General features: G+C 43.0%; 1 protein-coding gene across 1 annotated transcript; it reads right to left on the bottom strand.

The window, feature by feature from the left end:
* Positions 1-19,334: 19,334 nt before the first annotated feature.
* Positions 19,335-65,870, bottom strand: LOC142218386 (tenascin-N-like). Its single transcript, XM_075287105.1, has 15 exons — positions 65,806-65,870; positions 60,829-61,201; positions 54,631-54,903; positions 52,336-52,989; positions 49,502-49,765; positions 48,320-48,505; positions 40,002-40,091; positions 34,661-34,924; positions 33,829-33,959; positions 28,876-29,008; positions 27,839-27,990; positions 27,084-27,180; positions 26,765-26,926; positions 26,074-26,237; positions 19,335-19,742 (listed from the first exon to the last, which is right to left on the bottom strand). The coding sequence occupies exons 2-15, from the start codon at positions 61,178-61,180 to the stop codon at positions 19,656-19,658; spliced, it is 3,009 nt and encodes a 1,002-aa protein (XP_075143206.1). The 5' UTR covers positions 61,181-61,201; positions 65,806-65,870; the 3' UTR covers positions 19,335-19,655.
* Positions 65,871-72,089: the final 6,219 nt, after the last annotated feature.

The raw sequence follows: 72,089 nt of genomic DNA, 5'->3' as shown, positions 1-72,089 counted from the left end.
GACATCTGACATTGATCCTACTAAAGAACCATAAACTGGATCAGAATGAAGCAGATTTTCTAAAAGTTCTTGGCTTGACCCAAACCCCAAACTTTTGGGGCTGGTTATTCATGATTCACTATTGTATTCTGGGGCCTCTTCCGATCCCATAGGAAAAACAAATGGACGTGTGGAAACTTAATACACAGTCATACTCACCTTCTCTCACCTTGGGCCATGTGATACTCCCTTGGGGTCCTCTTCCAACCTCCCAACCCCAGGCCTCAGAGGTCCTCCATGGTTGACCAACGCCACCCAGAAGAGGACCCCAAGGGAGTGCCGAGCATCGTGAGGATGCCCAGGAGAGGTGAGTATAACTGTTCATTGTGTTCCTGCACCTCCTCTTATTATTCTCCGGACCTGCAGCTCCGTTGTTGTCTTCTGGCGGAAGTCCCTACTGCAAGTTAGGGACCGCCCAAAGCACTTGTGCCTAAATCTGGCAAGTAAGGTCCGCCCCTAATGCACTAGCAGGCTGATTTGTATATTTTCTCTCAATTGTTTCCTTGGTGTGAAGCCACAATGGTAAGTTCTACACCTATTACAGCCCCCTATTATTGGCTTGGGAGGAATGTATACCTTTTACATGTAACAATAGGTGACGGTCACATCACAAAGCAAATACAAGCGAATAGCTTAGTAACTTAGTATTCTTATTCTGCAACAAAGCAAATCTCTGGAGCTGCGGCAGCTTAGAAAAGGTGACTGACCTCACAATCACATCAAGAAAATATAATACCAAAAAATCTACAATCACAAAGACAAAAAAAACTAAGAAAAAATAGTAAGTTCCATTGTATGTTTAATTGGCAAATATCTTATTACCGTCTTGTAGTGCAGAATAAACGGATATAAGTCAGTTCTTTCATGATCTCATCATTATATTGCTCCTCATTGTCACCACTTTTTTTTATCCTGTTGTCGGTCTATTGTGGGGATATTTGTCTATTTTTGGTCATCGCAGACACCACAGCTTTTCCTTCTAAGCTTCTAATTTACAAATGTGATGCCAATGTTTATATGTGTGGGCAGGGTGAAGGGGCAAAGATCCAGACGGGACTTGGCATCGTGCGTATGAGTATATTATACAGACATCTCCAGTGCAGCAGAGATACAGACAGTGATAGCTCTGGTATTACTACCTGGCTGGAAATTGGGGAGACCTGGAGCTGGGGGAGGGGATGTAGATAACATATATATATATATATATATATATATATATATATATATATATGTGTGTGTTTGTTTTATATTTATTTTTTATATTTATATTTCTATATATTTTAATTCTATATATTTTTATTCTTATTATTTATTATTTTTGTATTAAATCCCGTTTAAAAGACAGTGTAAAGGTAAACTAGACAGTCTAAAAAAAATTTGGTGACTGTCTCGTCTAAGTTTATACCGCCTATTAGTTGGTTCCTTGTGCCGTTTTAGGATACAATGTCAAATCTTAAAATGCAGCTAAACTGTTCATTTATTTTAGAAATCCATTGTGTAGGTAAAGATTACAAATTTGTATTATACTTTATTAAAAATAATTGCCTGTTTCGTCACTTATTTGCCCCCTTGTGCCCCTGATCACATGTGTACAATAGAAGTCTATGGAGAGGTGGGAGGAGCAAAAGGAGAATTCCTCAAGTCAGAGAGATATCACTATAGAGAGACAGTTTTATGTCACAACTACAACTGGGTTATCAGGAATTACTATTCAGCCTTCTGCTAATGCTGTAGACAATCTTATACCTTTCTCTCCTTCTTCTCCACCTCCCATCTCCATAAGCTTCTTTGTAAAGCTACTTGTGTACATGAATGAATTAACCGGTTAAGGACCGCTGGCCGTAAATTTACGGCCAGCAGTCCTGGTCTCTAAGACCAGCCGATAGTAAATTTACGGCCGGTCTTCAGAGACTCACTAGGTAGGGGGTGGGGCGGGGGGAGGGCAGGGGTTAGGTGTTACTGACACCTAACCACCCCCTCAACAACGTTCAGTCGGACTCAGTTCCGACTGAACGCTTTAACCCTTTCGATCCTGCTGTGAAACATCACGGCGCGATCGAAAGGGATCTGCCGCAGATTGAAGCTGATCGGCACCCCCCGCGGCGAGATCGGGGGGTGCCGATGTCAGTAGAAGGTAGTCTGGGGTCTGGCCAGTGACCCCAGACTACCGGAGCCCCCACATACCTGGTTGATCCTGCCGACCGATGGAGGAAGTGAGCGATGTGTCTCACTTCCTCTGCTGCTTGCAGGACACGAGCAGGCTCATGTCCTGCTCGTGTCCTGCAAGCTACTATACAGAATCAGTTGGTGCTTTCATCAAAGCATCAACTGATTCAAGTGTCCTAAATGGACACATGAAAAAGTTAAAAAAAAGTTAAAAAAAAATAAAGTGTATGAAAAAAGTAATAAAGTTATAAAGCCCAAAAATACCTTTTTCTCTATACAAAATGAATTATATAAAAAAAGGTACTAAAAATTAATAAAAACAATGCATATTTGGTATCGCCGCGTCCGTAACAACCTGTACAATAAAACTGAAATAATATTTAATGTATACGGTGTACATCTGAAAAAAAAAACGGAAAAAACCCGCCGGAAGTAATGATTTTTCACCATATCACCTTACAAAATATGCTATAAAAAGTGATCAAAAAATCAAATGCACCCCACAACAGTACCAATAAAAAGCGCAGGTTGTCCCGCAAAAAATAAGCCCTCAACCAACACTGTCAACCGAAAAATAAAAATGTTACGCCTCTCAGAAGATGGCGATGCAAAAATCACTGATTTATGTCCCCAAATGTGTTTTTGTTCTGCAGAATTAGTATCGCATAAAAAAATACTATAAATGAGGTATCGCCGTAACCGTACTGACCCGCAGAATAAAGGCTACATGTTACTTATACTGTACGCTGCATGGCGCAAAATTTAAAGGGTACAACTCAATGCCAGGATTGATTTTTTTTTTTTTTTTTAAATCCAGCAAGAAAGAGTTAATAAAATGTATTCAGTATGTTGTAGGCACCCAAAAATGGTGTCATTACAAAATACATCACATCCCGCAAACAACAAGCCCTTATATGGCCACGTCACCAAAAGAATAAAGAAAATATAGCATCTACCAATGTGAAGACAAAAAACCCCAAAATCGCCAAATTATTAGAATACAACTGGCGGCGTCAGGAAGGGAATGTATAAGCAGTGTGAGCGAATATCAGGGGACACCCCAGATTTACAGCTTATGAGGGAACAGACACCAGAAGTGACCCCCAAAGTGACCCCCAGAGTGACTCCCCCAATCATAGGAGCTACTGGGACATAGTAGGGAATTTGGTGTTTGCAATGTTCTCCGCACAGCTTATATATTCCCTCTTCGCCATCCGCTGTGCAGTCACGCCTGCAATACTAATACTCACTACACCCCCTGAGAAATTCTTTGAGGGGTGCAGTTTTCAAAATGGGGTCACTCCTTTGGGGAATCCACTTTTCTGGTACCTTACAGGCTCTACAAACATGACATGGCGTCCAGATACCAAACATCTGAATCTGTGCTCCAAAAGCCTCATCGCGCTCCTTCCCTTCTGCGGCCTGCTGTGCGTCCAAACTGCAGTTTATGCCACATGTATGACACATGTATGACACTGATGTACCCGGGATAACGGACGTAATGTCATATGTGGGTATAAACTGATATTAGGGCACAGCCGGACACAGAAGGGAAGAAGGGTTATTGGGTTTTTGGAGCGCAGACGGTTTGGTTTTTGGATGCCATGACACTTTTGCACAGCTGAAACGCCAGTAAAGTGGAATCCCCTGATATGAGACCCTATTTTGGAAACTACACCCCTGAAGGATTTATCCAGGGGTACAGACAGCATTTTTAACCCCCAAGTTTTGCTATAACTTATTATCCATAAATAAATACGAAGCTGATTGTGAGAGGTGAAAATGACCATTTTTCCAGGAACCCGTCATTTCAGTGCGTAATATGTTGTGTCCGACTTGTATCAGAGATGAACGCTCTGAAAGCTGTTGTGCCCGGGATACCACCCGCTTACCAGTTTTTGGAGTGTCTCTGCTGACATAAGTTGGGCACAACATATCGGGTACTGAAATGGCGAATCTCTGGAAATTTTTCATTTTTAACTTCTCATTATCAGTTGCGATTTCATTTCTGGAAACTAAATAAATGCAACACTCAGGGGTTAAAAATTCTCGCTACTCCATTTGATAAATCCCATCAGTGGGCTAGTGTCCAAAATAGGGTGACATGTCTGCGGATTCCACTTTATTGACAATTCAGGGGCTTTGCAAAAGTGACGTCCAAAAACCAAACTGTGCTCCAGAAACCAAAATAGCGCTCCTTCCCTTCTGCGCCCTGCTGTGTGCCCAAACTACAGTTTATGACACATGTATGACACTGGTGTACCCGGGATAACGGACGTAATGTCATAAGTGGTTATAAACTGATATTAGGGCACAGACGGACACAGAAGGGTTATTGGGTTTTTGGAGCACAGATGGTTTGGTTTTTGGATGCCATGACACTTTTGCAGAGACCCTAAACTTGCCCCTACAAAATGGGGTTTACAGTTACCTCCAGGTCTCTCCAAAAGGAACATGGCCCCCAGAAAGTCCCTCTAAATCTGTACCCCAAAAGCTAAAAAGCGCAGTGCTCCTTCCCTTCTGAGCCCTGCTGTGTACCCAAGCAGCAGTTTACACCCACATATATATTTTTTTGCCCCTCGGGATGGCCCCTTAATAGTTTTAGGAGTGCAGGTCTCTGACAACACAAAGTGGGTGCAATGTATTGGGCACCGAAATGGCATATTTCTTTCAAAATTTCAATTTTCATTTTGGACATTCATTTTTTGGAAGCATTTTAGGCACAAAATGATAATACCCCTTGATACATTCCTTGACAGGTGTAGTGTCTAAAATGGGGTCACTTTTGAGGGGTTTCCATTGTATTGGTACTTTAGGGGCTCAGCAAATGTGACATGGCCCCTCAAAACTATTCCAGCCACATCTGCCCTCCAAAATCCAAATACCTCTCTTTCCATTCTGAGCCTCACCATGTACCCATACAGCAGATTATGGCCACATATGGGGTATTGCCGTGTTCAGGAGAAAATTTGTAACAAACTGTGGGGGGCTTTTAATTCTTTAACTACTTGCAAAATTAAAAATATGGCGCTAAATGGACGATACATTGTGAAAAAAAAGTAATTTTTCATTTTTACGTCCCAATGTTAATAAAATCTGTGAAACAGCTGTGAGGCCAAAATGCTCACCAAACCCCTAGACAAATTCTATGAGGGGTGTAGTTTCCAAAATGGGGTCACTTTTAGGGGGTTTCCACTATATTGATATTTTAGGGGCTCTGCAAATGCGACATGGGACTTGAAAAATATTCCAGCAAAATCTGTCCTTCAAAAGCCAAATAGCGCTCTTTCTATTCTGAGCCCCGCCATGTTCCCATACAGCAGATTATTACCACATATGGGGCATTTCCGTGTTCAGGAGAAATTGTTTAACAAACTTTATGGAGCTTTTTCCCCTTTATCCTCTTGTGAAAATGAAAAATTTGGGGCTAAATTGACAGTTTATTGGAAAAAAAGTAATTTTTCATTTTCATGCCCCAATGTTAATAAAATCTGTGAAACAGCTGTAGGGTCAAAATGCTCACTCTACCCTTTAATATGTTCTGTGGGGGGTGTAGTTTCCAAAATGGGGTCACTTTTAGGGGGTTTCCACTGTATTGGTACTCTAGGGGCTCTGCTAATGCGACATGGCACCTAAAATTATTCCAGCAAAATCTGCCATCCCAAAGCCAAATAGTGCTCCTTCCATTCTGAGCCCTGCCATGTTCCCATACAGCAGATTATGGCCACACATGGGGTATTGCCGTGTTCAGGAGAAATTGTTTAACAAACTGTGGGGGGCTTTTACTCCTTTATCCCCTTGTGAAAATTAAAACTTTGGGGATAAAGTGACATTTTAGTAATTTTTCATTTACACATCCCAATGTTAGTAAAATCTGTGGAACAACTGTAGGGTCAAAATGCTGACTATACCCCTTGATGAATTCTGTGAGGGGTGTAGATTCTAAAATGGGGTCACTTTTGGAGGGTTTCCATTGTTTTGGTACTCTAGGGGCTCTGCAAATGAGGCATGGTGCCTGAAAATTATTCCAGCAAAATCTGCTGTTCACACACCCAGTGTCGCTCCTTCCCTTCCATGCACTGCCGTGTACCCAAAAATCAGTTTACGCCCACATGTGGGGTATGTCTGTGTACGGGAGAAATTGCATAACAAAATGTGAGATGCATTTTCTCCTTTAACCCTTTGTGAATGTGTTAATTTTAGGTCTAAATGAATGTATTAATGAAAAAAAATGAAATGTCTAAATTTCACTTCCATATTATGTTTATTCTTATGAAAAACTTAAAGGGTTAACAAACATCCCAAATGCTGTTTTGAATAATTTGAGGGGTGTAGTTTTGAAAATGGGGTGATTTATGGGGGTTTCTATTATATAGGCCTTTATAATTCCTTACAGAACTGAAGCGGTCCCTAAAAAATTGGTTTGGAGAATTTTCTTGCAAATCTAGAAAATCGCTGTTACACTTGTAAGCCTTGTAACGTCCAAAATAAATTAAAAGACAATCAAAAGATGATGCCGATATAAAGCAGAGATATGGGAGATAATATTTATTCATGTATTTGGGTGGTATGACTATCTGCCTGAAAAGCAGAGAATTTCACATTTTGAAAATTGCAATTTTTTCCAAATTTCCATCAAATTTCCTAGTTTTTTTATAAATAAATACAAAAATATTGATTAATATTTACCACTAACATGAAGTATAATGTGTTACGAAAAAAACAATCTCAAAATCATTTGTGTAAGTTAAACAGTCTCAAAGTTATTGCCATTTAAAGTGACACATGTCAGTTTTGAAAAAAAAGGCCTGGTCTTTAACATACTTTTGGGCCTGGTCCTTAACCGGTTAAACGCAGGACACAGATACTTTGTATCTGAAGTAAAGGCAGGACACAGATACTTTGTAAGAACAAACGCCATCACAGACAAGGAGAATATTCAGACGCCAGTGGCGTGTCATGTGACGGATTAGGCCCTGCCGTGCTTTTCATTACGGAGCAGAACAATGGAAACAAACATTGCAGATGTGAGCGGAGCCTTAAGAATGTAGACAAAAACTACAATGACATCTGAATAAAGACACACAATTGTCAAACTATCAGAATAAACTTCCCCTATTATTACAGGACAATACAATGAATGACAATAAAGACAAAAACAATTGTGACATCACCACAATAGAAGGCGCCCCTAAATATACCCAATAATGTGACATCATCAGAATAGAACAAAGACAACAATTCAAGAACATCATCACAATAGAACTTCTCTTATAAAGTTAGACAAAGGGGATCGTTAATGTTGCAAACTTTGGAAGACGTCATATTTTTGGGGACATTTGTGACTTTTTGCTTTTTTTTCCCACTTTTCAAAAGACAAGAAAGATGGAGAGGGGCTAAAAATACTGATTTCATCAGTTCAAGTGGTTTGGTCCAAAGATTTGTTTCATCTTCATTACGAACCTGAAGTGCTTTTATTATACTCTTCAGATCCTAGAGAATAATGAACAGTTATACTCACCTCTCCTGGGCAGCCTCATGGTGCCTGGCACTCCCTTGGGGTCCTCTTCAGGCCTTCTGTGGACGTCACTCACCCAAGAGGACCTCTGAGGCCTGGCATTAGTAGGTTGGAAGAAGACCCCAAGGGAGTATGACATGAAGCAAGGATGCCCAGGAAAGGTGAGTATAACTCTTTATTAAGTTTCCGCACCTCCACTTGTTGTTCTCTGGGATCGGAAGAGACCCCAGAATATGATAGGGAATCACACATTAATAACCCCAAAAGTTTGGGATTTGGGTCAAGCCAGGAACTTTTAGAAAAATCAGGTTGAATCTGGTTCTGATCCAGTTCACTTATCTTTAGGGTCAATGTCATATGCCCAAATGATTTACATCAGAAATTAAAGGGGTTTTCCAGGATAAAGTGTGAATGAACCCCTAAACTAAACTCTCTCCCCCCTCCCTGTTTTCTAGTCTTCTAGTAGTGGGTGGAATAGGTTAACTAGGGAGACATGGGAGGGTAGGAGGGGCTAGTAATGGGTGGGATAGCTAGGCTAGAGAGACAGGGAGAGTGGGAGGGGCTAGTAATGGGCGGGATTGCTAGGCAGAGTAAGACAGGGAGAGTTTTGTAACGAACTGAGAGCGGAGGGGGCTGAGTGAGAGGGAGTTAGTGTAGCAGCTACACAGGAAGCTGCACAACAGGAAGTTAACACCCTGTAAACAAAGGCAGAGGATGCAGCAGCAACCAGAGACACCCAGAAGTCATTCCAAACACTGCTAAAGGTATATAGGTGTACTTATTAACTCATTACTAGTACTAACACACCTTTAGAAAAAAAAAAAAATCTGCCTGGAAAACCCCTTTAAGAAAAACTAAAGGAATTATGGAAAATTGAAGGAAACCAAAAGACTGCAATATGAATAAATGTAATGTAAATCCAGCTGGACTGGAAAAAACCCAGTCAGTAAAGTTAAAGGGGTTGTCTCACCACTCACAACCCCTTTAATATGGAATCTGCCTACATGATCAGTGCAGGTTCAGGTTCCAACTCCTCCAACAAACATACATTTTTGTGGTTGAATTTTTTCAGGATTTGAAAAACATAACTGCTTTCTTTCACGAACAGCGCCACACCTGTCTACAGGTTGTGTCTGGTAGTGCAGCTCAGTTTTTTTTCAACATGAATGGGACTAACCTGTAACACCACACTATATATTACATTGATCTGTGTGTTTTTGTCAGTATTTTAGGACATTTGTCTACTCTTTATGAGCAGAAGAACCTTTATCTCCTCCCGCCCGCATTGGGTAATCTCAATGTTGTAATGTATTTCAGTTAGTGAAGATTTATGTGATATCCGCACAATATTTCCTATATCACATGATGACGGATGGCGGTAGATGTCATCAGACGTCCGACTCTCTCTCGTCCTGTCACTCGCATATACTTAGAATTATCTCCTTACAAATCACTTGCCTTGACCTCTTACAAATTGGAATAATTGGTCTGTCGGGTCGTATTGATTTTCAGGGAGTCTCGGTGATTTCAAGTTGCTCTTACTATTTTTTTGGTGTCAGCAGTTTCCAGGGTTCAGTAGTCTTCTGCGTTTGAGACAATATCCTTCATTTCCATCAAGATCCCATTTTCTTTTCAGATTATTCAGATTTCATTCATTTATACTCGGCGTTGGTCACATTCCAGAATTCAGCAGCAGCTTAAAGGTGAATAATAAAATATAAGATTAGAGAAATATTCACATTTTTCCCTATAAATACCCCGGAAAGTTATAATTTTAAGTTATTACAATACTGAAGATATAGCAGAGCTTAATGTGGAATGGGGCTCTTCATTTTGTGCATTGAAGAGGAGGATTTCTTGGAATTCAAAGGAGTTTTCTAGTTGATACGTAGGATGGATCATCGCTATCAGATCAGTGGGGACTCCGACACAAGAGGTGACAACATTCACTGCCCCAATGATTACCAAGCACAGTGCTGTACTTTGAATAGTGGCCGTCACTGGTATTGCAGCTCAGCCCCTTTCACTTGAATGGGACTGAGCTGCAAACTCACAATATGACCAATGAATAAGACCCGACATAACCTGTAATCGATGTTATATTATGTTATATTGAGATGTAAGTGGACATGATACCTTATGGGGGCACTAAGGGGGAATTATACCTTGTGGGGGCCACTAAAGGGGTATTATAGATCATCAATATCAGATCCACCAATAAGCTATTAGAAGAGGTGACAACATTCACTGCCTCACTCATTACCAAGCACAGTGCTGTACTTTGAATAGTGGCCGTCACTGGTATTGTAGCTCAGCCCCTTACACTTGAATGGGACTGAGCTGCAAACTCACAATATGACCAATGAGTAAGACCCGACATAACCTGTAATCGATGTTATATTATGTTATATTGAGATGTAAGTGGCCATGATACCTTATGGGGGAATTATACCTTGGGGGCCACTAAAGGGGTATTATAGATCATCAATATCAGATCCACCAATAAGCTGTTAGAAGAGGTGACAACATTCGCTGCCTCATTCATTACCAAGCACAATGCTGTACATTGTATAGTGGACTTGCTTGGTATTGCAGCTCAGCCCCTTTCACTTGAATGGGACTGAGCTGCAAACTCACAATATGACCAATGAATAAGACCCGACATAACCTGTAATCCATGTTATATTGTGTTATATTGAGATTTAAGTGGACATGATACCTTATGGGGGCACTAAGGGGGAATTATAGCACGTGGTGGAACAAAGGGGCAGGGTGGAATTGGGACGGGACAAAGTTGGCAAGGGGAAATGGGTACATTTCCTCATGCCAAAGTAAAGGGGTATGGACACATGTGATTGGGGTTTTGAGAACTCCACTAAAATACGATAAGATAAGATAAGATACGATAAGATAATCCTTTAATATGTAGCAGTAAACGACTTCCATGCAAAATGTAGCATCCAGAATATTGAAAATGAGCACGTAACGTGTATTTTTTGCTGCAGAATCATCACATCTCCCTTTTCGGGTGGGCTATCGAGGTCCTCTATCCACATATGTCAATTGCATGGTATATACTCCAGCACTGAAGGGGTGAACGGCTCTTACAATGGCCGCTAACAACGTGTGCGCTTGTTTGAGGGGTACACTTTACCCTATTCAGCCACGAGAACACGACAGTCTGTTTTCTGCCAAGCCAATTATTTCCAAAGTGAGTGAATGAAAAACTCTGAACATAAAGCAATGTTCCTGACTGCATAAAATGGGGAGTAAATAGGTCTAGGGATGGAAGAGAGTAGGTCTGCAAACAATTTATTGGAACAAGTGTGTACTGTGTCGCAACGAATCATATTTAGTAGCATCGGCTCAGACGCTGTGCACCTGCTGCTCGCCTTTATTTTGGAAAGTGGGTTTAACAATTCATAAAGCAAACTTGTATTACCTGCGTATAGTGAGAGAGCGCGCAGGAAGGCTGACATCTTGTGGTAACTTTGGGTATTACAATCCCCTATATCTCTGCGTTCTCTTTTATTAACATATTATGCATTTCTTATATAACAGTAACATTCGCTGTATAGGTCGCCCTTGTCCCTATTTTAACCATACTCCTTTTTCGGTATATATATATATATATATATATATATATATATATATATATATATATATATATGTATATATATGTATATATATTCTTATGTTAGAATGTTGTCGGAGATAGAACTAATAGGTTGTTTTTGTCTGTTAACAAAATGAAGGGAATGAAGAAAAGAGAAATTTCAATCTCATCAATATTCGGTGTGACCGTTGCCCTTTGCCTTCCAACAGTTCTTCTCAGTACTTGCAGACAGTTTTTGGCAGAACTGGGCAGGAAGGTTGTTGCCGCCATCTTGGAGAACTAAGCCCAGATCTTCTGTGGATGTTGCTTGCTCCAATCCTTCTGTCTCTTCATGTCATCCCAGACTGACTGACTGGATGATGTTGAGATCAGGGCTCTGCGGGGGCCGTATTATCACTTTCAGGACTCCTCCTCCAAAGGGCAAAGTTCACACTAAATAGTGATGGGATTTACATTTCTCTTTTTCTTCATTGCCAAAAATTAAACTATTAACCCTTCTATTTCTGAAAATATTCTTACTTTGCAACTTTTTTACACATGCCTGAAACTTGTGCACAATACTGTATAAATATGATTTTTTTTATTTATTTGTAGGGTTGTTTTAAAAACTTCTCTGAGGCGGCCACTCCAAATTGAAGGAAAAAGTTGTTTTCTCTAAGAAGATGTTACATATGGAAAAATAAAAGTCTAACACAGAAAATGTGGTCTGAGTGGGGCGTAGGCTTCTCAAAAAGGTGGTCTTCTGCAGAGGTTTTACTGTATAGTGACAGATAGATAGATACAGTCCTATGAAAAAGTTTGGGCACCCCTATTAATCTTAATCATTTTTAGTTCTAAATATTTTGGTATTTGCAACAGCCATTTCAGTTTGATATATCTAATAACTGATGGACACAGTAATATTTCAGGATTGAAATGAGGTTTATTGTACTAACAGAAAATGCGCAATATGCATTAAACCAAAATTTGACCGGTGCAAAAGTATGGGCACCTCAACAGAAAAGTGACATTAATATTTAGTAGATCCTCCTTTTGCAAAGATAACAGCCTCTAGTCGCTTCCTGTAGCTTTTAATCAGTTCCTGGATCCTGGATGAAGGTATTTTGAACAAACAATTCAAGTTCAGTTAAGTTAGATGGTCGCCGAGCATAGACAGCCCGCTTCAAATCATCCCACAGATGTTCAATGATATTCAGGTCTGGGGACTGGGATGGCCATTCCAGAACATTGTAATTGTTCCTCTGCATGAATGCCTGAGGATTTGGAGCGGTGTTTTGGATCATTGTCTTGCTGAAATATCCATCCCCGGCGTAACTTCAACTTCGTCACTGATTCTTGAACATTATTCTCAAGAATCTGCTGATACTGAGTGGAATCCATGCGACCCTCAACTTTAACAAGATTCCCGATGCCGGCATTGGCCACACAGCCCCAAAGCATGATGGAACCTCCACCAAATTTTACAGTGGGTAGCATGTGTTTTTCTTGGAATGCTGTTTCTTTTTGGACGCCATGCATAACGCCTTTTTTTATAACCAAACAACTCAATTTTTGTTTCCATAATGAAGCTGCCTTGTCCAAATGTGCTTTTTCATACCTCAGGCAACTCTATTTGTGGCGTACGTGCAGAAACGGCTTCTTTCTCATCACTCTCCCATACAGCTTCTATTTGTGCAAAGTGCGCTGTATAGTTGACCGATGCACAGTGACACCATCTGCAGCAAGATGATGCTGCAGCTCTTTGGAGGTGGTCTGTGGATTGTCCTTGACTGTTCTCACCATTCTTCTTCTCTGCCTTTCTGATATTTTTCTTGGCCTGCCACTTCTGGGCTTAACAAGAACTGTCCCTGTGCTCTTCCATTTCCTTACTATGTTCCTCACAGTGGAAACTGACAGGTTAAATCTCTGAGACAACGTTTTGTATCCTTCCCCTGAACAACTATGTTGAACAATCTTTGTTTTCAGATCATTTGAGAGCGGGCTGTCCATGTTTGGCGACCATCAAACTTAACTGAACTTGAATTGTTTTGTAGAAAGAAATGGTCCAAAATACCTTTATCCAGGATCCAGGAACTGATTAAAAGCTACAGGAAGCGACTAGAGGCTGTTATCTTTGCAAAAGGAGGATGTACTAAATATTAATGTCACTTTTCTGTTGAGGTGCCCATATTTTTGCACCGGTCAAATTTTGGTTTAATGCATATTGCGCATTTTCTGTTAGTACAATAAACCTCATTTCAATCCTGAAATATTACTGTGTCCATCAGTTATTAGATATATCAAACTGAAATGGCTGCTGCAAACACCAAAATATTTAGAACTAAAAATGATTAAGATTAATAGGGGTGCCCAAACTTTTTCATAGGACTGTAGATAGATAGATGATAGATAGATAGATAGATAGATAGATAGATGATAAATAGATAGATAGATAGATAGATAGATAGATGATAAATAGATAGATAGATAGATAGATAGATAGATAGATAGGAGATAGATAGATAGATAGATAGATAGATAGATAGATAGATAGATAGATGATAAATAGATAGATAGATAGATAGATAGATAGATAGATAGATAGGAGATAGATAGATAGATAGATGATAAATAAATAGATAGATAGATAGATAGATAGATAGATAGATAGGAGACAGATAGATATGAGATAGATAGTAGGAGATAGATAGATAGATAGATAGATAGATAGATAGATAGATAGATAGATAGATAGGAGATAGATAGATGATAGATAGATAGATAGATAGATAGATAGATAGATGATAAATAGATAGATAGATAGATAGATAGATAGATAGGAGATAGATAGATAGATAGATAGATAGATAGAAGAAAGATAGATAGATAGATAGATAGATAGATAGGAGATAGATAGATAGATAGATAGATATGAGATAGATAGATAGATAGATAGATAGATAGATAGATAGGAGATAGATAGATAGATAGATAGATATGAGATAGATAGATAGATAGATAGATAGGAGACAGATAGATAGATAGATAGATAGATAGATAGATAGATAGATAGGAGATAGATAGATAGATAGGAGATAGATAGATAGATAGATAGATAGATAGATAGATAGATAGATAGGAGATAGATAGATAGATAGATAGATAGATAGGAGATAGATAGATAGATAGATAGATAGATAGATATGAGATAGATAGATAGATAGATAGATAGATAGATAGGAGATAGATAGATAGATAGATAGATAGATAGATAGATAGGAGATAGATAGATAGATAGATAGATATGAGATAGATAGATAGATAGATAGATAGGAGACAGATAGATAGATAGATAGATAGATAGATAGATAGGAGATAGATAGATAGATAGATAGATAGATAGATAGATAGATAGGAGATAGATAGATAGATAGATAGATAGATAGATAGATAGGAGATAGATAGATAGATAGATAGATAGATAGATAGATAGGAGATAGATAGATAGATAGATAGATAGATAGATAGATAGATAGGAGATAGATAGATAGATAGATAGATAGATAGATAGATAGATAGTATATCCCCTGCTGTGTTATGCTACACCGTAAAGATCATACATATGAGGTGCACTCTGATTAGGAGCACTTGAAGGAAACTTATACAAGTTAAAAAAGAGAACATATAAAATCCCTTTTGACTTCTGCTTTTCTACTTTAGGTCTGACAAATAGTATGAAAATCAATTCTCGCTGGTGGAAAAAGGAAAGCTGCCTCTAGCACCATTTATAGGAGCCCGCACAGTCAATGCTTGACTTTCAAAGAATCCTTCCAAAAGGAAAGGCACCCATGTCAGACAGCTGTTTCAGGGTTCTTGCCCCTCATCAATGCATGTCAGGGGACTAGGTGAGGGTTAGGAGGGGTACTGTGTGACATCAATGTGGAGAAACTTAAAGGGGTATTGCTGATCAGAAATACTGATGACCTACCCAAAGGATAGGTTATCAGGATCAGATTGTGGGAATCTGAAACTAGCCACCCCCACCAATCAGCTGATAAACAAAGAATGGATCAGGGAACAGGAAACAGACAGCGACGTTCTCTGTGTAGTGGCCAAACTAGGCATTGCAATTTGCTAAGCTGCAGTGACTCAGTTCTGTCACTACACAGAGAACAGCGCTGCCTGCTTCCTGCTCCATTCTCTGTGTATCGGGTGATCCGATATTGATGACCTATCCTTATCATGTTCCCCTGGAATCCCCCTTTAAAGGTAATGCAGGCTCCTGTAGGCATTTTAGTGACTGATCGCTAGATGTACATTGGGGATCAGTTTACCCTGCAACCCCTCGGAGCAGCAGGATGTGGGTTTATGACATAATTTCTTCGCTGTTTTGCTCCATCTCTGCAGCGATTGTGTTGTCTAGATTGAAGGCCATAAATAATGCATGTCTCATTCAGTCACGGCACAGCCTCAGGTAATAATCAGAACATCAGATTAAGCAACTCCACACATTTAAAGAACCATTAGACAGTGCTGAGCTAATGTGAAATTTGCAGCTTTCTAATGGCCATTAGCTATCATTAATAAACAAGATTGATAAATGGCCTATTTAGCCTCCATTTTCCATATATTTTCACATTCAGGGACTCGTAATGATGTGACTTTGTAAAAACACTTAATGGAGACACAAACAGTGAACATGTAAAAGCGGCGGCAAATCCTCGGCTTCATCAAAGCTATTAATTTCAGTGATTACCGGGGCTTTAATACAGAGGCGGCATTTGTTTCCATTGTATTAAGCGAGTAGATGTGCATTATAATATCGCTCTAGGCCGAGGCCTCATGTTAAAGAACAATTCCATCTGAATGTGTTTATAAATGGACACTTGGCCCCTCCAGGGCTGAGTTTTTTGTGCAATGTAATTACCGTTTTAATAGAAAATTGGGCACCCCCTGCCCTCTATCAATCCTGATAGCAACTTGTGCTTCCTGATGCTATTGTTTGCATTGATATATGCGGCGCCAGGGGTGTGTGGCAGCCACTTATCTCACAGGCGCTACTGAAATACTAAGTGTTCAGCCTTGTCTCTTTATGGGGGCTGATAGTTGTCTGCAGATTGATCGCTATCGTATATGTAGATAATGGGGAAAATGATGCAAAATATCATCAACAGATACATATGATAATAATATTGGTGACATTTCTGATCAGGGCGCTATCCTTTAAATAGGACGTGCCATCTGGTGCAAAAAGTCCAATCTGATAGGCACTGTTACCCTGAGTGTTTTTGTGTCCTGTTTATCCAAATCTGTTCAGCTATTCCAAAGATATAAGCCTTGTAGTATTCGTAGAGTGTTTAGCGTATACTAGCCAAGTGGGCGGTAGCAATGCATGACATACAGCACACGGAGAAACCACAGTGTTACCGCCCACTTATACACCCTAATTTGCATCAATACTAACAAGGCTTATATCTTTGGAATGGCTGAACAGATTTGTGTAAACAAAACATCAAAATTCTGTTCTGATTATTTTTTGCATGCAGGTCAGTATGATGATCTCCAGATCTTGTGGTGCTCTATAAATGTCTCTCTAAGGGTGGGTTCACATTGGTGCCCCATCTCGCTTTAGCCAATCCGACCGGATTCCGTCTTCTGCTCCGAGAAACTGGACAGGGGACGGAATACGGCAGTCAGTTTTCAAACCCATTCACTTGAATGGGTTTGCAAAGTCACCGCCCGTGAGCGTCTTCTGCCTGTCCGCGGCGAAACCTGGTTTTTAAGCTGGATATAAAATCGGACATGCAGAATTTTGTGTCCGGTTAAAAAAAAAAACGGTTTTGCCGCGGACAGGCAGAAGACGCACACAGGCGGTTAGGCCAGTTTCTCAGGGCAGAAGATGGAAATCCACCGGATTGGCTACAGCGGAGACCGGGCGCAGATGTGAACCTGCAAAGAGCCCAAGGATCATGCAGGACATAGACATATAAGTACTGACTTGGATGTGAGTAAAGTACTTTGGTTGTGATAGAAAGCTCTTACTTAGCTCCAGCATCATACTAACGTGTTTCATAACATCCAGCGCACACACAGACCCCGTTCCCTGAGACAACACAGTGTTACCACCCACTTGGCTAATATACCCTAATTTGCATCAACACTAAAATGGCTTATATCTTCGGAATGGCAGAACGGATTTGGATAAACAAAGCACCAAAATACTTGAAGTGACAGCACCGATCACATGATGTAAGTCTGGTGTCAGGTCTCCTTTAACCAAAAAAACATAGCCAGAGTCAGGTCTTCCTGTGGATGTCTTTATTTTTCTATTTCAGTACAGATGTAGTTTGCAGTGCAGTATACAACTATATACATATGTATAGATGACAGTAAGGTGAGGAGTTAGCTTGCCAGGAAGAGACACTGTAGAAATGGACTATTTACATATTCTGCCTGCTTCCGGGGGTGACGACTGGTGCACTCAGTCACAACCACGCTCTAGGTTTAGGTAGCTCACGACATGACAAATATACAACACACCTCATTTAATGAAGTTGTGCCGCACGGACTGTGCATTAAATAAACATGAAAAACTCGGAATGCGGTTAAATACTAACACATTTTGATGCATAAAATACAAGAGCAACAAATGATGGCGGATCCTGCAGCTGCAGGAGTTTCCTGGACTATCTGAGCCCAAGTGACATAAATAGAACACAAGTCACAAGTAACACAGATAATCAATTTTCCTAGCAAAGCAAAAGACTAGCCTTAAAGGGGAGGGGAGGGTCAGTGGTATTTTAAAAAAATAACTCTTTTAAAGGGTTGTTCCAGGACTATGATATTGATGACCTGTCCTGCACATTGTAGTCTCTGATCTGACCCACGTTTGCACCCCACTAATCTGATATCGCTGACCTTTGGTAAGGAGAGGTCATCTGTATCATAGTCCTGGAGAGCCCCTTTAATCGATATATAAATGTGATTTCCTACAAGTCTCTAATATACTTTAGAATTCAGTTTCTCATTATTTTCAAGATCTCTGCTTGCTGTCAGTGTATAAGATGTCTGGTTTACATTCAGAGGCTTCAGACCTGTACATAGTTATTCTCACCCTTAGACACAAAGTGCTTACAGTTGTATCCAGTGGCGGCAGCGACAAACTAGGATTCCGTGGACCCTCCAGATAAAATGATTTTAGGGTCCCACTGTCCAACCCCTAGGAAATAGACTACAGTAGCCTTTAAGTTTGGGTGCTTTCTTCTGGACCATTATTATATTAGAGCCTGGGTCCAACATGAGTTTAGGCAATGCTCTGTGAGCTAAATACAAATATCTAGTCGTTTGTTACAATGTATCAGTCTGGATCAGGCTGCCTACACTGGATACAATTGTATCTATTTCTCAGTGAGAGCAGGACTAGCTATATACTAGCTATATATTGCAGTCTGGTTGACATCTGCGTCCGGTATTCCGTTCGGGGAGTCTGTTTGGGGACCCCCAAATGGAATACCGAACGCATTAAAAAGCGGTTAGCAGATAAACCACATGGACCCCGCAGACTATAATGGGGTCCGTGTGTTGTCCACATGAATCACACGGTTTCTTAGCAAACCGCTTTTTAATGTGCTCGGTATTCCTTTCGGGCGGTCCCCAAGTGGACTCCCCGAACAGAATACTGAATGCAGATGTGAACCAGGCCTTAGCAATGCTAATAATTCAGGAAGCCGATATCTTTCCAACAGCGAGAAAATGAAACAAAGTTAATTACAAAATTGTAGAACTTTTTGTATTTGATTTAAGCTCCATTTGTAAAAACCGGGAACCTCCTTTAAAGAGAACCTTTCCTGTCCTCCGAGAGCAGCCGTATTATATACCGTTAGTGCGCTGGATTCAGATATTCCGGTATACGCCCGGGTGCCAGAGATATAAGCGCCATTAGTTTTGGGACCACTGTCAGAAGGTCGGGCCTTACAGCTCATCGTCATCGTTGGACTGTGCAGATCGCCTCTCTGACAGTACAAGGCCATGGAAGAGTATTCAGCACACTGTCAAACGGTATATAATACCGCCGATCTCCTATGACATGATAGGTCCTCTTTAGATAATAGGTATGCGATTAGAAAAAACATGGCTGCCGTGTTTTTAGAAGCAGCGCAACCAATGCCCATAGGCTGTCTATGGTATTGCAATTCAGCCACTTTTACTTGAATGAGGTTGATCTGCAGTACCACACACAGCCCATAGACTAGAGTGGCGCTATTTCTAAAACAGAGCAGCTATATTTTTTCTTATTTCATATAAAACTCTTCAAAGATGGCATTTGTATTAAATTGATCAAGCTGATACATTCTTAGGTCTCATCTTCATTTCAATGAACGGAATAGAAAATTCGTGACCCTTCCATGGCTCCCAGTTAACTCCCTGGAAAACAGAAAAGAATATTCAGAAAACTTAAGCCTGTTAAAAAGGAAATGAATACCGTAAATCACATAGAGATACTGTAAACCAAAAGTTTGTCTTATCTATACCTGCTGTGTAGTCTTATCTGCCCTGGTATCAGCCATTTTAGGCTGGGCAGAGGTGGACTCCGTGGGGCTACAGTATCTTCAGCTATAAACAACTTTGCATGAAGGAATAGTACGTGTTCACACAAGAAAGTTTGTAATAGATCTTGTTAAAGAAATCCGTTCTCTTCTCCACTTTTTGGGCTGCTATACTTTGCTATTCTTTTAACACTGTCAGACTTGCAGATAAGAGGCTATTAGTGCACAGAATCGGACAATAACTCAATACATTAGCTGAGAGCAGCCTAATACTCCACCCCTCACTTCTCCGTTTCTTATATTCTCCTGTACTATTCATTTATGAAGTTGTTTATACCTGAAGGTATGTTTTTATCATAGTATAGATTATAAACTCAGAATTATGGATTCCTCTCAAGTAGTGGATGAAGTCTCCCAGGAAAAAAAGGCCAACAAGCCTATTCCTTAGCCCTCAGAGTCGAAATGTCCTGCTGAGGTCACAGACAACTGGCCTCAGTTTGCCAACGTTTAGGGAGACCTATCTGTTTCACCCTCGTCTACTCAAGTGCCCACCTTGTCATTGACTGAGAACATTTTACACCTTAGACTTTCAGACTACCCGACCATTTAGCAATGATCAGGGGGTTCCAGGCCACCTAAAGTTACCATCTAAAGAAGACTATTCATCACCTCCACCAACTCTAGTTTTTTGCATTCTTTAATACTGCTATATGATTTCGGTGTACTCTGACTTTTTCTTTACCACTCCTGAGCAATCAGTGCTCTTAGTTTTGGTGCCTGAAATTAGTCTTTCTGATATAATTTGACTTTTTCTTTAGCCTCCACCATTCCTGAGCAATCCATGTTGTTAGTTTTGGTGCTTCACATTAGTCTTTCTGATATAGTTGGACTTTTTCTTTAGCCTCCACCATTCCTGAGCAATCAGTGCTGTTAGTTTTGGTGCTTGAAATTAGTTTCTCTCGTATAGTTGGACATTTTCTTTAGCCTCCACCGCTCCTGAGCAATCAGTGCAGTTAGTTTTGGTGCTTGAAATTAATCTCTCTGCTGTCACGTTTGTGGTGTCAGGCAGGAGCAGACAAAGGAGGTGTAAATCTGTGCTAACGTTATACACTTCTGATTGGACTGTGTCGGAGACCTCAGAATCACACCCCCTTGTCTGACACCACCCACTTGACAGTAGAAATAATAATATATTAGACACCAAAACTAACTGGACTGATTGCTTAGGTATAGCGGGGCTAGAGAAAAAATTCCAACTGTGCAAAGGATGCAAAAACCCTCTTTAAGTCAGACAGCATAAATCTGGGTGTACACACATATATACAGTCCTATAAAAAGTTTGGGCACCCCTATTAATCTTAATCATTTTTAGTTCTAAATATTTTGGTGTTTGCAGCAGCCATTTCAGTTTGATATATCTAATAACTGATGGACACAGTAATATTTCAGGATTGAAATGAGGTTTATTGTACTAACAGAAAATGTGCAATATGCATTAAACCAAAATTTGACCGGTGCAAAAGTATGGGCACCTCAACAGAAAAGTGACATTAATATTTAGTAGATCCTCCTTTTGCAAAGATAACAGCCTCTAGTCGCTTCCTGTAGCTTTTAATCAGTTCCTGGATCCTGGATAAAGGTATTTTGGACAAACAATTCAAGTTCAGTTAAGTTAGATGGTCGCCGAGCATGGACAGCCCGCTTCAAATCATCCCACAGATGTTCAATGATATTCAGGTCTGGGGACTGGGATGGCCATTCCAGAACATTGTAATTGTTCCTCTGCATGAATGCCTGAGTCGATTTGGAGCGGTGTTTTGGATCATTGTCTTGCTGAAATATCCATCCCCGGCGTAACTTCAACTTCGTCACTGATTCTTGAACATTATTCTCAAGAATCTGCTGATACTGAGTGGAATCCATGCGACCCTCAACTTTAACAAGATTCCCGGTGCCGGCATTGGCCACACAGCCCCAAAGCATGATGGAACCTCCACCAAATTTTACAGTGGGTAGCAAGTGTTTTTCTTGGAATGCTGTTTCTTTTTGGACGCCATGCATAACGCCTTTTTTTATAACCAAACAACTCAATCTTTGTTTCCAAAATGAAGCTGCCTTGTCCAAATGTGCTTTTGCATACCTCAGGCAACTCTATTTGTGGCGTACGTGCAGAAATGGCTTCTTTCTCATCACTCTCCCATACAGCTTCTCCTTGTGCACAGTGCGCTGTATTGCTGACTGATGCACAGTGACACCATCTGCAGCAAGATGATGCTGCAGCTCTTTGGAGGTGGTCTGTGGATTGTCCTTGACTGTTCTCACCATTCTTCTTCTCTGCCTTTCTGATATTTTTCTTGGCCTGCCACTTCTGTGCTTAACAAGAACTGTCCCTGTGGTCTTCCATTTCCTTACTATGTTCCTCACAGTGGAAACTGACAGGTTAAATCTCTGAGACAACATTTTGTATCCTTCCCCTGAACAACTATGTTGAACAATCTTTGTTTTCAGATCATTTGAGAGCGGGCTGTCCATGTTCGGCGACCATCAAACTTAACTGAACTTGAATTGTTTTGTAGAAAGAAATGGTCCAAAATACCTTCATCCAGGATCCAGGAACTGATTAAAAGCTACAGGAAGCGACTAGAGGCTGTTATCTTTACAAAAGGAGGATGTACTAAATATTAATGTCACTTTTCTGTTGAGGTGCCCATATTTTTGCACCGGTCAAATTTTGGTTTAATGCATATTGCGCATTTTCTGTTAGTACAATAAACCTCATTTCAATCCTGAAATATTACTGTGTCCATCAGTTATTAGATATATCAAACTGAAATGGCTGTTGCAAACACCAAAATATTTAGAACTAAAAATGATTAAGATTAATAGGGGTGCCCAAACTTTTTCATAGGACTGTAGCATACATGCTCTATAGGTCCTGTTTCTGATAAGAACAGACACTAGACTTACGGTAATCTTAAGGAGGTTGCACCATTACAGTCACTTATCCCCTATCCACAGGATATGGGGTTAAGTGTCACCTCGCTGGGGGTCCAACAGCAAAGAAGTTATTGCAATACCCACAATAATAAGCATTTTTCCAATATATATTTCCTATCCATGTTGCTTACAAAGAGAGAGAACCGTGCTCATAGCAAAGAAAAGTAAGCCCCTTCTATAGGAGATCCAGGGGGTCCCCTTGAGCACAGTATAGAAAGCTTGCAAAGGGCAGAAGAGCCGGTATAATTATGCATAAATGCAGCACTTGTGTGAACAGTACAATATTCTATTATCTCATTTCTCTATAGAAATTCTCCAGCAGACAGAGAGGTGGCACAAAGTGGAAAGCTTCTGAATTCATATGTCTTTAAACTAAAGTATATTATGTTAATGGCTTTGGCAGAGCGCCAGAAATAGCAGCGAAATTATGTAAATGTCTAATTTCCCATCAGTCTTCTCTACAGCAGCCTGAAATCAGCAGAACATCCATTGTCTCCAATGGAGATCAGACCCCACACCAACTGTTTTTGCAGTCATACAAGGCAGTGGAGGTGACAGCAAATCTATTCTCAGCCATTTTCTGGAGTGATATACCATAACAAGGAGCCTCAACTCTTCCCAGGAATCAAAATCTTATACAAAAGGGAAATACTTCTAGAGAAAGCAGAAAACAAACAGAAAGTGGAAATTTTATTATGGGCAGACGATTTGGATGCTTCCTTTATATTCACCTCGATGTAACACATAACATACCGAGATATAGTGCACGTAAGACTGTACACACACTGTAGCATAATACTGAGTCAGGAGCCTTACAGTCCAGGCCCGGGAATAACCTGTGGGCCCTGGACCATTTGCAAAATCTATACCAGGGCTCCGCCTACTATCTGCCTCTGATTTGGAACAGGAACCTTTGTTCCCCCTCCATCACTTCCATTTGTTTTCTTACCCCCAAAATCCAAAGCAGTTCTTAAAGGGGTTCTCTATGTTAAGTAATGCAAAATATAACCTGAACTCTAGATATTGCTGTTAGTTTAAGGGCTAGTTTAAGGGCGTCAAAATCCTGCTGCCTCCCATTGAAATCAATGGGATCCGGTCATTTCCTTTTTCCGTGAGCGGTTTGTTCTGGCTCACATAAAAAAAAAGCGAGTGTCTGCCTCGTGACACCGCCCTCCGGAGTAGGCCCATTGAGTTGGTCCTAATACGGAGCGGAAAGTGTTCACGCGGAACCCCATGTGAAATAGCGCAAAGAGGAAGTTGAGTGACCCTTTTGGGGGTGGGGGTTAGCCATGAAAGCATCAGCGTTATCTACATAGGTGCAGGATGCCCATTAAAGGGGCGGGGAACAGTGAGCTGTCAACTCTAGCGAGAAGCCGAATCCCATTCCTAGAGCCATCTTGTTCGCAGACGACGCATCACTACATGCTACCTTTCTGCCCTTCGAGGACACATATAGTAAATACAGTTTCTCTGTCTATGAACTATAAGAGTATCTTCTATCTGTAATCTAATGGCAGGTATGTTCACATACATACAATTTATTCTTTGTATTAGGTAGATAAGACCCCACTTGTGCTTCTGCATATGAGCTGTTCATACACCCTCCGGCCTAACTCAATATTAGGCCCTGGCTATTAAATAATTCCAGTAGCTGACAACGAGGCAGATGTTGAATGAAGACTATAAAAGCGATTAATAAAGCCATCAATGTGAACTGGATTCCTTTGTGGGCTCATTAATGTAGAATTGTGCTCCTGAGAATCTATACATCTGTTGGCCTGGTATATCATCACATACACATCCGCCGCAGATTGCCATATAGTCATAGGGGTGTTTTCTACTGCGGTTATACAATTATTAGAACTGATTATAAGCAATTCATATAGCGCCACGTAGGATCTGAGCTGGGACATTCGGCTGTTTTGGAAAATTTTAGACTTTTTATAAAATTAAGCTAAAGTCATTATTAGAGATGAGCGAACACTGTTCGATTGAATATCAGGTCGTTCGAGGTATTCTATTCCAATCGAATATCACGAGGCAAATGCACGAAAAATTTGTATCCCCTCCCACCTTCCCTGGCGCTTTTTTTGCACCAATAACTGCGCAGGGGAGGTGGGACAGTAACTACGACAACAGAGGCATCGAAAAAAAATCGGAAAAAGTAATTGGCTGCCGAAATCAGGTGACCTTCAATTTATGCGAATAGTGGATTTACCATTCGGTTAATTTGAGACTGAACTATGTGACTGTGAGACAGGGATAGATGTACAGGCAGGGTTAGCTAGGGATTACCTTTATTTAGGTGGGAATGCTACTCACCCAGCTCTTTGGGGCTCTATCTGGTCGGGATCCCTGTCAGCTTGCGATATGCGCGAGCTGACTTTTTCCCATAGGAATGCATTCACCAGTGTTGATTGGCCGAATGCCATACAGAGTACAGCATTCTGCCAATCAACGCTGGTTCTGCCGGAGGCTCGTCTGTGAGGAGGCGGAGTCTAAGATCGGACTAGAATGGAGACTGCTGTGGACTGATCTTAGACTCCGCCTCCTCTGGCAGAACCAGCGTTGATTGGCCGAATGCTGTACTCTGTATGGCATTCGGCCAATCAATGCTGGTCAATACATTCCTATGGGAAAAAGTCAGCTCACGCATATCGCAAGCTGACAGGGATCCCGACATAATACAGTGACTTGGGCTTGTTAGATGCCCCCAGACATGCTTCCCCTGCTGTCCCAGTTGCTTTCCAGGGTGTTGGTATCATTTCCTGGGGTGTCATAGTGGACTTGGTGACCCTCCTGCCTCGAAGAGTAGGATCCCCTGAAACAAGCATTTTTTCCCCATAGACTATAATGGGGTTTGATATTTGTTCGAATAGTCGAATATTGAGGGGCTATTCAAAACGAATATCGAATATTGAATATTTACTGTTCACTCATCTCTAGTCATTATATAGGGTCCTGATCTCTTCACCAAAGTGGAGAGTGTTTTTTTGGTTTTAATAAAGAGTATCTCTGTCTTTATCTCTGGAGGAACTGACCTGTCCTGTAGTATACAAACAACCTGTATGATCTGAATGGACATTGTGTAATGCTTTGCTTCCCCTGAGGTACTGCTGCAGGGAAAATGAGCTCTTACTGACAGATTTCGCAACATATTGGGATTGCTGTGGCCCCAACACTTTGTGACGCTTGTTTTCATGTTTTCTTACCTGACTGTGATTGTTATCACCATACTGCCCATTAGGATTGGCAAGATGGCAGTTTCTGTACCAGAAGGCGCCGCGATGTGAGAGGGCGCAGTTAGTGAGCGCAAGGTCATTATCCTTATCCCATGTGGTGAATTTCAATCCATTATGATATTTAAGAGCATCGCCTAAAACAGCAGCAAAGAATCATCAAAAATATTAGCAAAATTTTAAGATACGTCAGATTACCCCCAAATTGTCAGATTATTCCCATAAATGAGATTTGTCATGAGTTATGTTCCAGTTCTCTGTCACACAAGGCATGAAAAGGTTGCAATTTTTTGCGCAAGTCAAGCTGTAGTGCCAAAATTGTGACTTTATTCTCTTTTACGTCCCCCGCACCACTTTGGCTTGGCAGGGGTACGGCCACTGGCTCCATCAGAATTCTGATAATTTACACCAATAAACCAATGGCTGAAATCTACGACAGCTATGAGCTGACATAGGTCTTGGTGCAAGCGCTTGGCCTCGATGGAAGAGGCGCCAGATTTATGACAAGGCATGGTCCTCATAATAAGAGTTGAGTGCTCCATTGGCGCATGAGATATGAAGACCACCATTGAATACACCAATATCCCCAATGATATCTAAAGCTGTAACTCATTGCTATTGTCTTTCTATGACCTTAAAGGAGACTTGGAAGGGACGGTCTTACCTGCTGTTCCGGAGTAGCCATCTACTAGCAGTTTATATCTGTCCCTAGATGTACCCACACTGAAGGTGTTGTAAACCGCATAGGCAGACTCGTCTCCGGCCCGGAGGTCCACACGTAGCTCATACGGTACTGCAGTAGTAAGTTTATTAAGCCATTCCAAACCTGCACAGATATACAAACATAGCTCATTACCGAAAACCAGACTCCCAACCATAAAATTCACATCCTATCTACAGAAACCTCCTTTAAGACGTATTACCACTCAAGACATTGACATATCCACATGCATTAACATTCACATGGAAATAGCTTCACCTACCAAGCCAGAATTCATCATTGGGATCCCCGAATCCCTCTGAATAAGTCCTCCAGCGCTGGTAAAAGTCAAGCTTTCCATTAAACCTTCTCTGGAAAACCTACAAGGGAAAATCAAAGGTTATAATTAGAGATGAGCGAGTAGTACTCGATCGAGTAGGTATTCGATCGAATACTACGGTATTCGAAATACTCGTACTCGATCGAGTACCACTCGCTATTCGAATGGAAAAGTTCGATGCAGAACCAGCATTGATTGGCTGAATGCTATACAGTCGGCCAATCAACGCTGGTTCTTCTCCTACCTTTAGAAGTCTTCTCCGTGCAGCTTCCCCGCAGCGTCTTCCGGCTCTGAATTCACTTTGCCAGGCATCGGGCCTGGGCAGAGCCGACTGCGCATGTCCGCTTGTAGTGCGGGCATGCGCAGTCGGCTCTGCCCAGGACCGATGCCTGGCAGAGTGAATTCAGAGCCGGAAGACGCCGCGGGGACTCTGCGCGTAGAAGACTTCTCGGAGGATCCAGCCCGACCCTCACTCATGGACTTGGTAAGTATAATTTGATCGAATGTTGCCTACCCCTGAAATGAGTATTTTCCCCCCATAGACTATAATAGGGTTCAATATTCGATTTGAGTAGTCGAATATTGAGGGGCTACTCGAAACGAATATCGAACCTCGAACATTTTACTGTTCGCTCATCTCTAGTTATAATGATAGAATTATCCTGAGAAAGCTTGAGAATAAAGCCTAACCCACTTACAGTCCATCCACCTCCATCCGTATCCTGGTCACAATAGACTCGGACACCTGGTGTGTTCTCTCCTCCGGGATAGATGGTATAGACACCACTTCGTTTGTTGCCGCCAAGTCGGACTTGGGCACAATCCAGCGGGAATACAATTGTGAGCGACACTGGTGGAGAAAAAAGGGGCATCACTAAGAGGAATAGTAGATGATATTCACCATGTCACCATTTCTGATTTAAGTCCATCATTCTCCTAATTAAGAACAGCTCGGGTAAGTAACATATCTAAGATGCATCAAAAAAACAGCGTCATAACATTCCCTCGAATAGTTAACAAATTCCTATGTACAGTAAGCAGAGCTTAAAGGGATTCCCAGACTAAAAAATATTAACAACAATAGCCTGTTAATATCAAATTGGGGGGTCGGACACTTGGTACCCCATCCATCAGCTGTTCTCAGCAACTGATATACAGAGAATGGCGCAGGAAGGAGACAGCGCTGCTTCTGTGTAGTGGCCAGACCAGGTATTGCAGATCAGCTCCCATTCACTTGAATGGAACTTATACTGCAGTGACCCAGTTTCGCCACTACACAGAGAATGGAGCTGTCTGCTGTTTGCTCCATTCTCTGTGTATTTTCTGTTGAACATAGCTCAGGGGTAGGGAATGTACGGCTTTCCAGCTGTTGCAAAACTACAACTCCCAGCATGCATACTTGCTCTGCTGTTCTTGGAACTCCCATAGAAGTGAATGGCACATGTTGGGAGTTGTAGTTTCACAGCAGCTGGAGAGCCAGGATTCCCTACCCCTGGCATAACTCATTGATGAGGGTCCTGGGTATCAGATCCCACCAATCTGATATTCATGACCTATCTTTAGGATGGGTCCATTTCAGCCCAGAAGTCCCTTTAAGTGAATAGCTCTTTGGCTCACCAAGTGGTTAAAAGTGGTAGTGAACCTGTTCTTTAGCATAATCCCTTAACCTGGGTGAATTACAAGCATCAGTGGTGACTTTACCTTTAAAGAGTGACCAATATATAATATCTCTTACCAGTAATGAACATGGTGGTGGCTTGTCTGCTCTTTCGGTCACCTTTGTAAGCCCTCAAGAAGATGTTGTACTGGGTTCCTTTGTTCAGACCCTTCAGCTCATAACTCTTGCTTGCAGCATCTAATTCAATCTCCTGTCATTGGAAGGTAAATCCAACAACTCAACAATTGCTACAGACCCAACACGCTAACAATGGTAGAGGTAAAGAATACGTAATATTTCCTGCAGATGGTCTTGCCTTATACTGAACTCTTCGCTCTTCTCCTCGGGTTCTATAACTTCCCATTATGTCTCCTTCAACATCGGAGCTTTATTTTTTTTCCATGACTCAATAGTATAAGTGGTGATAAGAAACTGGCACAGATTTCAGGGTCTGGCACATGGCTGGCCATAAGTTGTGCCAGGTTTCGCTAAGAGCCATGTGCCTTACAATAAATTCCCTGCATCTTATTCCAGCGGGGCACCTTAGTAAGACCGCTATAAGAAACATCATTCTGAGTAAATTGACTACACAGAGGATTTGGAGCTTTGTATCAGAAATGAACAGAGCTAAAACTACTATAAAGATATATCAAGAAAATAATCAGCGCAGAGTTTTCTGCTTATTTATGAATAATAAAAAAACCATGAACGATAAATAAAAATGGCGTTCGAGAGCGAATATTCACATCTTGTCTTGACGCACAGCTAATACCATACATTGGAAGTGAATTGTTTCACAATGGAAGCATTTAAACGGGCAGCACGGGGGCTCACTGGAGTCCTGGGTTCGAATCCTGCCAAGGGCAACATCTGCAAGGAGTTTGTATGTTCTCCCCGTGTTTGCGTGGATTTTCTCCCATACTAAAAAGACATACTGATAGGGTATGTGTTGTGCTGCAGGCTCTCACCCAAATCACCAGGACAAGCCAGTGCCCAGGGGTTCAACTACCCAAGAGAGAAGAATGGTGCAGACATAAAACCTATGAGGTAGACTACTATGCTCCATGGTACAATGGGGGAACCCAAAGGGCAAGTACCCCTGTGCGGTACATTCTAACTCAGACCTGTGAAGAGATTCGGATAGTATCTGAAAGGGAAAGGCGTATCTGGTGGTGAACATGCTAGACATGGTAGACATGAGCAAGGCTGCAGGAACCAGTCAACAAGCGGGGATACAGAATTGCTATTGACCGAAGGGAAGCTGCATTCAGTCAAAGGACTACACGGTAGTTGCACTGACAGCCATTGCTCTAAAGACTGTCTATTAAAGAGACAGTACACCATTACAATGTGATACTGATGGTGCCCTGAGGATCGTATGATTACACTGAGACAGAGACTGTTCTTGTTACTGCTGCTGTGAGATGTTAATATGCAGACCAGACTAGTGATAGTTGCTAGTTAGATTCCCTAGGAACTACATGTAGAAGGAGAAGGGGACTCCCTCCCTACAGGTGTTCCGCAACAGACAGCAGCACCATGTATAATACTATTACTCCCTGTTTTTATTATTTGCAAGTTGTTCCTATTACTTGTATGTCACTGAAGATGTTTAAGGCCTGGTTCACATCTGCATTCGGTATTCCATTCTGGGGAGTCCACTTGGGGACCCCTTAAACGGAAACCTATATGCATTAAAATGCGGTTAGCTAAGAAACCACATGGACCCCATAGACTATAATGGGGTCTGTGTGGTTTCCGCTGGGTGTCCGCACGAATCATGTGGAGAGAAAATTGCTGCCAGCCCAAGCGGACTCCCTGAACGGAATACCGAACGCAGGTGTGAACCGGGCCTAAGTGGTGATAAGAAACTTGTGCAGATTTCAGAGCCTGGCATATTATATATATATATATATATATATATATATATATATATATATATATATAGTAGATATTGTCATGAAAATTTATAGAAAAATCACCAAAAATTCCTATAAAGTTGCAACTTAAATTTTTGATTAAAAAATTGGAGATTTTCCGATGACACATTCCCTTTAAAGGCTGCTCTCCCTGACTGCAGTTTACAATCTTGCGAACATCTAGATACCAAAACAATGAACACATAACATCTCTAATACTATTAAATCTCAATGATATCTCTCAGTGTTGAAATCCACCCATTTCTAACATCATTAAGTAGTTATTAAAGCCTTACTAAACAAACCCAGCTCGTATTCCTCCATCTGGCATCGCCGTAATTACCTTTACTGCCGAGTTTTTAGTTGCGCTGTCGCACGTTTTGCTCTATCATTTTTTTATGTTACTGTACATAAAGCAAGCTTTACATTTGGAAATTAAACCATTGGGATTTAAATACAACTCAAAATTATTTGTTAATGTCGGAGGGCTTGTGTGTTATGTTTCTACCGGCTCTGAATGGCGCTAAAATTTCAATAGATTGGATAGTTAAAGCAATGGTGGCCAATACACTAAGCCCATATGGCCCATAATCAAGGGTCATTGCAAAAGGGGGAGGAAACAGTCGCATTACAGAGGTGTCCATCCTTATGTCAATTGAGATTTCAATTTCTCATGACACTGATTCAATACAATAACACAACATGCTGAAGACATCCTTATTAGGTTGGCAGTCATAACACAACCACTTGGTGGCTGCATGTAGAAACATATAGGATAGACATCTCATGACAGAGTATTGTAAAATCATGTTGTTTTGAAAAGCTAATCATCTCACACCACACCTTATCTCAAGACATTTTTGTCCAAGTTAGGACTAGGGATGAGCTGGGTTTGATAGATGATGACTTTTCCAAACATTGAGGTTCTGTGGAAGTTGAGAAAACATAACAAACAGTCTTCGGTGCTGCATCATGGCACCCTGAGGTACCTCATTGTCTTGTTTGGGCCTCTTACAGCCTCTTGGGCGTGGGGGACTACTGAAGCCTGAGGTTTGGCCTCAATGGTCATGTGTAGAGATGAGCGAACACTAAAATGTTCGAGGTTCGAAATTCGATTCGAACAGCCGCTCACTGTTCGAGTGTTCGAATGGGTTTCGAACCCCATTATAGTCTATGGGGAACATAAACTCGTTAAGGGGGAAACCCAAATTCGTGTCTGGAGGGTCACCAAGTCCACTATGACACCCCAGGAAATGATACCAACACCCTGGAATGACACTGGGACAGCAGGGGAAGCATGTCTGGGGGCATAAAAGTCACTTTATTTCATGGAAATCCCTGTCAGTTTGCGATTTTCGCAAGCTAACTTTTCCCCATAGAAATGCATTGGCCAGTGCTGATTGGCCAGAGTACGGAACTCGACCAATCAGCGCTGGCTCTGCTGGAGGAGGCGGAGTCTAAGATCGCTCCACACCAGTCTCCATTCAGGTCCGACCTTAGACTCCGCCTCCTCCGGCAGAGCCAGCGCTGATTGGCCGAAGGCTGGCCAATGCATTCCTATGCGAATGCAGACTTAGCAGTGCTGAGTCAGTTTTGCTCAACTACACATCTGATGCACACTCGGCACTGCTACATCAGATGTAGCAATCTGATGTAGCAGAGCCGAGGGTGCACTAGAACCCCTGTGCAAACTCAGTTCACGCTAATAGAATGCATTGGCCAGCGCTGATTGGCCAATGCATTCTATTAGCCCGATGAAGTAGAGCTGAATGTGTGTGCTAAGCACACACATTCAGCACTGCTTCATCACGCCAATACAATGCATTAGCCAGTGCTGATTGGCCAGAGTACGGAATTCGGCCAATCAGCGCTGGCTCTGCTGGAGGAGGCGGAGTCTAAGGTCGGACCTGAATGGAGACTGGTGTGGAGCGATCTTAGACTCCGCCTCCTCCAGCAGAGCCAGCGCTGATTGGCCGAATTCCGTACTCTGGCCAATGCATTCTATTAGCCCGATGAAGTAGAGCTGAATGTGTGTGCTTAGCACACACATTCAGCTCTACTTCATCGGGCTAATAGAATGCATTGGCCAATCAGCGCTGGCCAATGCATTCTATTAGCTTGATGAAGCAGAGTGTGCACAAGGGTTCAAGCGCACCCTCGGCTCTGATGTAGCAGAGCCGAGGGTGCACAAGGGTTCAAGTGCACCCTCGGCTCTCCTACATCAGAGCCGAGGGTGCGCTTGAACCCTTGTGCAGCCTCAACTCTGCTACATCAGAGCCGAGGGTGCGCTTGAACCCTTGTGCACACTCTGCTTCATCAAGCTAATAGAATGCATTGGCCAGCACTGATTGGCCAGAGTACGGAATTCGGCCAATCAGCGCTGGCCAATGCATCCCTATGGGAAAAAGTTTATCTCACAAAAATCACAATTACACACCCGATAGAGCCCCAAAAAGTTATTTTTAATAACATTCCCCCCTAAATAAAGGTTATCCCTAGCTATCCCTGCCTGTACAGCTATCCCTGTCTCATAGTCACAAAGTTCACATTCTCATATGACCCGGATTTGAAATCCACTATTCGTCTAAAATGGAGGTCACCTGATTTCGGCAGCCAATGACTTTTTCCAATTTTTTTCAATGCCCCCGGTGTCGTAGTTCCTGTCCCACCTCCCCTGCGCTGTTATTGGTGCAAAAAAGGCGCCAGGGAAGGTGGGAGGGGAATCGAATTTTGGCGCACTTTACCACGCGGTGTTCGATTCGATTCGAACATGGCGAACACCCTGATATCCGATCGAACATGTGTTCGATAGAACACTGTTCGCTCATCTCTAGTCATGTGGGGTGCGCCAACATGGTGACACTTGCATTTAAGTGTCATGATCTCAGAGTATAATATCTGATTCAGATTGATCAAGATCAACTAGAAATGAAAAAGGGAATTAGCCCACAGATATTTGGCAAGACAAATCTTGTAAGGTTTACACTAGGACACTAGGTAGATATCGGGGCAAGTAGCCTGACATTTTTTTAGCTTTTACTTTTTGGCCTATTCTTGGAGAACCCCTTTAAATTATAGTTGATCGGTAGCTGTTCATCATTGAATTCTTTACCTGACGGTTTCCATCGGCGTCTTCGTAGGTGAGTATATAGCCATCAATCTGAGCAACAGGAGGAGTCCAAGTCAGGGTCGCTTCTGACTGGGTTATTTCAGAGGCTTCCAGATTTTTGGGTGCATCAATGTCTACATAAGAATACATAAAAAAGCCATTTGAAGATTAAAGTAAATTTCCAACTAAAAGCTATAAATAAGGGTACTATATTATCACAAGCTTCTCTTTGGTCACTTAGAGGAACCCAATGGAGATATTGGTAACTGTGAAGCAGGTGCTAACATCTGAAGGATTCTGAAGGTATCTGTGATGGCTTGCTAACCAATGAGCGCTTCCAACTACGACTGTAGCAACCATAACAGTGGGACCCGTGACATTAGGGGACATGGCCCTCCACTGCCTGTATCCAGATTTAGCCATAAAGCAGCCTACGCCATTGCATGGGCCCCTATAATAATACAACAAGTAGAGGCCTAATTTGTCACTTTAGGAGCCAATAGCAGGGGCAATACACTGTGCTGGGGGAAATAAATTGGCATTGCACTGTGTGCAATAAAAAGGGCAATATACTGTGTGGGTGCCAATATGGGGAGGGGGGATAGTCTGTCTGGAGGCCAATATACTGTGTAGGGGCCAATACAGCAGGTGTAAAGTAAAGGGGACTAGATCCAAACTCTCTTAGTTATGAAAATTTGTTGGTGAGGGGCCCTGCAGTGAGCAGTAAGTATGACTCTGCCCCCCAATGCTAAATCGTCACCCACCCCTGGGAACCTTGCATATGCCCCTGTTCACTACTTCTTTGGGGTACCTGCTCCTATACCCCCAATCTTACCTGTCAGGGCTGTGACGGTGGCCTTCTTACTCTTCTTGCTTCCTTTTTCTGCCCATATATTGAATATATACTCCATACCAGGGGTGAGACCTGTCAAGAAAGTGTTGGTCTTGTCTTTGCCCACAGCCATCTCTTCCCGGTGTCCATCGAGTGCTGAGTATGTTAATATATAGCGATCTATTTGCGCTCGGGCAGCGTTCCAGGACAAACTGGCTGTGTCTTCACCCATCTCTGTGGCCACCAGGTTTTTAGGTCCATCGATTCCTAAAGACATTGGCCCCATGGTCAGTCCTTCAGTCATAGGCTATACTATAGATTCTTACTATACGTAAAATTAGCTATTCTGATCACAGACGCCGCCGTGCAGAGGACATAACATTACTGCTTTATTCCACTCGTAAACGTGTTCCTAAATATTATTTCAGTCCCTTTCATATACATTTTCCATTGCAGACGCATTTACACCTGAATTACCACCATGAATACCGATTAAAGCGTTCGCTTTCCAAGTCTTTTCATACGAGTTATGTTTTATGTGTCTTATGTGAACTAAGAATCAAGTGATCAAAAATGACATAAAAGACTGCAATATATAACAAAGCACATAAAGTACCTGGCTATGAATCCAGTGTATATGTGCAGCCCTCCAGCTTGTAGTGTAAAATATCCTCCTTCTTAATATAAGAATATATCAGGGCTGCATTAACATGAACTATGTCTATGGTTAGATTTTATTCCATTCATTATATTACAATGTCACGCAGGACTTTATCTATATCTGCATTATTCCACTGTTGTGTTTGCATTGTATATTCAGAGGACATTGATGTCCATAGAAAAATCCTGCCAGATATTGGCATTGAACGTTCGCGTGTTTCACAAGTGGATTTACAGACAAACATCAATTCTAATCCACTATCCAAGACGGGGAGATAAATCTGACGGTTTCATGGATGATATTAATCTACCGCCGCGCAACGAGAACATACATGCACAATGGGACGAGCATGCACTTCAATGAGATTACCAGACATCATTATAGTAAAGCCGGGGACAACGTAGATACTTGTGAAGATGTATATGTAATTCTCAGTAATGTCATCCATGAATGTACCAGCTGTATATCATCCCTAAGTGGCAGCATTGACTATGTATATGCAAAAAATTGCACCCTTTGTCTGTGGAGCCTCTGAACCCCATTCCCTGAGTTCCTCACCTGTGGTACAGGGGCGTAACTACCGGGGTAGCAATGGTAGCGGCTGTCACAGGGCCCAAGATATTAGGCCCCTGATGTTTTTATTTATTTTTTAATAGGTCATTGCCTACTTGAGTAACCCCAGCAGGTAATGAGCCCTATTTATTTACCGATCCTCGCTCCTGCTCATGGGAAGCGGAGGTGGCTGTGATCAGGAGAGGGGATGAGGAAGTGAGGCCGCGTACCCGCGAACCCCACAAATACCGCTATCATTATATTCGGGAGGTCTTTTCAGACCCCAGAGTATAATGATCGGAGGGCTAGGAGAGGTGAGGGAACATAAAAATCACTGTTACTTACCTCTCCTGGGTTTTAGCATGCTTTGAGCCTATGTGATTATGTCCTAGAGGTCACGTAGACCAGGCTTGTATCATTATGCGTCACAACGCAGGTCCGGCTCACGTGACATCTGGTCCATCACTGAACATGGCCGAAATCAGTGGAGAGTGCGCTGGAGGCCAGGAGAGGTAAGTAACAATGTTATTATGTTTGTATCCTCCCTCAGGTCTCCGATTATTATACTCTGGGGTCTAAAAAGACCCCAGAGTATAATAAATGTTCATGGGTGGTTCACAATGGGGCATAATAGTGCGTGCAGGGGTCACTATTGGGTATAATACTGCATACAGAGGCCACTATGGGGCATAATACTGTGTCAATTGGCCACTAGGGGGCATAATACTGTGTGCAGAGGGCACTATGGGGCATAATAGTGTGTGCAGGGGCCATTATGGGGGATAATACTGTGTGTAGAGGCCACTATGGGGCATAATACTGTGTCTAGTGGTCACTATGGGGCATAATACCGTGTGTAGGGGCCACTATGGGGCATAATAGAGTGTGCAGGAATACGGTTTGTGTGCGCGCATGCGCGGGGGCGGTGGTTGGGTCAGTCAGGGGGGGCCCCATATCAAATGTTTGTCTTGGGGCCCAGCTATTCCTAATTAGTTGTCATGGACTGTCAACCTATAGGTCATGTCCTATTTTTAGCCGTTTTCAAGGATCCCTCCATACACTGAAATGTACGGGATATCCGTGAAAATAGGTGCCCCTTGGGTGCAAGACGTCCATGAAAAATTGACTTTTTTTCACCGCTGTTTTGCACCTCGTTCATGTGTTTGCCATAAAATAAGACTTCTGGAGCATCTTTTCTTATAATCCTCCATTGTGCTGTTGCTCCGATATTCTTCCTAGCAATATCATTTCTTGAGGAATAGAAGTAGTTACTAACACAGACATGTCAGGAGAGGCGTCAGGTCATGTTTAAGCTAGTATAGTCTGTCACTGGGAGGGTTAAAGAGTGTGGGATCGACATGGGACTAGCGCTGAGCCAATAGGTCACATAACTTCGAGAGTTGGCCACGTCTGGTTGCCTAGTTGTCCCATGCCATGGCCAATCTACAATACCACCATGTTACAGAGAGCGGAGAAGGGGGGCAAGGAATGAGCGCAGCTCAGAATACAATTACCGTCCTTTTATCTATCTCTGTCCCATGTGGACCAAGGAAATGGAAGTAAATCAGCTTTCCTTTCACTCTCTAAACACCCGGTTTCTTGACAAAAGAACACAATGAGAAGTTGTCAAGAAGGTGACAGATCCTCTGTAAGCGATTTCCATGCTTTATCAGCGAACAGCTCGGCCTAGCATCACGCCCGCCTCTACAGCTCCCGTCTTATTATAATTTACTTGCTTTATTATGCGCCGGTTTTCTTAATTAATCGAGTATATTTACACGGCTGCCTGGAGTATATAAAAGAAAATAATTAGGATTGTTTAGTGCCACGGCGAAGTCTCACTGTACCCAGAATAAACTATCGCTTCACAGACGGGGTTAACAGATACATAATTCAAGGATTTACGGATGGAGGTCGATGCCAGAGATGGGAAAACACAAATAATGAAATTGTACAAGACCGCCGAATAAGCGATATTTATCTGAGTGATGTACAAGGCGGCCCGCTGCTGATATAGACGCTACGATACCCATGAGCACTTGTGCGCCCCGAGATAGATATTGCAAATAAGGCGTTTTCATGGGATGCTGGCTGGGTAAATAGTACTGTTTAATGAAGAATCACAGAGAAGTCGGAAATCACGGCTCGCAACAGATCCCATCTACATTTACATGAAGGGAGATAAAAATAAATGTATGTCCGTGTGGCGGCTGCGCGATAATTTGTACGCGAAGGAATGTAAATGCCATATTTAACGTCTTACGGGTACGCTCATGTAATATTCATCGGTGACACTTGCTCAGAGAGTGTGTGACAGGTCGTAATATAAATATCCATCCGGCGCGGATACTGATTAGATCGACGAATACTTTCAGGAACGACTGTCAATGATCAGAATGATTGCCGGCGTGATGAAGTGGTTGTTTGATCAAGGGATTGAAAGAACGATTGTGTCACTTAGTGGTTGTGCAAATAAATCATTGGCGGAGTCGGTAAAGGATTGTGCGGGGAAAGAAATGGACATGGCCGGGACCAATGGAGCAGTGCAAGTCATTCAGAACATACTCTACTCTATGTCACTAGGACTGTACAAAGAAACTGTATAGTTTGTAATGTTTTCCTTCCCACATAACATAATTTTTTTAATATGGCATCCTATAATCACAGGTGCCTTTGTATGGCACCCATCAAAGGAATCTGTTTTACATCATGCATATAAGTTTAATGGGGTTTCCAGTATTTGGAGCAACCTAGGGGCCCCTATGGGGTAGAAGCTAAAAAAAAAGTCATACTCACCTTCCCTGGCGCCCTGTTATTCACTCCCAGCCCCCTTTCCTTTGCTTAATGGGGTTCCCCCATTGCTGGAGTCCAGTCTCTTACCAGTGATTAGTCACATGAGGATCACGGTAGCGAATACTGCGAACCGTGAGAGAAAGAAGCTGGGAAGGGACAACAGAGCTCTGAGGACAGGTGAGTATGACTGGTTTTTTTCTTTTATTCCAACCCCCACCACCCCAGGTTGGACCACTTCCTGGAGATCCCTTTAAATGCGGGGCAAAATGAAGATGTGAACATAGCCAAGTTTGTAGGCCTCCTTAGCGGTCACTGGGAGGTCCTCTGTGGTCATGCAATAAGATGCTACTACTACTTCCCCACTACTGAATTTCCCCATGGTGGGACTATTAAAGGATTATCTTATCTTATCTTATTTTACCTTATCTTAATCTGGAGAAACAATACTGGAACTGAGGTTGCCACCATGTAACACCACACCACGTGGCCGTGCCTGCAACATTTTATTTTGACTATAGACAATTATATCAACCTGGTAGAGTATATATGACTTAATATATGACTTCGTCCCTATATTAATAGACCTCTATTTGTCCCCAACACAGAATAGCAATAAAATTGTAAGAAATGTAAAAAAAAAAAAAAAAGAATTATAGGGCTGAGTGACGGCGCGATAGATCCTGGCCGGTCACGGGCTGTATATATCTCAGTATAATCGAACCCTGCAGTTTTCTTTTCATTAGTGGATAATGAATAATTCTCGCGCTTTTCTCGTTTCCTCCGTCAGCACTTTTTAGTAGCATTAACTAAAGGGTATTTTTTCAACAATTAAAATGTAGGATCACTATCAGCATTATTACAGGGAACAGAGGAAAAAGAAGGGTTTGCTAATAGTGGCCGGTTATATAATTTCTATAGCGCTTTCGCTCGCCATGACTGAGACATACGGTAACTGATGTCTCTTAATATTCAGTAGTGCAGTCAGAATCTCCCATTATGTGTGGGGTGGTCTGTCTAATAGCACATCGAGGGCAGGGGGGCACAAACTTTCTGGTCAAAGGCTAACATTGATGGATAGTACTAATCACAGTGGCCGTAATTCGCATCTAATGTAGCTATGACATAATGACTATTAGCACAGCTAGAAGCCAATATATGAGCCCCCCCGGAGCTCTTCAGAGGCCGCGAGGTCTCAGGCTACTTCATTACTAGCATGTGGACCTACGGAGGGGGAGGACAAAATGTAGATACCACAACAGTAAAGTTCCTCTTTCCTTTCGAAGACCGTTTTCCGTCTCTCCAATCCCATATCCATATAAAACCGAATTACCGCCATACCTGTTATTCCCACTACCGATGAGGCTTTTCCATCCTGTCCTTTCCGCACAGACTGGACGCTGATGTCATACGTTGTGCTGGGCTTTAGGCCTGAGGAGTAAAACATAGACATGTCAACAACTTCTGTTCCCAAGTACATTATTATACCGCGCCATACTGTCAGCGAAATATTGCTTTCATACGTGATGAAGTATAAGGGATGGTACATACTGCTTCTGGAAGATTTAAGCTTAATACATAAGTGGGCTCTTAAAGGGGCTGTATAGGATTGGAAGAGCTTGGATAAGTGGTGTAACTAAAGTCTTGTGGGCCACGGTGACCCACAAGAACTCATCGCTACAGTGAATTCTTGATAGTGATGGTTGCAAGTGCTAAGGAGTTTAATCATCCTTAAGGTGGTTAGGGTAATCTGTGGGTCTCCTTGGCTTATGGGCTAGATGGAAGCTGCAATCTCAATACTGATGTCAGTGCTTATGGGCTCCCAAGGCTGCAACTGCAACTTCTGCACCGCCACAAGTTACGCCCCTGGCTTGGATGCTTTTTTTCTGAGAACAGCACCACTCTAGTACACAGGTTGGGAGTGGTATTGCAGCTCAGCGCCATTTAAGAAAGCTGCAATACCACACACAACTCATGGACAGGCGTGGCGCTGTTTCTGGGAATGAAGCGGCACATACAGGTTTCAAAGAGTTGATATTGATGTCATATCCATAGGATGGGTCACCAATATCAAGTCTATGGAGGTCTGGCACTGCCAATGGTCACTTGCCGCAGGTTCTGCACAGAGGCTATGTATTCTGGAGATCCAACGGCCACAGAGTCTGATATATGGGGGGTGCCGCTGCTGAACCCCACACATCTGATATTGATTCCCTAAGTCTAGGTCATCTATTTCAACCCTTGGACAACTCCATTAAGCTTAAATTTCCATTTCCTTACTTTGCCCATGGTGCTGAATATTTTTTAAAGTTAAAGGGGTTGTCCCATTTTGGACATATATCCCCAAGAGATAAGTGTCTGATCGCTGGGAACTCTAAGGCCCTAAGGCCTCCATACTCCATTTCCATGGCCATGGGGCTTGTCTCTATACAGCCAATAGCAGCACTGATTGGTCACTGTCAGACTGTGTAGTGGCGCGACCCCCAAAGGTAACACCCACTTGTCAAATTTCTAAGAGGAATGGCACAACACAGAGTAAGAAGAAGAGATGCTCCAGAATTATTATATTACAGACTTGTCCGGAGAAGTGACAGGTCCTCTTTAAGGAACTGTCCCAGCAGCCACAGAAGCAGCTGGTAATATAAATGATTTCTTCTACATGATTAGAGATGAGCGAACACTAAAATGTTCGAGGTTCGAAATTCGATTCGAACAGCCGCTCACTGTTCGAGTGTTCGAATGGGTTTCGAACCCCATTATAGTCTATGGGGAACATAAACTCGTTAAGGGGGAAACCCAAATTCGTGTCTGGAGGGTCACCAAGTCCACTATGACACCCCAGGAAATGATACCAACACCCTGGAATGACACTGGGACAGCAGGGGAAGCATGTCTGGGGGCATAAAAGTCACTTTATTTCATGGAAATCCCTGTCAGTTTGCGATTTTCGCAAGCTAACTTTTCCCCATAGAAATGCATTGGCCAGTGCTGATTGGCCAGAGTACGGAACTCGACCAATCAGCGCTGGCTCTGCTGGAGGAGGCGGAGTCTAAGATAGCTCCACACCAGTCTCCATTCAGGTCCGACCTTAGACTCCGCCTCCTCCGGCAGAGCCAGCGCTGATTGGCCGAAGGCTGGCCAATGCATTCCTATGCGAATGCAGACTTAGCAGTGCTGAGTCAGTTTTGCTCAACTACACATCTGATGCACACTCGGCACTGCTACATCAGATGTAGCAATCTGATGTAGCAGAGCCGAGGGTGCACTAGAACCCCTGTGCAAACTCAGTTCACGCTAATAGAATGCATTGGCCAGCGCTGATTGGCCAATGCATTCTATTAGCCCGATGAAGTAGAGCTGAATGTGTGTGCTAAGCACACACATTCAGCACTGCTTCATCAAGCCAATACAATGCATTAGCCAGTGCTGATTGGCCAGAGTACGGAATTCGGCCAATCAGCGCTGGCCAATGCATTCTATTAGCCCGATGAAGTAGAGCTGAATGTGTGTGCTAAGCACACACATTCAGCACTGCTTCATCAAGCCAATACAATGCATTAGCCAGTGCTGATTGGCCAGAGTACGGAATTCGGCCAATCAGCGCTGGCTCTGCTGGAGGAGGCGGAGTCTAAGGTCGCTCCACACCAGTCTCCATTCAGGTCCGACCTTAGACTCCGCCTCCTCCGGCAGAGCCAGCGCTGATTGGCCGAAGGCTGGCCAATGCATTCCTATGCGAATGCAGACTTAGCAGTGCTGAGTCAGTTTTGCTCAACTACACATCTGATGCACACTCGGCACTGCTACATCAGATGTAGCAATCTGATGTAGCAGAGCCGAGGGTGCACTAGAACCCCTGTGCAAACTCAGTTCACGCTAATAGAATGCATTGGCCAGCGCTGATTGGCCAATGCATTCTATTAGCCCGATGAAGTAGAGCTGAATGTGTGTGCTAAGCACACACATTCAGCACTGCTTCATCAAGCCAATACAATGCATTAGCCAGTGCTGATTGGCCAGAGTACGGAATTCGGCCAATCAGCGCTGGCCAATGCATTCTATTAGCCCGATGAAGTAGAGCTGAATGTGTGTGCTAAGCACACACATTCAGCTCTACTTCATCGGGCTAATAGAATGCATTGGCCAGCGCTGATTGGCCAGAGTACGGAACTCGACCAATCAGCGCTGGCTCTGCTGGAGGAGGCGGAGTCTAAGGTCGGACCTGAATGGAGACTGGTGTGGAGCGATCTTAGACTCCGCCTCCTCCAGCAGAGCCAGCGCTGATTGGCCGAATTCCGTACTCTGGCCAATCAGCACTGGCTAATGCATTGTATTGGCGTGATGAAGCAGTGCTGAATGTGTGTGCTTAGCACACACATTCAGCTCTACTTCATCGGGCTAATAGAATGCATTGGCCAGCGCTGATTGGCCGAATTCCGTACTCTGGCCAATCAGTGCTGGCCAATGCATTCTATTAGCTTGATGAAGCAGAGTGTGCACAAGGGTTCAAGCGCACCCTCGGCTCTGATGTAGGAGAGCCGAGGGTGCACTTGAACCCTTGTGCACCCTCAGCTCTGCTACATCAGAGCCGAGGGTGCGCTTGAACCCTTGTGCACACTCTGCTTCATCAAGCTAATAGAATGCATTGGCCAGCGCTGATTGGCCAATGTATTCTATTAGCCTGATGAAGTAGAGCTGAATGTGTGTGCTAAGCACACACATTCAGCTCTACTTCATCGGGCTAATAGAATGCATTGGCCAGCGCTGATTGGCCAGAGTACGGAACTCGACCAATCAGCGCTGGCTCTGCTGGAGGAGGCGGAGTCTAAGATCGCTCCACACCAGTCTCCATTCAGGTCCGACCTTAGACTCCGCCTCCTCCAGCAGAGCCAGCGCTGATTGGCCGAATTCCGTACTCTGGCCAATCAGCACTGGCTAATGCATTGTATTGGCTTGATGAAGCAGTGCTGAATGTGTGTGCTTAGCACACACATTCAGCTCTACTTCATCGGGCTAATAGAATGCATTGGCCAATCAGCGCTGGCCAATGCATTCTATTAGCGTGAACTGAGTTTGCACAGGGGTTCTAGTGCACCCTCGGCTCTGCTACATCAGATTGCTACATCTGATGTAGCAGTGCCGAGTGTGCATCAGATGTGTAGTTGAGCAAAACTGACTCAGCACTGCTAAGTATGCATTCGCATAGGAATGCATTGGCCAGCCTTCGGCCAATCAGCGCTGGCTCTGCCGGAGGAGGCGGAGTCTAAGGTCGGACCTGAATGGAGACTGGTGTGGAGCGACCTTAGACTCCGCCTCCTCCAGCAGAGCCAGCGCTGATTGGCCGAATTCCGTACTCTGGCCAATCAGCACTGGCTAATGCATTGTATTGGCTTGATGAAGCAGTGCTGAATGTGTGTGCTTAGCACACACATTCAGCTCTACTTCATCGGGCTAATAGAATGCATTGGCCAATCAGCGCTGGCCAATGCATTCTATTAGCGTGAACTGAGTTTGCACAGGGGTTCTAGTGCACCCTCGGCTCTGCTACATCAGATTGCTACATCTGATGTAGCAGTGCCGAGTGTGCATCAGATGTGTAGTTGAGCAAAACTGACTCAGCACTGCTAAGTCTCTGCATTCGCATAGGAATGCATTGGCCAGCCTTCGGCCAATCAGCGCTGGCTCTGCCGGAGGAGGCGGAGTCTAAGGTCGGACCTGAATGGAGACTGGTGTGGAGCGATCTTAGACTCCGCCTCCTCCAGCAGAGCCAGCGCTGATTGGTCGAGTTCCGTACTCTGGCCAATCAGCGCTGGCCAATGCATTCTATTAGCCCGATGAAGTAGAGCTGAATGTGTGTGCTTAGCACACACATTCAGCTCTACTTCATCAGGCTAATAGAATACATTGGCCAATCAGCGCTGGCCAATGCATTCTATTAGCTTGATGAAGCAGAGTGTGCACAAGGGTTCAAGCGCACCCTCGGCTCTGATGTAGCAGAGCTGAGGGTGCACAAGGGTTCAAGTGCACCCTCGGCTCTCCTACATCAGAGCCGAGGGTGCGCTTGAACCCTTGTGCAGCCTCGGCTCTGCTACATCAGAGCCGAGGGTGCGCTTGAACCCTTGTGCACACTCTGCTTCATCAAGCTAATAGAATGCATTGGCCAGCACTGATTGGCCAGAGTACGGAATTCGGCCAATCAGCGCTGGCCAATGCATCCCTATGGGAAAAAGTTTATCTCACAAAAATCACAATTACACACCCGATAGAGCCCCAAAAAGTTATTTTTAATAACATTCCCCCCTAAATAAAGGTTATCCCTAGCTATCCCTGCCTGTACAGCTATCCCTGTCTCATAGTCACAAAGTTCACATTCTCATATGACCCGGATTTGAAATCCACTATTCGTCTAAAATGGAGGTCACCTGATTTCGGCAGCCAATGACTTTTTCCAATTTTTTTCAATGCCCCCAGTGTCGTAGTTCCTGTCCCACCTCCCCTGCGCTGTTATTGGTGCAAAAAAGGCGCCAGGGAAGGTGGGAGGGGAATCGAATTTTGGCGCACTTTACCACGTGGTGTTCGATTCGATTCGAACATGGCGAACACCCTGATATCCGATCGAACATGTGTTCGATAGAACACTGTTCGCTCATCTCTATACATGATCTCTCCTTCTCCCAGTTACATAAACTCGAAATCCGTTTTATATTTCCATTGAAGTATTGAGGTCAGGTTATTGCAGAAAACTCCGACTAATTTCTTTTGTGTTGCGACGTACTCCGTGAGCTCCGTACGTTACAAGAACAAATCCTTGATGAATAACCTAATGTATACTTATCTACGTAGAACACCGTCTTCTCTGGGCACTTCCAGATGTATCTCGTTGAGGGTACATTTATCTACAGCCCGCACGGACATCCTTTTATAGTCAGATGGGATAGATTGTACATTTTGCAATCATATAATATAAGGAAATAATGCACAGACAAGGTTCAGATAATGTACAATGCCTTCTTATTCTGTCTTAAAAAATGGAGCTAGTGTTCTTAAAAACACGTAAAAAGTTTTGGTAAGTTATTTTTAAAAGGAAGAAAGTCTTCTCTTCCCACAGTGTCCTTACATTTCCTATCAGCCGCTCATTGTATACTGCAGTGGTGTATACAGAATAAAGCGCCCATAGGGAGCCTTGTTTAAAGGGGTTTTCCAGGCTTATGAGATTGATGGCCTGTTCTTAGGATACCAGGTATGCCTTCAATCAGCTGTTCTTAATGTATGGAGCCACAAGCACAGAGCTCCCTCTACGGTGTAGTGACTATGTAAGGCTGGATTCACACCTGCACTCGGTTTCCATTGAGGGATGCACACAGGACTTATTTCTCTGCATTTTTGGTGTGGAAACCCGACAGAAACCCAGCGGGCAGGGGAGTAACTGCTAGGGTAGCTACGCTAGCGGACGCCACAGGGCCTGGAACATTAGTGGGCCCAGCGGCAGCCGCTACTGCTGCAGATTTTTATTTATTTATTTTTTAAAAATAGGCCATGGAGTAACTCCAGCAGGTAACGGGACGTATTTACTTACCATTCCTGGCTCCTGCTCATCCCCTTCTGCGGAGGCTGTGAGCAGGAGACAGGATCAGTAAGTGAGGCCCCGAGGCCCGCAAACCCCACAAACCCACTATCATTATACTTGCGGGGTCATTTCAGACCCCCGAGTGTAATGATTGGAGGGCTAGGAGAAGTGAGGGAACATAAACTCTGTTATTTACCTATCCTGGCTCCGGCAGGCTTTGGGCCTACTTGTGTGATGTCACAGATGTCACGTGGGTCTGGGCTTGCATCCTTATACGCAAATCCCGTCTCAAGTGACATCTGGGCCAACATTGAAGATGGCCGACATCAGCATGGAGTGCACTGGAGCCAGTGAGAGGTAAGTAACATAGTTTTTTTATGTTGGTATCCTCTCCTGGGTCTCTGATTATTATACTCTGGGGTCGGAAAAGACCCTGAAGTATAATAATTGTTGATGGGTGTCCACAATGGGGCATAATACTGTGTGCAGGGGCAACTATGGGATATAATACTGTGTGCAGGGCCCTCTATAGGACATAATACTGTGTGCAGGGGCCACTATGGGGCATAATACTGTGTGCAGGGTCCTCTATAGGGCATAATACTGTGTGCAGGGGCCACTATGGGACATAATATTGTCTGCAGGGGCCACTATGGGACATAATACTGTGTGCAGGAGCCACTATGGGACATAATACTGGGTGCAGGGTCCACTATGGGGACATAATACTGTGTACTGGGGCCACTATTGGGCATAATACTGTGTGCAGGGGCCACTATGGGGCATAATACTGGGTGCAGGGTCCACTATAGGGCATAATACTGTGTGCAGGAGCCACTATGGGACATAATACTGGGTGCAGGGTCCACTATGGGGACATAATACTGTGTACTGGGGCCACTATTGGGCATAATACTGTGTGCAGGGGCCACTATGGGGCATAATACTGGGTGCAGGGTTCACTATAGGGCATAATAGTGCATGTCGGGAGGGGAAAGTCTGTCAGTTTTGAGGGACCATGTCAAAAGTTCGCAATGAGGCCCCACCATTCCTGATTACGCCACTGCCCAGCAGACCACATGATGGAGGCCACAGGTTTCCGCGTGTACCCACTTTTTAAGCGGATTGGGTTTCTGTTGGGGAATATGAAGCTGGAAAGCCTATCGATATTGCTATGGTCACTCAGAAAAATCTAAACAAAAGTGCCAAGCAGGTATGCATTGCGGTATCATTTTTACTTTATGGTATACACTATGCTTTTCGGTGTGTATAGTAAAATAATGTAGTATATTGCACAGTATGCATTTTTTATTACTATGGGGTCCTATGGGTGACATATGTTACTGGATAAATACAGATGTCGGGGGTAAAGGTCAGCACAGCCTTATACTGCTGCACTATTACTTCCTCGTGATTGTGATGTCCCTATTGAGCTTCTATATAACCGTATTTCATGGCCATTGCTTATACATTATATTATAAGTAGATTATAGGCGGAGTGACTTCATTGACTGCGGGCTGCTATAACTCTATTACATGTCTCTTATCTCCTTTGTTACCTTGGGGGCCAACAATATATTGTCAGCCCTTACAAGATGTTCAGCGCAGACTGTGAACATATGGAAAGCGTTATATAAAACCGCTACTGACAGCCCTCGCAGACCTGCCCATGTGTGCGCGAAACGTCATCTGTGTCAGAAGTCACGGAAATTATACTTACTCAACATGTCACATGAAAGTGCTTCAGGTTTGATATTGGGATTACGTGAGACAAGACACTCACAGATGAAATGGGAAACCGTAAGGAGTGAATATAACCATAAATAATCTGAACCTGTCTGAAGGTGGATCAGCTAATAAAGTTGAAAAAGAGAGTATTAGCTTTGGCACCAACATGCGGCCATTAGTCTTTGTCCCCAGTGGGGATGTTCTCATCTTATGACAGCCATGGCTATCTATTTTTTCATTGACAAAGACATATAGGGCTTGTTTATTGCAAGATAAGTTGCATTTTATAATAGCACCTATTTCCAGAGCAGGAGACTGATCCACCTTACGATAGGACAGCGTGTGCATAGACCATTGGTTTGCCCACCTTTAATGATGTATCTGGTCTTGGCATCATTGCTTTGGGACACTTGGACTTCTGTCTCCTCTCCTCCAGGTTGGGCAGCATATTTCAGTTTAAAGTAGTCCACCCTAATAGCGGGATTCTCCCATTCCACCTCCAAGGAATCCTCTGTCTCCTCAGTCACCCAGAGCGTTCCTAGAGCAGCACCATCTGAAAATGCAAAGTGAAGGTGAAGTCGTCTACTGCAAGAATGAATGTAGACACGGCCCAGGAATCAGATTGGAGAAGAATGGGAATGGCCTAGGTAAAACTGGATATACACACTGAGGCTGGGTTCACACCTGCGCTGGTCTCTTTATCACTTGGGTCCGCCACATGACTTTTCTCTCTCTCAATTTTTGGTGGTTTCTGCAGCAGAGAAACACTCCTAACAGAGACTCCAACACAGATGTGAACCTTGCCTGAGATGTCAAAATCAGACACTCAACATTCTCAGGTTCCACTTCCTAGAATTTCTGTAGCTAACAGCATACTGACGGGGTATTTTCTATAAGACATGGAAAAATCTGGTACAACTTTGGAGGTGATGGTAGATAGATAGATAGATAGATAGATAGATAGATAGATAGATGATAGATAGATAGATAGATAGATAGATAGATATTAGATAGATAGATAGATAGATAGACAGACAGACAGACAGACAGACAGACAGACAGACAGACAGACAGATAGATAGATAGATAGATAGATAGATAGATAGATAGATAGATAGATAGGAAGGGAGATAGGTAGATAGGAAACCCACCTGCCCCTGTGTACTGTGTGAACACATGGGAAGTAGGATTCAAGGCTTTTTGAGTAGAGTATGCTCTTGATCCTACTTCCCACCTGTTCTGGTTCCGGGAGAGGTATGTTTATTGCCCTGTGTTCACACCGTAGACTCATATTTGGGTCCAAGAGAAGTGCTAGTGTAGGGCCCTACCTTAATGAGGTTGCCTTGTCGGGGCAGGTACAGGGCTTCCTACTGTTTGATCAAATATGTACAACCAGGAACCTCTAATTTATATATTTAGTCTGTAGACCATATTAGATAGATTTGACTAGATGGATAGCACTGAACTATTGTTAGAAATTCTCCCAGACAATATCCATGATCTATTACAGGTTATAGATGTCTATATAGTTTTATTTGACCCTCCTCACCAGTTTGGCCTTGAATTTCAGCTGGATCGCTGGTCACCCCATTCTTCACTTGGTACATCAGTATTTTGTACAGCGTGCTGGGGTTCAGACCGCCGATCTGGTAAAAGTCTTGGTTTGCAGATACTTTAATTTGCCGCTTCTGGCTTTCATCTCCATAAGGATAATAACTGATATAATAATAATCCACTTCCACCAGCAGATCCCAGGCAATGCTCAGAGAGTCCTCTGTAGTGCTGATGAGACGCAGGTTCTGCACGGCCATCACTGTCCAAAAATCACAGATAGGTAAATTACTCCTAATAACCATGGATACGGTAACAGCGAACGACTACTCGTCTTTGTACTTCTGATGCCTGCTTTTATCAGACAAGAAAATGTTTACTCTGCTCAAGATGAAAACCGAAAATATATAAAGACACTCCGAAGTAGTAGTCAATTATCATATACATTATATCTAGGATCGGCCGTATATACGGCCTGGCACTCACATAGATAGATAGATAGATAGATAGATAGATAGATAGGACATAGATAGATAGATAGATAGATAGATAGATAGATAGATAGATAGTTATGAGATAGATAGATAGATAGATAGATAGATAGATAGGAGATAGATATGAGACAGATAGATATAGATATGAGATAGATAGATAGATAGATAGATAGATGATAGATAGATAGATAGATAGATAGATAGATAGATAGATAGGAGATAGATATGAGACAGATAGATATAGATATGACATAGATAGATAGATAGATAGATAGATAGATAGATAGATAGATATGAGATAGATAGATAGATAGATAGATAGATAGATAGATAGATAGATAGATAGATACCATAAATATATGATAGATAGATAGATAGATAGATAGATAGATAGATAGATAGATAGATAGACAGATAGGAGATAGATAGATAGATAGATAGATAGATAGATAGATAGATAGATAGATAGATAGATACCATAAATATATGATAGATAGATAGATAGATAGATAGATAGATAGATAGACAGATAGATAGGAGATAGATAGATAGATAGATAGATATGACATAGATAGATAGATAGATAGATAGATAGATAGATAGATAGATAGACAGATAAAAGATACAGTGGGGCAAAAAAGTATTTAGTCAGTCACCAATAGTGCAAGTTCCACCACTTAAAAAGATGAGAGGTGTCTGTAATTTACATCATAGGTAGACCTCAACTATGAGAGACAAAATGAGAAAACAAATCCAGAAAATCACATTGTCTGATTTTGTAAGAATTTTTTTGCAAATTATGGTGGAAAATAAGTATTTGGTCACCTACAAGCAATCAAGATTTCTGGCTCTCACAGACCTGTAACTTCTTCTTTAAGAGTTTCCTCTTTCCTCCACTCATTACCTGTAGTAATGGCACCTGTTTAAACTTGTTATCACTATAAAAAGACACCTGTGCACACCCTCAAACAGTCAGACTCCAAACTCCACTATGGTGAAGACCAAATAGCTGTCAAAGGACAACAGAAACAAAATTGTAGCCCTGCACCAGGCTGGGAAGACTGAATCTGCAATAGGCAACTAGCTTGGATTGAAGAAATCAACTGTGGGAGCAATAATTAGAAAATGGAAGACATACAAGACCACTGATAATCTCCCTCGCTCTGGGGCTCCACGCAAAATCTCACCCCGTGGGGTCAAAATGATCACAAGAACGGTGAGCAAAAATCCCAGAACAACGCGGGGGGACCTAGTGAATGAACTGCAGAGAGCTGGGACCAATGTAACAAAGCCTACCATCAGTAACACACTACGCCGCCAGGGACTCAGATCCTGCAGTGCCAGACGTGTCCCACTGCTTAAGCCAGTACATGTCCGGGCCCGTCTGAAGTTGCTAGAGAGCATTTGGAAGATCCAGAAGAGTATTGGGAGAATGTCCTATGGTCTGATGAAACCAAACTGGAACTGTTTGGTAGAAACACAACTTTTCGTGTTTGGAGGAAAAAGAATACTGAGTTGCATCCATCAAACACCATACCTACTGTAAAGCATGGGGGTGGAAACATCATGCTTTGGGGCTGTTTCTCTGCAAAGGGGACAGGACGACTGATCCGGGCACATGAAAGAATGAATGGGGCCATGTATCGTGAGATTTTGAGTGCAAACCTCCTTCCATCAGCAAGGGCATTGAAGATGAAACGTGGCTGGGTCTTTCAACATGACAATGATCCAAAGCACACCGCCAGGGCAACAAAGGAGTGGCTTTGTAAGAAGCATTTCAAGGTCCTGGAGTGGCCTAGCCAGGCTCCAGATCTCAACCCTATAGAAAACCTTTGGAGGGAGTTGAAAGTCCGTGTTGCCAAGCGACAGCCCCAAAACATCACTGCTCTAGAGGAGATCTGCATGGAGGAATGGGCCAACATACCAACAACAGTGTGTGCCAACCTTGTGAAGACTTACAGAAAACGTTTGACCTCTGTCATTGCCAACAAAGGATATATAACAAAGTATTGAGATGAAATTCTGTTACTGACCAAATACTTATTTTCCACCATAATTTGCAAAAAAAATTCTTACAAAATCAGACAATGTGATTTTCTGGATTTGTTTTCTCATTTTGTCTCTCATAGTTGAGGTCTAACTATGATGTAAATTACAGATGCCTCTCATCTTTTTAAGTGGTGGAACTTGCACTATTGGTGACTGACTAAATACTTTTTTGCCCCACTGTAGATAGATAGATAGATAGATAGATACCTTAATGGGGTTGTCTTCAGACATGCGACTTAAAGCAATATATATAATCAACAATTTCCAGGAGCCTCCAACAATATCTTACCTTCTGAGCAGGATTCACCAAAGAATCCCTCCTCGCAGAAGCACTGGCCACCATCACAGCGGCCATTCTCACCACAGCTGACGGCACAATCCACCTCTCTACAGGTCGGTCCTGTGAATCCGACGTTACACTGGCAGACACCATTGACACACTTGCCATTTTCGCCACAGTCTGGGATACAGTCTTTCTCGCTGCAGGTTGGGCCTGTGAAACCCGCTGCACACTGGCAGACACCATTGACACACTTGCCATTGTCACTACAGGCGGGGATACACAGCTTCTCACTGCAGGTTGGGCCTGAAAAACCTCTTGCACACTGGCAGACGCCATTAACACACTTGCCATTGTCGCCACAGCCCGGGATACACAGCTTCTCACTGCAGGTTGGGCCTGTAAAGCCTCTTGCACATTGGCAGATGCCATTGACGCACTTGCCGTTTCGACCACAAGGTGGGAGGCAGAGCTTCTCCCTGCAGGCAGGACCCGTAAAACCTACTGCACACTGGCAGACGCCATTGACGCAGACGCCATTATTAGCGCACTTGTTGGGGCAGCTTTTCTGAGAACAGTCTGGTCCTTCCCAGCCATCATCACACACACAGGTACCCGAGACAGGGTCATATCTGCCCTTATAATGGCAAAGACTGGCTATCTCTGAAAAAAAGAGAGAGAATCGCATTTACTTTATTAAAGGGCAAAAAGTTTTTAGGGTTCTACAAAAATATTTGCTGATAAGACAATTTTTCTGGCATAGAATACGGTAACCCTTTATAGTTCAGTTGGATACATTGACATTTACAGTTAAAGGGGTTATCTAGGACTTTCATGCTCCTCTTACGAAGTGTCATCACGCCTGCAGGTCACATGACCATGTCACAGCTCAGCCCCATTCATGTGACCAAGAGATGCGATGTCACTATCTAAGAAGAGGAAGTGGAGCGCAGTGTGAACGTTAAGGAATCCTTAATAAGGATAACCCCTTAATAAGGATAACCCCTTTAAGGAGTATTCATGTGATTATAGGGGATATGGGGATAGAGGATCCGAACACTGGGACCCCCATTAATAAGAAGAACAGTCCTAATGAAGCTCCAGGTTGCGCATGCGCGCTGCTGCTCCATCCAGTTCTATGGGAATGCCAGATATAGCTGTGTGATGTGCTTGGCATATATTTATCCTATACAGATGAATGGAGCAGCAGCAGGGGGCCCATTTTTTCATACCGGGTCGGTCGGACTCCGCTGATCATACAGTTATCCCCTACACAGTTCATAGGGGATACCTTATACTTAATGGAGTACCACTTTAAGGCTCACAATTGCACAGTATATGTTAATAGTCTTAATAAATTCCCCCCATTATGTCTCTCTTACCTTCTAATCTATATATGGTACATCAGAGGTTACCGTGACTAAATGCGGTAAATTATTAGGGAGACCTGTACAATGGTATAGGCGGGATTCTTCTCCCATCCTAACCTATAGTAATAGATCTCTAAGACGCCATGGGTTTCCTTGGCCGGTGGATTTCGTAGACTGAGTTACGAGCAGATGGTTTCTCACTAGTGATCATAGGATATTACCGCTATATTACATATGGAAGCAAACACCTCTGTTTGCGGTAGGAAAGGCGATGATACTACATTTCTTTAGTTTCTATAAACCATGTTGTTGCTGACATTTACGACAATATTGCTTTAAATGTCAAAATTAAAAGGCGCACCGTACAGCGCGACGACCAGAAGCTGGGAAATCAGCAAAACAAATTGCATAGCGAGTCCCGTGTTTACCTACATGTCAATCCATATCCAAATACATGAAGACAAAGCGTGACATTCATTCAGATTTCATAGAGGCAATGGAAGCTAAAGCAGAATTTTTGGTCTGAAGCGGTGGAATTCTGTGCATATATTTACACAGTGAAGCAGAAGAAACCATTATATGGACTATACCAATATCTAGATGTGAGTTTTAAAGTGGTATCCCTATACATATCAGTAGGGTATGGTATAATGCCCTTTTAGTGGCCCTGACACTATAATGTCCCCTTAAGGCCCCCACACAATATCATGTGTCCATATGGCCTCACGCAGTATGAGACCATCTCAGTGGACCCACCCACTATAATGTCCCCCTTGTGGCCCACATGCAGTATAATGCCCCCTTGTGGCCCACATGCAGTATAATGCCCCCTTGTGGCCCCGTCACAGTATAATAGTTACATAGAAAATAAGGTTGGAAGAAGACACAGGTCCATCAAGCCCAACCTATAACCATACAGTGTTGATTCTCTTACCTATGGAACAGTCAGTTCCCATAAATCCTTCATCACAGACACATTCTCCATTAACGCAACGGCCGTTGGGGCGACAGTCAACGTCACATTTCTTCTCTCGGCAGTCCGCACCGGTGTATCCCTCGGCACATACACAGGCGCCATCGACACATGTCCCAAATTCACCACAATCTACTGGACATTTCTGAATGGAACAGTCAGGTCCTTCCCAGCCCTCATCGCACTGACAGGAACCTAATGCCGCCACATACTTCCCATTTCCGTTACATTTACCTGAAAGAGAACGCAAATATCAATGTAAATTCAATATACGGTCAGGGACACACATTATAATAATACAGTGCTCGAAGGGCACCATTCAATGGCCCTTTGTAGAGATAGGTGAACTGCTTCGTCATAAACCAGATTCGACCCGAAGATCTCAAATTAGTTAGTTAGTCTGAAACGGAACAACTTGGGATTCGTCTCAGACTAAAGTAAAATGGCCGCCGTGATAAGCATTGAGGTAAATTATTGTACTCTGGGGACCCAATTACAGATAAAATTGTGGTTGGGTGCATGACGACTTAAAACAGTGGTATATTTTGTTTGGTAAAGTGACCTTTGGGGCCCCTTTTTGGGTCTAGGACTCGGTAGTAACCCGATATTTATGCCCCTGATCATGGCAAACATAGTTATGCTTATGAGCAGGGGCGTTTTAACACATTGTTGGACCCTGTGCTAAGATTTCATAAGTGGCCCACGCCATCACCATCACCATCATGATGGCGAACCTATGGCACGGGTGCCAGAGGTGGCACTCAGAGCCCTCTCTTCGGGCACCCATCCGTGGAATAGATTATACTGTGTGGGGCCACCGTGGAGCAAATTGTACTGTGTGGGGACAACTGTGCAGCAGATTATACTGTGTGGGGACCACTGTGCAGCAGATTGTACTGTATGGGGACTACTGTGCAGCAGATTATACTGTGTGGGGACCACTGTGCAGCAGATTGTACTGTATGGGGACTACTGTGCAGCAGATTGTACTGTATGGGGACTACTGTGCAGCAGATTATACTGTGTGGGGACTACTGTGCAGCAGATTATACTGTGTGGGGGCCACTGTGCAGCAGATTATACTGTATGGGGACTACTGTGCAGCAGATTATACTGTGTGGGGACTACTGTGCAGCAGATTATACTGTGTGGGGACCACTGTGCAGCAGATTATACTGTGTGGGGGCCACTGTGCAGCAGATTATACTGTGTGGGGACTACTGTGCAGCAGACTGTACTGTATGGGGGTCACTACGGAGCAGATTATACTGTGTGGGGGCCACTGTGGAGATGATTGTACTGTGTGGGGGCCACTGTGGAGCAGATTGGACTGTGTGGGGTTCACAGTGGAGCAGAAAGCTCTATAAAGCCCCATTTGTGTGACCTTATTTTGCAGTTCTGTAATTGTGTACAATTGTGGAGCCGCACATTATTAAGGTTAAATTGCCATGTTGGCACTTTGTGATAATTTAGTTGGTTTTTGGTTGCAATTTGGGCACAAGGTCTCTAAAAGGTTCACCCTCACTGACCTAGAATGACCTGATCTGCACAAATTATAATGCTCCCCATATAGTATAACACCCCTTAGTGGCTCTCACACAGCAGAGTGGCCCCATACAATATTCCCCTTATAATGTCCCCCTCCAGGTTGCCCCTACAGATTCTCTAGAATCCCATCCTCTTTGCTGGGACTGCATATATGCTACATGGGGCCTCAGTCTTAGCCTCCTTTTTATATCTAATCTTAATCTTTATTTCCCTTACTTTTTTTTTACAAACTTTTCAGCTTAATAACAAGTTATCCTTACGCCGGCCCCTTAAGGACATCACTTCTTTGAAATCCCAAAACCGCCAGCGGGTTAACTATGGAAACTGCGAGATAATCACGAGAGTGAAGGGGAATAAATATAGATAATTAAGACGCATCGCTCTCACCTGTAATTTCGAAACAATCCCAGAATCCTCCGCTCACTATAATACCACTGCAGGAACCTCAATTAAAATGGTATTAAATTGCATCAATTTAGAGCCTCAGAACTAAAAGGAGCCTCCAACGGAAGATGGATCTTCTAAGAAATATTTTACGGGGCCAATTTAGTAAGTAAATTCATAGGATCTTGCGCATTTACCTTCCTCTATAGAAAGATGCCTGGCATGAGATTATTACACTGGTTTATTTGTAGTACGTGGATGGTTGCACAAATTAAGGAATTTTATGGGAAATATCACAGAATTTATTAGGTCTGCGAGGGATTTCATGGGCGTTTTTTTAATTTACAGTGTAATTTTTTATATATATTTTGCCTATACAATATAGTTGTTTTTTTTCTGGTGCAAGGCGACATCTAGTGACGTCTTTCCGAATTGCAGGCTATCTATGTGGATTTTAATCCATCGCTTTAATCACCGCAAGCAGCATCTGATATTAATTAGGCGGAAAAGTCAACTAACCCCCGGGTCGGCAGCGAGATAATGATCAGGTCCTGGCTCCTCTACAGATTTTTTTTTGGTCTTTTTTTTTTCTTATCAACTCTACAGTAATAGAGGGTATTAATAAAAATCGGAGCTAAATTGTTATCTTGCCATTTGCCGTCTTCAGCCTGACATGTTTGATTGCGGTTCTTGCTCTCTGAAGGATCGTATAAAGAGCAACAGGAGAGGATGAATCACAGAAGAAACAAATGGCCCTGTCCCCTTCATTTTTCCTGTTTTTCTGACCGATGTCAAAAGATTGCAATTACGTTAAAAAAAAAAAAAAACTAGAGTAGGAAAAGAAAGTAATATTTCTATTATACCAGTAAGGCTAAGTTCACATCTTCGTTGGAGACTCTGGCAGAAATTAACAGAGAGAAAAGTCCTGCACGGATCAATTTTCTCTCCACCAATTTGCGTATAAAAACATTATTGTCTATGGGGAGCGTTGGTGTCTGGATAACCCTATTTTAGACGTCGTCCAGGTCCCCCAGTAGACCCAAATGACAAAGACCCATGTGCAGATGTGAACATGGTCTAAGTGGACATGGTAACCTTAGCGGTGGGTAGCAGTGGCGTAACTAAAGTCTTGTGGGCCTTGGTGCAATCTTTTGTCGGGCCCCCTACCTCATCCCTACAGTGAATTCTGGATAGTGATGGTTACAGGTGCTAAGGAGTTTAGGGCAATCTGTGGGTCTACTTGGCTTATCTCAATACTGATGCCAGTGCTTATGGGCCCTCCTAAGGCTCCAGGGCCCCGATGCGACTGCACCCTCTGACCAGATGGAACAACATGCACAGACCCATTCACTTTCTTTAGTGAGCCCAGGCTGCAAAACGGACCTGTCCTGAGTTTTGCCTTGAGCTCACGGCCCAATACATATGTATGTGGCCAGTGGCGTAACTACCGCCATATCAACGAAGGCAGCTGCCACAGGGCCCGGGACATTAGGGGCCCAGTGACAGCCGCTACCGCTGCTTTCATTATCCTCGGGGGTCTTTTCGGACCCCCGAGTATAATGATCGGCAGACCGGGAGAGGTAAGAAACATAAGAAACATGTTACTTACCTCTCCACGATCCTGCCAGGGCTCCTTCCTGACGTCCTTTCTGACATCTCTGGCGTCACATGAACCCGGCCTGCGTCCCAGGTCATGTGACAGCCGACGTCATTGAACAAGGATGGCAGCGGAGAAGGCAGCGGAGAAGACCACGTAGGAGCCAGGGGACAGGTAAGTAACAGCACTTTTTTATGTTTTTATTCCCCTGGGTCTCCGATTATTATACTCTGGGGTCCGAAAAGACCCCAGAGTATAATAATTGTTTATGGGTTGTCCACAGTGGAACATAATACTGTGTGCAGGGGCAACTATGGGGGATAATACTGTGTGCAGGGGCCACTATGGGGAATAATACTGTGTGCAGGGGCCACTATGGGATATAATACTGTGTGCAGGGGCAACTATGGGGAATAATACTGTGTGCAGGGGCAACTATGGGGGATAATACTGTGTGCAGGGCCCACTATGGGGAATAATACTGTGTGCAGGGGCCACTATGGGATATAATACTGTGTGCAGGGGCAACTATGGGGAATAATACTGTGTGCAGGGGCAACTATGGGGGATAATACTGTGTGCAGGGCCCACTATGGGACATAATACTGTGTGCAGGGGCCACTATGGGGGATAATACTGTGTGCAGGGGCCACTATGGGGGATAATACTGTGTGCAGGGGCCACTGTGGGGCATAATAGAATGCGCAGAAATGCGTAGGAGGGGGTCGGTTGAGGTCTTCGGCATCGGTGTCGGTCGGGGGGGGGCCATGTCAAAAGTTCGCCACGGGGCCCCGCCATTCCTAGTTACGCCACTGTATGTGGCTACTACAATATAATACTGTATATAAAGTACAACATAATGGGTCAATGTACACACTGATAATGCACATGGTTATGTGCATGGAGCCTAAATCTGCAGACTACTTCCATTTCAGGGACCATACAAAAATCCACAGTGCTGCTGCGGAAAGGGGGGCATAAAGTAGATTTTAAAAAATCTGCAAAGTATGTTTTCAAAAATGGAAGTGTTAATAGTTTTTGACAGTGAACAAAAGCACTATGAACACTTCCATTTTTGAAAATATTCTTAGGCTAGGTTCACATTTGCGCCGGGCTCTCCATCATTCAGGTCCACCAGGGAACCCAAATGACTGAGCGCCTATCCGCTACAACAGACCCCATAAAGTATAATGGGCTTCACTGGGTTCCATCAGGTTTCCGCCATTTTTATACTGAAACCAAGCAGATATTTCATTATATGAAAGTGCCAGACTCCTTGTATATTGCCAATCCTTTCTTCACCCACAGCAGATCCGTCCTTACAAGGGGACATCACACTGAGCAGAATTCAATTATACTAATTTAACCAATTATCCTTAAAATGTCATAAAATGTATTTCCCAGGAAACGTTACCTAGAGATATATCATCAAAGATTAAAGGAAAGATTTAAGAGTCGTGTCAGGATTTTATTATTAATCTTATAATTAGGATCTGGGAGTATTAATAGACATTGGTGGGACAGATGACACAATGACCAATGTCCTTGATGGAAGTAAATTCACAGCAAGTCTATGACAAGTGCACGACATCCATACTGAGCCGTCTCACCCGCCAGCGTCATTCTGGATTCCTCTGTGGGTATTATATTAATGGAAGAATAAAGGTGAAGATACGGGTAAAATAAATTCTATTCAAAGCTAAAAAATTTTAGGGCTGTCCAGTACAATGTATAAAGGGAATGGGAAAAGTGGTTATTTTCAAGGTGTAGTCTTTATGCACCATGAGCATTAGGTTTTATATGAAATCTGCTGTATACAGGGGTGTAACTCACTTCAGGGCCCTAATGTAAAATCTTGTAACAGGGTCCCCAAAAGTTGTGAACAATAGGCTGCAAACACGCAGCTTTGGAAATGCCAAAGCAGTACCCACCATATCAACCTAGCCCTGAAGATAGATGGGTTAGGGTCACCAGTACCCACTATATCACCCCAGCTCTACAGATAGATAGGTTAGGGTCACCTGTATCAAATGGTGCCTCTATTGTCTAGATATTGCTGACTTCATATGCAAGGGAGCAATAACGCTTGGTTCATACTGAGGGTTTTAAGACTGGATTTTGAGGCGTAGGCCACCTCAGAATCCGGTCAAACAAACGGCTATCCGAAACTGGATGCCAGTGCAGTGCATACAGTGCATGGGCATCCAGTCGTGTCATTAGGCCCAAATGAATGGGCCTAGTTGGGAGGGAGTGTCGCGAGGCAGACGTCCACAGCTGAATCAGCTGCGGAATCCACCTGAAGAAAGGGCCTGTCGCTTCTTTTTTCCGCGAGCGGGAACAAACCAATTGTGGAAATAGGAAATGACCGGATCCCATTGCTTTCAATGGGAGGCGGTTTTTTGAGACGGATTCTACCGCGAATTCTGCGTCAAAATCCGGCCCAGTGAACCCGATCTAAAGGTGTTGCCATTGCTCTAAAGAAGTAAGAGGTCACGCCTTCATTGCTCCGAAGAGTTAATTTGCATATTGACAAAGCCATCACTATCTTGGTAACCAAGGCACCGATTCACATGGAGAAGATACGTATGGATCTTGCACAGAATTATCTATGTTACCATCAAGTTACTTACCTACAACTCCACAGCATCCACCATACTGCTCCCTCATTTCCGTCATCCCCAGTTCTAAGGCCTGCAGCCTGGCGAGGAGGTCATCGATCAGCGCGTTCCTCTCGCAGTCTGCAGCAGGGCTCTGCAGCTTCAGCAGGTGCCTGAACACCAGTTTATTGTCATCTGATTCTACGGGTGGGAGCTGCTCACTGTCATCCCCAGGCACGCTGTAGATATGGGTGATAGTCATTGCCTTCTCGCTGCTGCAAGACTTGCTCGCTGAGGGTAAGATGGCTGCTGCAGAGGTCAGAAGGCCATAGGGATAGCAGAGAAGAAGTCCAGCCAGAACCCTCCAGAATATTGAGTGGTCCATTGTGAGTCCTCACCAGGAGCACTGCAGGTTGTGAGAAAAACAAATGCATGAATGTTATTGTGGTAGACAGATTCCTGTAGTCTGCTAGGCCTTAGACTGCACACGGGGTAAATAAAGTGGTAATAATGTAGCGCCTCTTCTGGCCAAAATTATAACTTTACATGATATTAAGCCAATTGTCCAATGGCAATAAGTGGTCAATCTCCCCGCAGCGCCACTGCTGGTTACTGTACCCTAATTTGCAACACAAAGGCCCCATGGACACGGAGTGTGCGTCCAATGTGGGCCCAAGTTTGGGGCCTCCGATCGATTCTGTTCCAATGACACAAATGATTGTAGAGCAGATCCTATCCTACTCCGTGTCTCCATAACAGATTTGATCAGAAGCCCCCCCTAGAGGTGTGTGCAACAAATGCATCTCCTTGGATGTAACTCTAAGTGAATTCCGCTGCAAACTTGCCCCACATCTTTAGCACACTCAATCATGTGCATGGGGCCTAACAGGGTTTATAGCTTTCGATTTAACTGAACAGATTGGGATAGGGTGACAGCACCTATCGGGTGATGTATGTCATTGCACTTTTCAGACCTGAAGACATTATTGACCCTCTATAAACCCAGACAACCCTAGTTAAATACTAATATTTACATGAACCTCTTTAATGGTGTGTATGTGCTGACAAGCTTGCTGATGGTTTCCAATAATAACCAGCACTATTGTGAATGCATTAACACACTAGCAATGCAATGTATTTATCAGGGGCTCAGCTTGTAATGTAGATAATATTACTTTATAGAAACTAGAACATGGAGCTTAGGAATGAGATTTCCCTATTTAACATTATCTTGGTTTAAGCTACCTTAGGCAGATCAAGGTCCGTATGTTTCATTAGATAGATCCCTCATGGGAAGTTTGGTTCATTTGTCTTGTTCATCTGCCAGGAGAAGTGCTTAGTATCTGACCGTCCTGTTTTTTTTACTATGGAGGTCAGAGGTTAACATATGTAATTGACCTTTAGGGTAGACGTCCTCAATAGAACAACAAAGACATCAATACATCATCATTAAAACAGGGAAAATAGATAGCCCAAAGGAAGGTCAGGGGAAGATGTTCAGGGTGACAGTCAAAATGATACATGGGAAGACCAGGGATCCGTGTGCAAAGACTACTCTGCACCCAACTAGCAGCACCCCCACCTTAAATGACCTCCGACTCCGCCCCAAATTTTCCCTCTCTTGACCGTTAATATTAACCGTTAATATTAACCCCTTCCGTTCCCTTAATCCTCCCCACTGTCATGCCGTCCCCAGTCCCCAGGGCCTAGGGCCTCTTCTTTGTGAACGTCACCAAGGAGTCATGTTTAGATTCACAATAGAAGTCTATGGAGAGGGGAGGAATGAGCTGTAACCTAGTGAGAAAGGAGAGACAGAAACACAAAAGAGACTGCGAACAGCTAAATAGAAAGTTTCTATCTCGCTACTTCTCTATAATGCCCTATATGGTTCAGCTCCAGCTTTTAAAGGGGTTTTCCAGCCCTTGATGCATGTTTTATTCTGGTGACCTATCCACAGGATGGGTCATCAGTATCTGATCTGTGGAAGTCTGACACCCAGCCCCTGCCTAGATCAGCTCTTCTGAAGTTTCTGCAGTGGACAGGGAGTGGATGCGGTCTTCTCCAATTGAAGTAATAGTAGCTGAGCCTCGTAGAGGTGGTGCCAGGGATTTGCAGATCCACTCCTGTCACCTGATTTGGAGCACCGCCCACTGCAGCACCCGTGCTGACCGGTGCAGAGTGTGGGTGTCAGACCCCCAAAGATCAGATACTGATGATCTATCCTTCAGTATGAAACATGGATTGGGGCCTTAAGCACCCTATCAGTGTGAAAGAGAGAGTTATGGAGCAGATTCTCCTTTACTTTCTGTAGATGAGTGCCTATGTGACCATGCCCATGTGGCCGCTGTGGCCCAATCACAGGCAGTCAGCGGTGACCCTGAGCACATGATATCACCGAGGAGGCCAAGAGAGAACGCTAGACGCCACAAGGAGGCCCAAAAGAGATAAGGGATGGTGATTACAAAAGTTTATTATTTTTTTACACCTCCCCTGGGCCTCCACTTACTATATTCTGGGGACTGTCCTGTTCTGGCCCATTTTTGTGGAATTTCTTGGGACTGCACAATGACAAGAGCTGCACCTGTTTTTTTTAGCGTTCTTGGTTTGCGAAGGCTCCATGGTCGACTAAAACAAGGCCATCTGTACAAGCCCCACTGCAAATATAATATTGTGTAATGTTGTGTAATAGGTCACAGCTGTCTGTACACTGCACACAACTACTGTGGAGCTTACTGCAGTCCAAACATCAATGTGTAATGGCCTGGTCATTATTGTTAGTGGAAGAAATATATTAAGAGCCGCCAGATGTTCCTAAATCTTTAGAAGCCGGAGACAGTAGATGGATGTAATATGTGCAAGCTTGTCATAGACATAGTCCAGGGGAAAGATGTCTCTGTTTGGTGGTTGAGCCTATAATAATGGGATAAGATTTAATGTGTAGTAAGCACATATACACATTGCAGATAGTACTTTGGTGTCAACCCCCTTGGATTGCTAGAGTGCCACCCACCATCACCCCACTCTATATGGGGATATATAATATCTCCCACGAATAAAACCAGCAATAATAACTAATACATTTGGTTACGGATTGCGGGTTTTGCAAAGAACTCTACACTGTGGTCCCGTTGGACTCGACATTAAATAATAGACAGCTTCTACATATAATAATGGGAACAAACTGAGCTGCAGTGTAAAGCATGTGGGAGAGTCAGGGCAGTAGTCTAACCTGTGATCAGATTTACTCCAGGGAGCTAAACTTAGGACACTGACCACAGTTAATATAGTTATAGGATATCTTTCAATGCTTTTAACTTTAAAGAGAACCTGTCACCAGGTCTGACAAGCCCAATAACATTATCTGATCGGCGCTGTCACCCTAGGAATTTTGGGTACATTGTTTATCCAAATCAGTTCAGTTATTCTGAAGATATAAGCCCTGTTTGTTTAATGCAAACTAGGATCTACTAGCCAAGTGGGTGGTAACACTACATGACACAGCACACAGGGACCCCGCCCCAGAGGAACCACAGTGTTACCGCCTATGTAGTTAGTAGGACCTTGCATCAACACTAACAGGGCTTATAGCTTTGGAACAGCTGAACAAGGTTGAATAAACAAAACAACAAAATGCTCAGGGTGACTGTGCCCATCAGATGATGTAAGTCATTTGGCTTTTCAGATCTGGAGACAGGACAGAGGTATAGTATCATATACTGGGAGTTATAGTACCATATACTGGGAGTTATAGGGTCATATACTGGGAGTTATAGGGTCATATACTGGGAGTTATAGTATCATATACTGGGACCAGTTAGGGATGTGTCCTTACACACTCTGACATAGTCCAATGACTGCTGACAGTATCAGTATGTAGTGACACACCCCATTGGCCAAGAAAATGGTAACACCTAGTTGTAAATTTAATGAATACATTTCCAGGAGGAATAACAGAGGATGAGTACTATGCAGAGCTTTAGAAAAACAAAAGATACACACAATTGTTATCTCATGGGGAACACAAGTCATTATCTAAACATGTCAGGAGAGATGACAAGTTCTCTGTATAGGGTTTCAGATTTATAAAAGTTGGTTTCTGTATCTATTATTGTTTAATATTTATTATATTTATTAGATTTATATTATTATATTATATTTTTTATGAATGAAATACTTAATATAATATTTATAGTATTATTGTATTTATTATATATACAGAATTTTAAATATATTATTATTTAATATAGATTATTTATATTATATTATGATGATGTTGCTTAGGTATTAAATACTTAATATATTCTTTATATTATTAACGTATTTATTATATATATAATTTAAAATATATTATCATTATTATTGTTTTTTAATAAGTATTTATATTATATTATTCTGTTGTTTAGGTATTGAATGCTTAATATATTATTTATCTTATTATTGTATTAATTATATATAATTTATTTTTTATTATTATTGTTATTTATCAGTATTATTATTGTCATTTATTATTATTATTATTATTATTATTATTATTATTATTATTATTATTATTATTATTATTATTATTATTATCATTATTTCTAGCCCACTTTTATAAGTCAGGAAATCCATGTATACTAATAAAAACCCAAACTATTCATCTCTTATTTATTTGCTATGACCATCACATAAGCTCTCCATAGATGCAAGAACAATATTAAAAAATAGATCCAGCAAGTAAATAGATTATATATTATTTTACTTTATAGATATACCAAAAAAGAAATAAAATCTTCCTATCAATGCAAACTTTTGCTCATGTTGAACATTCCCTATCTCACTATACATGCATCTAAAATTCTTATGCATCACACTGTACAGCAGAATCCAAAGTAACACATTTATATTAAAGCAAAACTCCCTATTTGCAAATTAATGTAATATTGTCATGCTGCAGATTGATGCAGACCCCAGTATAGTAACATGCCCAGCAATCCGTCTTGGGTACCGCAGCTCAGTGCACACACCTACCTCACTCTGATGACTTGGACTCTGTTCACTTCTTGCTCTCTCAGCAACTTTAAGTGTTGTACAGAGCCAGCAGAAGGGACCAATCGTCAATGCAGGGGAGTTTCTGCCAATGTTTATTACTATGCCTGGGACCCCTGTAATCCCTCTATCCCACCCCCCTTTCTGTATTAAACGCTTTCTTAGAATTTCCTAAAGCACATCTGCCTATGTGAAGACCTCCCCCCACCCAATTCCTTCACAGCCCACAAAACTCCTAGTAAAACTCACTGAACAAATGTGAGCAGGTATTTTACACACTGGAATTGGAAGGAACTAAAACACAATGGTCCAGATTTAGTATTAATAGTTAGACAGGCAGTCTGAAGATACGCCAGATTTATCACAGTGACTGATGCTGAGTGATGATAAACCTCACGTATCTTTACCTTACGTTTATTGCACCTTTTAGTTGGCTTACTTTAAGCCAGAATTTTACGCCTTTACTTTACACCCCCTTTTTCAGAAAATCCATACCCACTTGTTGAGCAAGTCTAAAAACTTTAGCCCAAACTAGATATGCCAAAGATACGCCATGTTTATGGCAGTGCCTAGTCGTATCCACAATAGTAAATCTGAGCCAATATTACTGGGTTAAAAGGAACCTGTCAGGTCTATTTGAGACAGTAAATCACCCACAGGTCCTTATAGACCTTGGGTTTAGTGTCCCAAATCGCCCCGATTTAATCCATCCGTGTCGCAATGGGCGGTGATAGCGGGTGGTGATCAGGGGAAAGTTTGACTCCTGTACTCAGAAGGACCTGTGTGACATCAGACGGTCCTGTGACTAGGCAGGCGTGTCTTTGTATCCCGTGTAGTGCAGGAAGAGATGGAGAGATGTGTGATCTAAGGTACTAGGGGGGATGTGGGATGCAGGGTGGACTGTGTGGGGATGTGGGGTGCAAGGTTGACTGTGGGGGGAGAGATGTGGAGTGTGGTGGGTGAAATATGGGGGGAGAGATGTGGGGTGCAGTATATACTGTGTGGGGGAGATGTGTGGTGCATGGATGTGCTGTAGGGTGCAGGGTGTGCTGTGGGTTGATATGGGGTGCAAGGTTGACTGTGTGTATTGGGAGAGATGTGGGATACAGGGTGGACTGTGTATGAGCGGAAGATGTGGGGTTCAGGGTGTACTGTGGGGGTGCAAGGTTGACTGTGGGTGGGGGAGAGATGTGGGGCGCATGGGTGTACTGTGGGTGGAGAGATGTGGGGTGCATGGGTGTACTGTAGGGTGCTTGGGTGTACTGTGAGGGGAGAGATGTGGGGTGCAGGGTTTACCCAATGAGAAATGGATGGGAATGGGCGGAGTCAAGTTAGAAGTGGGTGGAGCTAAATTTGCCACAGCTCACTCATATTTTGTCCCTCTTTCTGTCCTTTAAAAGTTCGTAGGTATGAAAGTGTACAGTAGGGTTAACTTCTTATTGGATGTCAGAATATTATTAGAGGATGATCATTTAAATGCATTATTGAAAATCTGAGATGACATGACTGATCGGTCTATTGAATTGTCAGATAATGTGATGCAATATGATCTGGCAACACTAATTATCATCACAAATTAAAGACATCTGTCACTTCTTCTGGCATGTCTGTTTTACTAAATCTGTGTATTTTCTAGTTTCTGAGCAGTTTTTCTTATCAGTCTGTTTTAGGCCGTCCCTCTGTTATCCCTACTAGAAATGTATGAATAAATTGACAACTGGGTGTTACTACCCCCCTGGAAAAGGAGTGCACCCCTACACAGCGTCTTCTGCCTGCATTGATTGGTTAGTGTTAGAGATGAGTGAACAGTAAAATATTCGATATTCGTTTCGAATAGCTGCTCAATATCGAACCCCATTATAGTCTATGGGGAAAAATGCTTTATTTCAGGGATCCCACCATTCAACTCAGGAGAGTCACCAAGTCCACTATAACACTCCAGGAAATGATGCCAACACCCTGGAATGCAATTGGGACAGCAGGGGAAGCATGTCTGGGAGCATCTAACAAGCCCAAGTCACTGTATTATGTCGGGATCCCTGTCAGCTTGCGATATGCGGGAGCTGACTTTTTCCCATAGGAATGCATTGACCAGCATTGATTGGCCGAATGATTTACACTGGTTCTGCCGGAGGAGGCGGATTCTAAGATCCGTCCACAGCAGTTTCCATTGTGGTCCGATCTCAGATGTAGCAGTGCTGAGTGTGCGTTGAACCATGCTGCACACTCAGCTCTGCTGCATCTGATATAGCAGTTCTGAGTGTGCGTTGAACTATGCTGCACACTCAGCTCTGCTGCATCTGATGTAGCAGTGTTGAGTGTGCGTTGAACCATGCTGCACACTCAGCTCTGCTGCATCTGATGTAGCAGTGCTGAGTGTGCGTTGAACTATGCTGCACACTCAGCTCTGCTGCATCTGATGTAGCAGTGTTGAGTGTGCGTTGAACCATGCTGCACACTCAGCTCTGCTGCATCTGATGTAGCAGTGCTGAGTGTGCGTTGAACCATGCTGCACACTCAGCTCTGCTGCATCTGATATAGCAGTTCTGAGTGTGCGTTGAACTATGCTGCACACTCAGCTCTGCTGCATCTGATGTAGCAGTGTTGAGTGTGCGTTGAACCATGCTGCACACTCAGCTCTGCTGCATCTGATGTAGCAGTGCTGAGTGTGCGTTGAACTATGCTGCACACTCAGCTCTGCTGCATCTGATGTAGCAGTGTTGAGTGTGCGTTGAACCATGCTGCACACTCAGCTCTGCTGCATCTGATGTAGCAGTGCTGAGTGTGCGTTGAACCATGCTGCACACTCAGCTCTGCTGCATCTGATGTAGCAGTGCTGAGTGTGCGTTGAACTATGCTGCACACTCAGCTCTGCAATCCGACATGGCACTGTTGGCAAATTGCTGCTTACCAAAAATCGCTAAACAGGATCTGTGTTGAGCCCACCAAAAAAGTGGACTGCCACAGATGAAACAAGAACAATGGCAGGCCTGCATAGTGGGGATTATGAACACAGTGTCCCATTGTCATATGGTGGATGCATCTGAGTAGCAGCGATCATTATTGATGCTTCATTCCCCAGGGCCGGGGAAGACGCCATTGCCCATGTGACCTCTCTAAGACCACCAAGAACATTACTAAATCTCCAATACTAACGTCTAAACCACCTCATATAACCACGTGTGATGTAGTAGATGCAGAACGACGGTAAAGTGTAAGTCTTTAAACTGGGGAAGCAAATGTACGGAAGATGCCGAGGAGAAATGTTAGGTGCAGTAGTTCTTATGACAAAAGGATGATATAGCCAACAGGAGCAGGAGTGCAGTGGATACGCGGAGCCATGTGAGATCTATAAAGACGCCTGTTTATGGCTTTTCCTGAATACCAGTGTTTACGAGATTCTTCCAGACATCCATCGACATATGTTTCATGGCACAGGGGTAGCAAAAAAGATGCAGAATTTAGGAGCCGGCTTTATTTCATATGTGTCTCAGAGGGGGAGAATCCTTAATTTGTACAAGACAGCCCCAAACAATTGAGTCCATAAATACATAAGAAAGAGCCATTTGTAAGGACGTGAGAATTTAGATAAGACAGTAGACCACAGAATGGTTCCTTGGCCTACAGCGATCAATGAAAATAAGTGGAGATTTCTTAACTATCTGGAATTTTCAGTAGACCTCACATGTTTTATCAATTACTGTAGATCCTTATGGGACTTCACATTGCATCTGCAATGCTGTACAGAAATTGTCATAATTCATTAAAAGTCCCCATTCACATTGGCCATTGTTGGGCCATTGGAAACAAGCAATTGTTGCAAAGCCCATAATGGGCCAAGGCAAAGCAAATGAGCTCCTGATCAGAGGACAAAGATTGCAAAGATGGAAGATGTCACAAACATATTGTATTTCTGTTAAACTGTATAAGGGATGAACAGTCGCAATAGAAATCGTCTTCCCCTATGGAGTATGCAGCGACGTATATAAAAGGCTGATACATACAAGTGGCAATCAATGTGTCTTATTGTGTGAATGAGCCCTAAGGCCTTGTCCCTTTATAAATGGCTCACAATGTAGGTGCCTTATCTCCAGCACACACATATAGTTTCATGGGAACCTGCTTATCAGTATATGTACAGGAAGAAACCAGAAAATCTCTGCAAACACAAAAACTCTAGGCAAAGGCAAAACATACAATGGAATGTGGATTAGCTTTCTGGCCAGTATTTGATCATCAGATCAATCATATCAAAAAAGGGAGAATGGACATGCTGAATTCCAACATGTCCTCTCTGTTTGTTCTGAGGGAATATAATCATGTAGTATGCGTGCAACCTTATTCAGTCAAAATATGGGGGTTGTGTATGAGCATTGATTGGTCGGGTATTATATATTACATATATATTACATGACATATACTATATGTGTGATATAAGATAAGATAATCCTTTAATAGTCTCACCGCACGGAACTTTCAGTATGTTACAGCAGCACAGAAATACAGGTACAAGATAATAACAGTAATATATTACAGAAGGAGACACATATGCTGAGAAAAAATACTAGGAATCCAAGAAAGAAAGAAAGAAAGAGAGAGAGAGAGAGAAAGAAAGAAAGAAAGAAAGAAAGAAAGAAAGAAAGAAAGAAAGAAAGAAAGAAAGAAAGAAAGAAAGAAAGAAAGAAAGAAAGAAAGAAAGAAAGAAAGAAAGAAAGAAAAAGAAAGAAGACTCAGGATCATTTAGTTCTCTGTGCGGAGTGATCTTTGCTTGGTCTAATGTAGATTATGTAGCTTGACCACGGTTGGGTCAGCGCTCCTTCTCACACTTGGGGTGAAGCAGTTGGTCATTTTCAGTACTGCCCAGCCCTATCACGGTTTCATACATGGGGTGGGATTTATTCTCCAGCATGGAGGTCACCACAGACAGTATCCTTCTGTCACCCACCACCTGTACTGGATCCAGGAGGCTCCCCAGGACAGAGCTGGCCCTTCAGATCAGATACAGGGTAGCAACATTGTAATCTAGGCAAAATGAATCCCATCCACACATTGCAGAAAAATATGCCCAGCGGAGGCACTGCGATTATCGAAATAGTTGCAGCATTAGGAATCGCAGCATGTCAACTATACAATGGAAACACCAGTGGTTTCCTTATAGGTATAATGGAATCAAAGAGTCTGCCAAGGAAACCTTGGCAGAAACCAAAATGCGTTGTTGATGCAGTTTTTCCCACATCTTCTTTTTCGCTGCAGCCAAATATGTGGGGCCTTAGTCTTAAGTGCACCTTTCACTACCTACACCAACTCCAGTTCTTAGCATGTATTAATAGGTGCTGTTTCCATAATTTCAGCACAGCTGGAATTTTTTCTCTAGCTCCCACCATTCCCGAGCAATCAATGCTGTTAGTTTTGGTGCCTGATGTGCCATTTAGTCTGTGTCTGTCAGGAGGGTGGTCTCTGGCAGGAGCACACAAGTAGGTGTGATTCAATGTCAATGTCAGAACTCAGAATCACACCCCCTTGCCATTTCCTGCCTGACACCGCCCACTTGACAGTGCACAGACTAAATAGCACAACAGGCACCAAAACTAACAGCACTTATTGCTCAGTAATGGTGAGGACTAGAGGAAAAATTCTAACTGTGCCACAACTAGTGCAGAAGCTGGATTTGGTAGAGGTGGTATAAGGTTCTCTTAAAGTGGATGATCCTATTATAGTTTATGTCTCATACTACAGTTTAACTTAATGCTGTATGTTTGACACTAGGGGACTGTTCATATTTAGTATTTGTGTGAATATTTGGTCCATAAACCATTTAGAAATGATCTTATTGAGTCACATTGCATGATATAATCAGCTCCTTGTATTCCTTATTTTTGGTAACTTTACTCTCCAAAGTAAATGTCTAAGTGTTTAAATGATGCCCCCTGTAGGCAGGCAGGGGCAAAGGTTCCTTCTTCCCATTTATTAGACCAGCCCTGGCACAGCTATGGCTTATTTTGGCCATCAGAAAAGTTGGAAGCTTTGCTGTTTCAGTAAATCACCTAGGAGAATGGGGCCTACTCTCTTTTCAATCACATTCGGGGAATAATAATGGATCTAGATTGGGATTGCTGCGCCTCAACAGTAAATAAACCCTGAGCCAAATCTCCAACAGTCAGACAAGACATGATGTCATAAAGCGTAGGCAGCCGGCCAACCCTACTGAGCTCTAAGGCCATGCTGAGAGACGTGATAAATATATGACTGACGGAGCAAGGGTCAAG

This window comes from Leptodactylus fuscus, chromosome 9, assembly GCF_031893055.1.
Source record: "Leptodactylus fuscus isolate aLepFus1 chromosome 9, aLepFus1.hap2, whole genome shotgun sequence".
Lineage (NCBI taxonomy): Eukaryota > Metazoa > Chordata > Amphibia > Anura > Leptodactylidae > Leptodactylus > Leptodactylus fuscus.
Note: the sequence above shows the minus strand (reverse complement) of the source record. Positions and strands in the feature narration are given on the sequence as shown.

Bases quoted from the DNA above. Each gene is read 5' to 3' on its own strand.
- LOC142218386 (XM_075287105.1), bottom strand. From the start codon at position 61,180: ATGGACCACTCAATATTCTGGAGGGTTCTGGCTGGACTTCTTCTCTGC. The intron at 52,990-54,630 runs GTAAGAGAATCA...TCTTTTTTTCAG, and splicing joins GGGAACTGACTGTTCCATAG to AGATAGCCAGTCTTTGCCAT. The intron at 26,238-26,764 runs GTAAGACCGTCC...CTGCTGTTTTAG, and splicing joins TGGCTACTCCGGAACAGCAG to GCGATGCTCTTAAATATCAT.